This window comes from Cryptomeria japonica, chromosome 3, assembly GCF_030272615.1.
Source record: "Cryptomeria japonica chromosome 3, Sugi_1.0, whole genome shotgun sequence".
Classification (NCBI taxonomy): domain Eukaryota; kingdom Viridiplantae; phylum Streptophyta; class Pinopsida; order Cupressales; family Cupressaceae; genus Cryptomeria; species Cryptomeria japonica.
Window position 1 is genome coordinate 303,859,097 of NC_081407.1, and position 72,089 is coordinate 303,931,185.

Genomic DNA, 72,089 nt, shown 5'->3' on the forward strand with positions numbered 1-72,089 from the left:
CAGATAGTAAGTGTACATAAATAGGGTCTGCACATGTAGAAAGGCCAACATCCTAGAGCTCACTGCTCAATCACAAAAAGGGAGTCACACTGACTATAGTTGGATGGTTAAATCCAATAAGAATGTACTGCACAAGATAGCATCTTCATATGCTAGATTCAGTACCGGTGTAATGCTGATATGCTTTCACAAAAACCTAGCTTCACCTTCAAATGATATCTTCGTGTATAGCTCTGCTTAATCTCACATATACCTTCACACACTTCTTTTTCGCATTCCACATCCAATCTTACAAATAAGATCTTAAATTTATACCATAACCTAAGACCAATTTTAGTCGGTCGACTTTACAAGATATTACAATAAAAATATTTTACAAACAATATAATATCCAATGCAATAACCGATTAAACATGTCGGCTTAATGCATTTACAACAATAATTAATCATCTCCATAGCGTGCCATGCTAATCAAGAAAAGATAAACCTGCTGGTGTAACCCTAGGTAACCCTGGACCTATTTGCCGGAAAAAGAAAATATGCAAATATGAATATACCGATGAACATAACTCCAGGACAAGATGTCCAAACGATGTCTTCGACATCACCAAGTGTCTTCCACATAATTCCGAGTGTTGGTGGTCATTATATCCTGCCGGTGAACCATATACCAGTAACTGTGCAATAGTTACTTACTTGCCAGTGAATACTACTGGATCTCCAAAGTGCTAATGTTTTAGTAGGTGTTGACATCAAGGACAAAACCATACCAAAATACCAACATTATCCCCTTTCCCCTTTTGATTAAATTCACATTTAATTGAAAATCCCCTTTGCAAATAAATAAATCATTATTTATTTATGAATAATCGCCCACTTGCAAAAATTCAAAATTCACATTTAAATAAATCAATATTGTTTAAATCTTACAAATGCAAGTTGCATCCCCTTTTGGCTAAATTAAATCATTTTAATTTACCAAAATTACCTATTTTCCCTCACCCACTTGCACTTGCATCTCCCTAATCATTCTTCTAGAAGCCTTCTAATCCTATCCTAATCATGTCCTTTCCCTAAATTTGAGGAGGTCACTTCTCAAATTTGGAATAAAGTCTTCTAAATGCATTAAAGGCTTCATTTCTTCAACAAGTTAACTTGTTGAGTTCCCCAAATTTGGAAGGACTCTTAAAAATTTGTCCCCCAAAGTCCTATTAACCATTAATGGTTAATTCAACCTCCCCTCATGGTTAGAAACTTTCTCTCTAACTTAACCCTCATCTAACCCAAGGGTCTCATCAAGCATTCATGACTTTGACCCTAGTTATCCTATTAACCCTTGCACAAGATTTACCCCATGGATAAAGGCTTTATCCATTGGTTATTCACTAACCCAACCATAACCTTACTTCCTAAGGTAACCACCATGTCTCCTCAGGCATTTAATGCCTCTTACATCTCCTCTCAAGCCCTCTCAAGGTGACATTTGTCAACTTGAGATTGGATTGAATCTCTCCCATGTATTGATAACTTTCAATCCTAGCCCTTGTTGATATTACTCAATCTCAACCATCCATTTCTCTATTTTCCCTATAAATAGATCCCATTCCTTCTTCAAAAATCATCCAAGTCTTTCTTTGATAATAGAAATTAGATCATTTAGTAGCATCATAGCTTAGATTTATCATGTTTTGCATATCATATTAGTAATATCATGTTAGCTTCATTTCCATGCTAGCTTAATATCATCTTAATATCATTTTCATGTTAGTTTAGTTTCATATCAATATCTTGCACCATATCATTATCTAGTTTCATATCAAAATCATTCACTAGGATCTTAGTTGCATCCATTTTGATCCTAGAATCATACATTTAAATCTCGTTCTCTAGGTTGTCATCCAAGAGATCAAGTGCTCTTCCGAGTGAGGGCCACCTTGAATCTTGAGGATCTTTAGAGATACAAGAGCATGGAAGGATTTTAAAGAGTTTAGATTTACTAACTTGTTTTGTTGATTTCTAACCTCTAATGCTATGTTTCATGTGTGTGTTTGAGATGTTTTTCTTGTTGGTATTATGGATGTGTTGCATTAGTTTGGTCATTGATGTCAACACTTATCCCTCTGGAGATCTTTGGTTATGTTGAACCGGCACATTATGTTCACCGACAAGTTCAGTGACTTATGCACACTCACCGGTATACTGTTCACCGACAGGCTATGTTGTTCACCGGCACTAAGGATGACTTGTTATCATCTGGAGATCACTTAGCTATGTTGAAGACATGTTTTGGATACTTGGTTTTGGTATTTGGTCTAATCAGGTTGACATATTTATTGTTACAGATAAACTGGTCTAGGTTATGGACCGATATGCATTATCTATTCCAGATCAGCACGACACGTTATGGAGATGACTTATTGACTGGATATTGTTGTAAATGTATTGGGTCAACATGATGCATCACATCTTGACTTATTTGTAATTGATTTAATTATAATATTCTTAGTGAGCCGACCTACACATTTGGTCTTAAGTTTTGGTATATATGTAAGATCTCATTTGTAAAAAAAGGAAAGTAGAGACGGTATATGGTATATGGTATTGTATCATGGTATGTGCGAATATTGAAGATCATATGAGCAGACCATAGAGAAGGTTCAAGGAAGGTTTGAAGGTTATTATCAGAGCTTAATCGATACTGAATCTAGCATTGGAGATGCTACTTTCAATAGTACATTATCATTGGATTTAACCATCCAATTGTAGTTAGTGTGACTCCTATTTTGTGATTGAGCAGTGAGCTCTAGGCGGTTGGCCTTTCTGCATGTGTAGACCCCATTTGTATACACATACTATCTACAGTAGTATCATCTGATTGTGGGTAAGGTTTCCCACCATGGTTTTTCCCCTTACAGAGTTTCCACGTACAATTCTCTGTGTTATGTGTTGTGGATGTTGTTTCTCTTTCTGTTTTATAGATTGAGTTTCATTGGTATTAATATTAACTACTAATTTGTCACCAGCATTAAGTTTGGTTTACTGGTATTAAGTATCAAGTTTGATTAAATTATAATTGGGATGAAATTCATTGTCAACTGATTCACCCCCCCTCTCAATTGCCTCTGGGTCCTAACAATTGGTATTAGAGCACAAGTTCTCTTTTTGCAGAAGTCTAACAGCTTGAGGAGATTCTATGGCAACAAACTTTTTCAAGAAGGACAGTTTGAAACTTGATGGAACTAACTATGGTATATGGAAGATCAGAATGGAGACACATCTGAATTGTATTGGAAGAGACATATGGGAAGTTACAAATGTTGGTATTTTGGTATGGTTTTGTCATTGATGTCAACACCTACTAAAACACTAGCACTTTGGAGATCCAACAACATTCACCGACAAGCAAGTAACTATTGCACAGTTACTGGTATATGGTTCACCGGCAGGATATAATGATCACCAACACTTGAAATGATATGGAAGACACTTGGTAATGTCGAGGACATTGTGTGGACACTTTGTTTTGAAGAATTAATCATTGGTATATTCATATTTATATATTTGTTGTTACTGGCAAATAGGTCTAGGGTTATCTAGGGTTACACCGGTAGGTTTATCTTTTCCAGATCAGCATGGCACGCTATAGAGATGATTTATTATTGTTGTAAATGCATTAAGCAGACATGTTTAATCGGTTATTGCATCGGATATTATATTGTTTACAAATGATTTTATTGTAATATCTTGTAGAGCCGACCTACTAAAATTGGTCTTAGGTTATGGTATAAATATAAGATCTTATTTGTAAGATCGAATATGGAATGCGAAAAAGGATTGTGAGAAGGTATATGCGAGATTAAGCAGAGGTATACACGGAGACATCATTTGAAGGTGAAGCTAGGTTTTTGTAGAAGCATATCAGCATTACACCGGTACTGAATCCAGCATATGAAGATGCTATTTTGTGCAGTACATTCTTATTGGATTTAACCATCCAACTATAGTCAGTGTGACTCCCATTGTGTGATTGAGCAGTGAACTCTAGGCTGTTGGCCTTTCTGCATGTGCAGACCCCATTTATGTACACTTACTATCTGCAGTAGTATCATTTGATTGTGGGTAAGGTTTCCCATCGTGGTTTTTCCCCTTACATGGTTTCCACGTACAAATATTGGTGTTATGTGTTGTGGATGAATTTATGTTTGTGTTTCATGCATTAATCTTTACCGGTATAGCAATTTACTATTAACACTGTCTATCGACATACTTAACTGGTTTACCGGTATTAAGCATTAAGTTGGTTTAATGGTTTTTTATTTGAATTTATTAGACAACTGATTCACCCCCCCCCGTTGTCTTCGGGACCTAACAACAAAGAATGACTATGTTGGTCCTACACCGAATCAACCTAATCCACCAACATTGGGTAAGGATCAAGAGAATGATTGCAAAGCAAGAAAAGCTCTTTTGAGCGCATTGTCAGATCAACAAATCATGGGATTATTAGACTGATCTACTCCTAAAATTATTTGGGATAATTTGGAGACATTGAATGAAGGAGATACCAATGTGAAAATTGCAAAACTGGAATGCTTCTGGGTCAGGTATGAAAATCTAAAAATGGAAGAAGATGAAAGAATTTTTGCTTTTATGGAATGGGTTAATGAAATTATTTTGGGAATGCAATGTTATGGAGGATCCTTAAGTGAAGATGAAATTGTTTCTAAAGTTTTAAGAGCTTTTCCACTGGCATATAAAATGAAAGTAACTGCTATTAATGAGTTGAGAACAATGCCTAATACATTAGTATCTAGAGATACCTTGGTTGGAAAACTTTCAACATTTGAGCTTGAGGAATTTGGTCTTGTTGCTACAATTAAGACAAACTTAGCCTTCAAAGTATCATCATCATCATCTGAGAAATTTGATTGGAAGGCACTTTATGCAAAAGAACTTGAAGATATCAGAAGGGAAAATGAAGAACTGGAAGAATTTGAAGCACTATTTGCAAGGGAAATGCCTAAAGGTCCTATTGGAACTAAGTATGAAGGTAAAGCACCATTTAAATGTTTTAACTACAATAAAGTTGGTCATATGGCATCTAGATGTCCTGATAGAAATGCAAGATTGAGAGAAGAAGCTAATAGTGATGAATACTAAGAGGGAGGGTGAATTAGTATGCTCAAAAACTTAAACAAACTCTTAAGCAGTTTAACTGCAGACCGATGTAGAAAATTAAACAATAAACCGGTTAAAACATAAACAAGCCAAATAGCAAATAAAGCATTCACCCACAGAAGCACAATCACCATAACACAAGATGTTTTGACGTGGAAATCCAAATGGGAAAAACCACGGTGAGTAAAACTCACAAGTCAACTATCTGTAGAATAGTAACCAGATTGGTTAAGGTCAAACCGGTTAAGGCCTTACAACGTTCTTCACCATAATATATCCTGTTAAGAATCTAGATCTCTGTTAGGAGATAAGTCTTCTAAAGACTACCCTGTTAGAGGATTTCAGATCCACAACTGTGAACCACCTTGTTAGAGGATTTTCAATAGGCTTGGCTGGGCCTACCCGGTTAAGGGTTTCAGACTTGTCGAAGATATTAGTAATCAACAAGTGAATGATCTAGATAGTAGCACAAAATGCTTGATTAGATCCTTGGCATCTCCTTGTTAATGCATTCCAGCATTACTTCAGTCTTTTATATTTCACACTCTCTATCTCTATTGTGAGAGACCTTTTCTCGCACAGACCTTATCTTCGTTCACACACTACAACTATCTTAAAACCCTAGACATGATGTCCTCATATAGGAACCCGATTTCATGTCGGTCCAATAAGATTAGACTACAATTTCCTAGGTACAATGCATCTAGACACATTTGGTAACACGACACAGAAACACTGCCAAAGTGTCGGTGGATGATAACTGATCACACATTACAATTATACCGGTTAACAAAGTATACTGATTACCGGTTGACAAGTGAAGACTGGAAAACTGGAGCATAGTGTTCTGATTAAAAGACTAACTGTCACTCGAGGTCTTCATTCCGCTTTGAGATCTTCATACTGCTTGGGGTCTTCGATCATGCTTTGACCGGTAAGCATTTTATGCAAAACACTGATAGTCTTCAATAAATAAAGACTATACATATTAATGGCATACAATATCGGTTGGAACAACTACCGGTTGAGAATAACTCATACATTAAATAAGTGTATGTCCATCAATGACAATCACAACTAATTATCATCAAAATACCAAAAAAAAGAACATATAAGCCTAACCCTGAATATCAAAGATACATATTTAAGAAGAATACAGATAAATCATGTTACTATGCTGATGAAGGAGTTACTGATGATTCTGATGAGGAACCGACAGACAATGGATGGGATTTTGTTGCAATAAAACAAGATCAACTGACACCTACTGTTCCACCAGTAGAGCAAGCCCTGGAAGCTAAAATTGAAGAAAAATATGAATGGATTATAGATTTTGGATGTTCACATCATATGACTGGTGATAAAAGTAAATTCTTATCTTTTCAGGAATATAGTGGACGTCTAGTAAGATTTGGCGATGATAAAGCTTGTTTGATCAAAGGAAAGGGCACTATATCTTTTGATGGTAAGCACAATACTAACAACGTTTACTATGTTGAAGGTTTGAAGCATAATCTTTTGAGTATTGGTTAATTAATTGAAAAGGGATTTCAGTTACAATTCAAGAATGGTAAATACAAAATCATGAACAAAACTGGTTTGGAGATTGCAACCGGTAATTAGATTAGAGGTAATATCTTTCATTTGAATAACAATGAAAATACATGCTTGATTGCGCATATTGATGAAAGTTGCTTATGGCATAAGAGACTTTGTCATGTGAATTTTGATTGCATTGTAAAGATCAGCTCAACTAAGGCAGTAAGGGATTTACCTAAGATTGTAAAACCTCATAACTTGGTATGTAAGGAATGTCAAATGGGAAAGCAAGTTAGAACAACTTTTAAGAGTATTTCTGAGAAATCCAATAATGTTCTTGATTTAATTAATACTGACTTGTGTGGTCTTGCAAGAACAAGAAGTCTACAGGGAGATAGATACTTTATGCTAATTATTGATGATTATTCTAGAATGTGTTGGGTTACTTTTCTCAGGGAGAAATCAGAATCTTTTGGAAAATTCAAGTTATTTAAAGCAATGGTAGAGAATGAAACCAGTAAGAAAATCAAATGTTTAAGATCAGATCAAGGAGGAGAATTTACATCTAAGGAGTTTAATACATTATGTGAAGTTAATGGAATCAGAAGACAACTATCAGCACCTCGGACACCTCAACAGAATGGAATTGTGGAAAGGAAGAACATAACTATTTCGGATGCAGCTAGAAGCATGATATTAGAAGCAAATATACCTCATGTGTATTGGAGAGAAGTAGTGAATACATCAGTTTACACTTTCAATAGAGTTCACATCAAAGTTGAAACCGGTAAGACCCCTTATGAACTATGGTTTGGTAATACTCCTACTCTTAAATATTTCAGAATATTTGGAAGCAAATGTTATATTAGGAGAGATGAGTATATTGGTAAATTTGATCCTAGAAGTGATGAAGGAATATTTCTTGGATATTCATCTAAGAGAAGACATATAGATGTTTTAATAAAATATTACAGAAGATTATTGAGAGTACTAATGTGAAGATAGATGAACGATTTAGAGGAAATTCAAGGTCTATAGATTCTAAACCAGCAGTTGAGATGATCATAAATGAACCTATACAGAGTGCACCGGTACAGATTGTGAATCCAATCACACCAGCATCATTAGAGAATTCCACAGTGACTGAAGAACAACAACAAGTAAACAAACCCAGGTATGTAAGATTGAATCACTCTGAAAGTCAGATAATTGGGAATAAGTATCAAGGTGTAATGACAAGAGGAAGACTGGCAAATGAAGAAGTACCTTTAATTTCTCAAATTGAACCAACATCTGTTATTGAGGCATGTGAAGATAAATTTTGGATAAAAGCTATGGAAGATGAATTAGAACAAATTGAAAAGAACAATACATGGACATTAGTTCCCCAGCCTAAAGACAAAAATGTAATTGGAACTAAATGGGTATTTAGAAATAAACTTAATGAAGATGGTAATGTAATTAGAAACAAAGCAAGATTAGTGTGTAAAGGATATTCACAGAAAGAGGGAATTGATTACAATGAAACCTTTGCACCGATAGCTAGAATTTAGGCAGTCAGATTATTTCTTGCATTTGCAGCACATAAGAACTATAAAGTATATCAAATGGATGTAAAATGTGCATTTTTGAATGGTGATCTTGAAGAGGAAGTTTACATTGAACAACCTGATGGATTTTCATTAACAAATAATGAAGATATGGTTTGCAGATTAAGGAAAGCTTTGTATGGATTGAAGCAAGTTCCTAGAGCTTGGTATGCTAGATTGGACAAATATCTTTTGAAGCTTGGTTACACTAAAGGTAATGCTGACATCAACTTATATTTCAAAGTGACTAATGAAGACATCTTGGTTATTGAATTTTTTGTTGATGATATCATTTTTGGAGGAGAAGATGGATTGTGTAAAGACTTTGCTAATAAGATGCAGGAAGAATTTGAAATGTCTATGATTGGGGAGATAAAATCCTTTTTAGGATTGCAGATTTCACAGACTAATAAAGGTATATTCATATGTCAAACAAAATACTTGAAGGAACTATTGAAGAAATTTGGTATGGAAAACTCTAAACCGGTAAGTACTCCTATGATTACAACTGATAAAATGACATTGAAGGATGATTCAACTCATGTTAATCTGACAAGATACAAATCTATGATTGGAGGTTTACTATATTTGACACAAACAAGACCTGATATAATGAATGCAGTATGTATTGTTTCAAGATTTCAGAGTAATCCTAAAGAAAATCATGAATCAGCAGTGAAAAGGATTTTTTGTTATCTACAAGGCACAACAAATCTTGGTTTATGGTATCCTAAAGATGAAAATTTTGATTTATGTGCATATATCGATGCAAATTGGGCAAGAGATGTAGATGACAGAAAAAGAACCACTGGAGGAGCATTCTTTCTTGGCAGCAGATTGATTTCATGGTTGAGCAAGAAACAAAGTTGTACATCATTATCAATAGTAGAATCAGAATATGTTGCAACAACAACTAATTATACCCAAGTATTATGGATTAAGAAAATGTTGAAGGACATAAAGGTAAAATGAAAAGAACCTATAATCATTTATTGTGATAATTCAACAACAATTGATATATCAAAGAATTCAGTATTCCACTCTAAGACTAAACATGTTTCTATCAAATATAATTTTCTAAAAGAAAATGTTGAAGCAAAAGAAGTGAGATTGGTTTATGTGAATACTAAAGAGCAGATTGCAGATATCTTTACTAAGCCTTTGCCTAAGGAAAATTTTGAATATCTCAGAGAGCAGCTTGGGGTAATACCCTCATCAGTAGAGACTTAGATAGTTGGAGAATGGCATCAAACCGATAGAAATTAACAGAGAAACCTTTTTTTGGCTTTGATGGAGGAGAGCTACTTCTCAAGGGGAGTAGTTGGTTATAACAATTGGCTATTGTAATTGGTTATATGAGTTGGTTGTATGTTCTGGTAATTATATTGCTTTGACATTTGATGTCAAAGGGGGAGAGATATCTTTGGAAAAACTTTGTATTTAGGAAACATTGTCCTAAGGGGAAAGATTATTCATTGGGGGAGAGATATATACTCTCTGTATTGATCTATTCTAGAGATTGTTGGTTTTTGGTTTTTGGCATTCTATTTTTGGCACTTAGATGTTTTTCCATCTTGTGTTGTCATCAATGCCAAAGAGGGATATTGTTGGTATTATGGATGTGTTGCATATTAGTTTTGTCATTGATGTCAACACTTATCCCTCTGGAGATCTTTGGTTATGTTGAACCGGCACATTATGTTCACCGGCAAGTTCAGTGACTTATGCACAGTCACCAGTATACTGTTCACCGACAGGTTATATTGTTCACTGACACTAAGGATGACTTGTTATCATCTGGAGATCACTTGGATATGTCAAAGACATGTTTTGGATACTTGGTTTTGGTATTTGGTCTAATCGGGTTGACATATTTGTTGTTACCGACAAATTGGTCTAGGTTATGGACCGGTATGCATTATCTATTCCAGATCAGCACGACACGTTATGGAGATGACTTATTGATTGTATATTGTTGTAAATGTATTGGGCCGACATGATGCATCACATCTTGACTTATTTGTAATTGATTTAATTGTAATATTCTTAGTGAGCCGACCTACACATTTGGTCTTAGGTTTTGGTATATATATGTAAGATCTCATTTGTTAAAAAAAGGAAAGTAGAGAAGTAATGGTATATGGTATATGGTATTGTATCATGGTATGTGTGAATATTGAAGATCATATGAGCAGGCTATAGAGAAGGTTCAAGGAAAGTTTGAAGGTGATTATCAGAGCTTAACCAGTACTGAATCTAGCATTGGAGATGCTACTTTGAGCAGTACATTATCATTAGATTTAACCATCCAATTATAGTCAGTGTGACTCTTATTTTGTGATTAAGCAGTGAGCTCTAGGCGGTTGGCCTTTCTGCATGTGCAAACCCCATTTGTATAGACATACTATTTGCAGTAGTATCATTTGATTATGGGCAAGGTTTCCCACCGTGGTTTTTCCCCTTACAGGGTTTCCACTTACAATTCTCTGTGTTATGTGTTGTGGATGTTGTTTCTCTTTCTGTTTTATACATTGAGTTTCATCGGTATTAATATTAACTGCTAATTTGTCACCGACATTAAGTTTGGTTTACTGGTATTAAGTATAAAGTTTGATTAAATTATAATTGGGATGAAATTCAATGTCAACTGATTCACCCTCCCCTCTCAGTTGCCTCTGGGTCCTAACATTTCCCTCTTGCAGGTTGAAGACCACATTGCAATAACATATTATATTAAGTTAATCCTTTTCATATATTGCAATAACATGTTGTATTACAAAAACATTTTCACAACTTGCTAGTTCAAATTAAGTTGCATTTGTTCATATTCAACTTTTTCACATCTCAAAATCAATTTACTTACATTTTAGATAACTACTCCAAACATAGGAAATTTTCATTTCTTGCAATTCTTCTGCCCTCCAATATGTTACCCAAACTATATCTTACTATTGGTGTAACCATTACACCTCCTTTTGGTGCAAGTGCTAGTATGTCTTTTCTTCAAAGTTATTAAGTGATAAATTTATCTTCAATTGATTCAAATTGGAAAAATATGATTGCATTGCAAAACAACCAACACGATGGTCCAAAATGACTATGAAATTGAGATATTATTTTAGAAAACATCTAACTTCATATACAACCTTACATAAACTGTATATAGAGTTAAACTCACAACTGCATCGAGCCACGATTGACTTGACTAACTCCCATCATAAGGTATCTTGTATACAATTCATTTATAAACCATATTTCTAAATCTACAGAACTAGCGCAAGTGCACCAAATGGAGGTACAATGGTTATGCCAATAGTAATATATGCTAAAAAATTTGGAATTATAAATATGGTTGAGTCTAAATTTATATTTAGAAGTTCTATGAATAATAAATAATATTTTTACAATGTAAAATATGAATCACTATGTTCATAGAGTTGGGTACATTAAACATATTTATTATTGGATGCCAAAATCTCTTTTTTGGTCTCCATGTTGCCCCTTTAAAGATATCATTGCATGATATTTGTATTGCTCTCAAAATAGTTCAAATAAGGAGTTGACATCAATTAATGTTGGCCACTAATTTTCATGCCCTCATGGATGACTTTTTCCAACAAAATAAAAATATGCTTGGATAAGAAAAAATAAGTAGTTTAAGATATAATGGAGACTTGTAAAAATGAAATTTGTGTGATATGTAAAAATACAAAAGGTATGAAAGAGATTGGGATTGTAACTATGTACCTTATTGTTTAGAGAGACAATTGTGTAATTGAGCTTCTTCTTTTTTCCTTATAATTGTAGATGCATTGTTTTGCATTTTAGGGTACCTCTCAAAGGAGAATACTGGTTCAATGCGAAGGTCATCCAATGATTTGACTCTAGATATATCTATATAAATGTTATTAAACCTTGTCTTTCTATTTTCCCAATATCGATTGTTGCCTTTTGGAGTGTTAAACCCTAGGATTTGTGTATCATAATAGCCCATTGCATTGTGAGGGGTATTCTCCTATGATTATCTGGTGATATAGGTGTTATTGGTACACCTTTTGGATCATCTAGGTTCTATAGTGGGTTGAATTAGTTATCAATTCTCACTATAATATATGTTGGGATGTCTAGTGGTTTGGAGCCAAGTCTATACACGATATCAACAACTTCACCAAGAGTTCCACTTACATGTCTTTCTTATATCCATGTGTTGGTTGTTAGTATAATTTGTTGGCCCTTGCATAGTGAAAAAATAACAATTTAGCAAGTGCAATCCAAAATAGAATAGAAAATGGTTGGTAAGTTAAGGAAAAAAAATTCTAAAAAGCTCTTTTGAATAAATTAAATGATATTAAACTAAAAGAGGGGCAAAAATTTATTAAGACATAAAGGAGGTACAAAGAAAGAAAGGCCAAAAGTCCAGCAAGGACAGAGCATTACACAACTCTATCATTTTCCACTAAGCGGTCCAACATATGAGACAAATCCGGAGATAATTTCCCCTGTCCACAATATTCCAGCCTTATAGATGGTTAGATACCCATTTGACCAAACAATCTGCAACTCCATTCCATGATTTCTTGAATTTTTGTTTTCATTAATGCTTATGAATTCGTTTTACACCAAAAGGCACCCAAGTCTTAAATTGCCTAAATTAACATAAAATTGGAATTTCAAATCTTTTCCAACTAATCATGTTGTAGTAGAGTATATCAAAACCATAAATGCCTTACATGTTTGGTAGATTAAACTTTTTAAGATGTCAAGCGAATCTTTAGACCACTATAAAACCATCTCTCAAGCATTGCATCCTAGTACAATGTTTTCTCTTACCTTCAGTCGAGCTTGAGGATGTAAGATACAAGATACAAAATCTTATATACTTGTTAACTTGCAGGATGTTTCATTAATGGATTCCTTAATTTCCAGGGCCCATAGACGCATATCTTCCCTGATTTCTAATGCTATGGTTTCCTTCACTGTGTTTTCTACAATATCACTAGTGGGAATGACATCCCATCCCTCACAAATTTGCAGTCCAAAACCCAACTGCTCAATTACCAATTTGGAATTTATAAATTGGAATACTTCATAAATGATAAGACATTTAAACTTGAATTCTTAAGTTACAGTCACAACAGTAAATCCAAGAAATGTGATTTGATCTTAATCAATCATAAAGCTCAAAAGCATTTGAAGTATTATCTGGTATATTAGAGCATAAAGTAGTTGATGAATGCATGAATTTCTTACAACTATACAATTTAATATGAAAGGTTAAGCACAAATGATAATTAATTTTAAAGTTTTATATTGTGAATACAAACAAGGAACCCATTAATACAACCGTCCAAAAATTATTTACAAGGAATTGATAGTTTGCAGTTCTTATTTGAAGAAATTAAATAATATTCTTTGTAAAAAAATCATTATATTCTACTACAATGTATATAAAATTCACTTCAGACAAGCATAAAACATAGAAAAATAAGATAGATTTCTTATCAAAAGCAAGAAATTTAGTTTATTTAAAGCAACAGGTCTCAAGTATACTAATAAAATAAATATAATTATTATTTTTTAATCAGTAAAGGGCCAAGGTTGATAATATTTAATTTATATAAACTCAAAATACAAAATAAGTCTTAACTAGTCAGAAAGAGAATGCCTTAATCTATTTAAATATTAACAAAATTTACCTAAAATCTTGAAGGGCTAAAACCGGGTTTTCTCCAAAAAACTAGAGTTCTAAACTAGAACAAGTAACTAATACTCAAAACAACTATGACAAAAAAGGAAACATAGTATCCTAACCCAACCAAAAGAGAATTATGCCATGAAAAGTGATCACTCAGCTGGAGATGAAGGACCTGGGATAAGCATTGTATCCACCCATTTAACAATCACAGGAACCGCCTTCCCCAAACTCAATCCTCTAGTTTTGGAAAACACTCAATCACCTCCAATTTTCATCAGAGACCTTAGTCTACAAAAACAAAGCCCAAAGAAAGTTAGTGTTCTCCTTTATGATGAAACTTCTAGCTTTGAAGCCTTTGTCATTCTCAAAATATAGTATTGGAAACCTAGAAGGTGGCTTTTTGATGTAGGAGTGCCCTCAGTTCATAGCAATTTTGCATCAACCAATAAGATTTTCTTTTGGTTTTGCTTTCTATTTGCAGTTTCAACTTTTCTTTTTATGTGTCCCGATTTTGGCTCACCGGATCCTGTGGAGTTGGATTCTACTTGAAGACTTGATCATCTTTCTTATTTCCAGACCGTATCGCATTTGGATCATTTTTCGACATGATATCACTATCGATTTCCTTGACAATTTCCTGTTACCGGTTGATAGTTCTTGTTACCAGTTCCCTGGACCTATTTTGGTGATCTACCGAACCCCTTTCGAAGCTTGCAGAGCCTTGGGTGTTGATTTTGATGTTCCTTGGCGTGTGACCAACCTTTTCCCACGATCTACGTTTCATCCTTTGTATTTTTAGGAGGAATCTTTTGGCGGAGGCCGACCTTGTTTATTTTACACGTTAGGTCTTGTTCTTCAGGTTTTGATCCTTTTTGGGCCGACTAGATCCTTTGAATCAATATATGTAATTGTAATTGTGCATTAGAATGTAATCAGATTGAAGAATTAAGTAGCGAGACTGTGCATAGAAGATAGATCTTAAAATTCAAGGTCCCGGTTGTGACTTATTTTGTATGTTCTACTAGGCCCGTGAGCCGGTTACGTTGTAACCCGGTTGTTACCGGTTGGTTGTAATCAATTTTCATGAAATAAAACAATCTATTATGCATTGTGTGTGTTTCTGTTTTGTTACTCTTGTTGACTGGTCCCAATTGATCTCTTTGAGGTCCCTCCTCACCGATGATTGCTTCAAGTGGTATCAGAGTAAAGTTTTGTTCCGAAGGTTTGCGTATCCTGAAATTTTGTTATAGGGTAGCGTATTGCGGATCCGACTTGCAGTTGTAGAGGACCAATGTGACCGATGGCGCGAAGAGGATTTAGGAATGGTGCAGTGCGTGGGAATGCAAACCCTGTTGTGATGGAGATGTTGCGAGGTATAGCAGCCTGGTTGGAAGCTGTGGAGACAGCCCAGAGAAGAGGTCGACATATTGAAGATGTGAGTGAAGATGGGGGAGAAGAAGCCCTGACAGAACAAGCAAACCCACCGACAGTTGATCCGGATGAGGAAAGGGTTTTGAGGGTTTTGAGTAGGGCAAATACTAAACCTCATTTTACCCCACCTGAATATGATGGGAAGTTGGATTCAGATGAACTGATGGACTAGATCTCAGAGATGGAGAAGTATTTTGATTTTGAAAACACTGCAGAAGAGAGGAAGGTGAAATATGTCTGTACCCGGTTGAAAGGTCATGCATCTCTTTGGTGGGAGAATTTGCAAGTTGATAGACAAAGAAGAGGTAAAGAGAAGATTAATACATGGGATCAGATGATTGCTAAGTTGAAGTCAAAGTTTATGCCAGCTGATTATCAAGTGAATCTATTCCAGAAGTTGCAGAATTTGAGACAAAATGAATCTAGTGTGAAGGAGTACACCGAAGCATTTTACAAGTTGAACATCAGATCCGGACATGTTAATGATGAAGTTGAAAAAATTGCAAGATATTTGAGTGGATTGTGGATGTCTATACAAGATGAACTTAGTTTGATCAAATTGGAGAGTGTTGAAGAGGCTTACCAGTATGCCCTAAAGGTAGAAGAGAAACTAAACAAAAGCCACGAGCAAAGGCAGAGAGGCAAAGGTGGAAGGTTTACTGGAGGAATATTTCAAGGAGGAAGAGGATATACTGAGGTAGAGGAACCTGTATAGATTAGAACAAGGACAAGGAAGTGAACAAAGAAGGTAATTCATATCGAAGGAGAGAACCAAATGGCTACTGGAATGACAATTTTGGAAGAAAAGACAAGAGAATATTTAGAGGAACTTTCTATAAGTGTGGAGGAGAAGGACATCGTACATTCGAGTGTAAGAAGACAAAGAATACTAGAAGAGTAGCAGTGGTGGAAGAAAACCCAACAGGATCAGACAACAAACTGGAAGATGGAGAATTGTTGGTGATGAGGAGAGCTTTGTGTCATACCAGTGGAGATGAAGAGCCCTTGCAAAGGAAGAATTTGTTCAAGACCAGATGTAAGGTATCCGGTAAGTGTTGTAAAGTTGTTATTGATAGTGGTAGTTCAGATAATCTTGTTCCAGAGGAAATAGTGAATAAGTTGAATTTGGAGAGATTGCAACACTATAAACCTTATCAGATAGCATGGATTCAAGATGAACGTAAGTTGTTAGTAAGTGAGCAATGTTTGGTGAAATTAAAAATTGGGAATTATCATGATAAAGTCTTGTGTGATATTATGCCTATGGATATTTCTCATCTTTTGTTGGGTAGACCTTGGCAGCTTGATAGACAAGAAGTACATGATGGGATGAAGAATACATACACTATTGTGGCCAATGGGATGAAGAAAACCTTGTTACCTTTGGAGGAACCTTTGAAGAATGAAGTTTGTACGAATGCTAGAATCTGTTCGGTAGATGGAAGGAAATTCCTAGATGAATTGAGACATGAGAATGTGTGTTTTGCCTTAATTTCTAAGAAGACTAAGAAACCGGAACTGGAAGGAGAACAACCCGAAGAGATAAAATATTTTCTGACAGAATATGAAGACATCATTTCAGATAATGTACCTGATGGATTGCCACCTGTGAGAAGTATCAATCATTACATGGACTTGGTTCCTGGAGCTAGTTTGCTTAACAAAGCTGAATAGACAAGTGCAGGAGCTATTAAAGAAAGGTTTGATCAGGGAAAGTCTGAGGCCTTATGCAGTACAAGTAGTATTATCACCTAAGAAGAATGGAGAGTGGTGAATGTGTATAGATTCTGGACCAATAAACAAGATCATAGTGAAATACTGGTTTCCTTTGCCTAGGATGGATGACATAAAGGACTGTTTGAGTGGAGCAAAATACTTTACAAAGATAGATTTGAAGAGTAGATATCATCATATCAGGATCAGAGAAGGAGATGAGTGGAAGACAACATTTAAGACAAATGAAGGACTATATGAATGGTTGGTGATGCCTTTTGGGTTAACTAATGCAACGAGTAATTTCATGAGGCTGATGAATGAAGTATTGAATAAATTCCTGGGTAAGTTTTTTATTTTGTATTTGGATGAATTTTTTATTTTCAGTAAGACAAAAGAGGAACATTTGTTGCAGTTGAGACAAGTTTTGCAGAGATTGAGAGAAGAAAAGTTGCTGATAAATATCAAGAAGTGTACTTTCATGAAGGATGAGTTAGTCTATTTTGGATTTGTGATATATGAGGATGGTTTGAAGATGGACCCTGAGAAAGTGAACACAATTGTTGAGTATCCTACATCGGAAAGCATTGGAGAGGTGAGATCATTTCATGGATTGGCTAGTTTTTACCGGAAGTTTATCAGAAATTTCAGTTCAGTTTGTAACCCTATGACTGAGACCATGAGAGGAGATCAGAAGGAATTTAAGTGGATCGCCAGAGCAAACACAAGTTTTGAATTGTTGAAGTAGAAAGTTACTGAGCAACATGTGTTGTCTTTACCAGATTTCAGTAAATTAGTTCAAGTGGATTGTAATGCAAGTGGAACAACAATAGAAGTAGTCTTGAGTCGGGAAGGGAGAGCAGTAGCTTATTTTAGTGAGAAATTGAATGATGCCCAAAGGAGATATTCAGTGTATGATCAATATTTTAATGCCATAGTTCAAGCCTTGAAGAAGTAGAGACATGACTTGTTCCCTAAGGAGTTTGTGTTGTATACAGATCATCAAGATTTGTAGTATTTGAACAGTCAGAGTAAGTTGAATCAGAGACATATGAGATGGGTAGAGTTCTTGCAGAGTTACACCTTTGTGTTGAAGCATAGAAGTGGGAAATCTAACAAAGTTGCTGATGCATTGAGTAGAAGGAATTTTCTAACAGAGATGAGAGTGACAATATTATGATTTGAAGACCTTGTATGATGATGACCTAGATTTTGCAGAACCTTGGAAAGCATGTAGAGAACTGGTTATGGTAGATAGAAGAAAGTGATTGGATTACTTCATTTAGGATGGGATGTTATTTAGAGGAGTTTAGTTGTGCATACCTAAGAGTTCTATGAGGGAGAATCTGATAAAGGAGAAACACAGTGGAGGTTTGGCTGGACATTTTGGTATTGACAAAAGAGTTGCATTGTTGAGTGAGAAGTACTTTTGGCCCTAGATTCATAAGGATGTTAAGAGATATGTGCAAAGTTGTAGAGTTTGTCAAGTTGCAAAGGTTAGTAGTCAGAATGTGGGATTGTATAAACCTTTGACAGTACCGGTAAGACCTTGGGAGGATATAAGCATGGATTTTGTACTTGGATTACCTAAAACACCAAGAGGGGATGATTATATATTTGTGATAGTGGATAGATTCTCGAAGATGGCTCATTTCATACCTTGTAAGAAGACATCAGATGCATTGCATGTAGTAGACCTATTTTTCAAGGAAGTGGTGAGACTGCATGGATTACCTAAGAGCATAATTTCAGACAAAGACACTAAGTTTGTTGGTTATTTTTGGAGAACACTTTGGAAGAAGATGAAGACAGATTTGAAGTTCGGTTCTACTTTTCATCCACAGATTGATGGACAAACAGAAGTACTTAACCAGAGTTTGGGAAATTTGTTGAAATGTTTAGTGGGAGATAAAACTGGAAGCTGGGATTTGATCTTTGCACAAGAAAAGTTTGCCTACAATAATTCAGTGAATAGGAGTAATATAAGAATGCCTTTTGAGATTGTTACCAGAGTGCATCCTAGAGGTATATCAGAATTGAGAGACATCAGCAGTGAAGACCAGAGAAATTCAGAAGCAAAAGACTTTGTAGATCACATGGCAGCCTTGCATATTCAAGTTAAGTAGCATTTGGAAGACATGAACATCAAGTATAAGGAGAAGGAAGATAAGAAGAGGAGACATAAGGAATTTGAAGTTGGCGATGAAGTGATGGTATATATAAGAAAATAGAGATTCTTGGTTGGAACTTATAACAAATTGCAGATGAAGAATTTTGGACCTTGCAGGATTTTGGGGAAGTTCAATTCTGAAAATGCATATGAAGTGGAGTAACCAGATAGACTGAGTATTTCACTTGTGTTTAGCATTGCAGATCTTCATGAGTATCATGAACCAGAATTCAATGAGGACAGTATTGCAAACTTGGAGAAACAATTGCCCCAGAAGGAACCAGATCAGATTGAAGAAATTTTGGACAGTAGGATTGGGCGTAGTACCCGGAGCAGTCAGTATAAGGAGTATCTTGTGAAGTGGAAGGATAGACCAGTTGAAGATTCATCTTGGATTTCTCAGGAAGAGGTAGATCGCCTTGGTTTTCCTCTGACCCCAGCAAAGTGAGAGGTTAACTTTTTCAATAACCTCGGATATCTGATGCAGGAGCATCCCCGATTCATAACAATCTTGCATCAACCAAAAATATTTTCTTTCTGTTTTTCTTTCTGTTTGCAGTTTCATCTTTTCTTTTTATGTGTCCCCATTTTGGCTCAACGGATCCTGTGGAGTTGGATTCTACTTGAAGACATGATCATCTTTCTTATTTCCAAACCGCATCACATTTGGATCATTTTCTAGCATGATATCGCTATCGGTTTCCTTGACAGTTCCCTGTTATCGGTTGCTTGGACCTATTTAAGTGATCTGTCGGAACCCCTTTTGAAGCTTACAGAGCCTTGGGAATTGATTTTGATATTCCTTGGCATGTGGCTAACCTTTTCCCACGATCTACGTTCCATCCTTTGGATTTTTCAGATGAATCTCTTGGCGGAGGATGACCTTGTTTATTTTACATGGTAGGTCTTGTTCTTCCGGTTTTGATCCCTTTTGGGCCGACTAGATCCTTTGGATTGATATATATAATTGTAATTGCGCATTAGAATGTAATCAAATCGAAGAGTCAAGTAGTGAGACTATGCATAGAAGATAGATGTTAAGATTCAAGGTCCCAGTTGTGACCTATTTTGTATGTTCTACTAGGCTTGTGAGCCGGTTACATTGTAACCCGATTGTTACCGTTTGGTTATAATCAATTTTCATGAAATAAAACAATTTGTTCTACATTGCCTCCATCATATCTTTGTGTTTTCGTTGTGTTACTCTTTTTGACCAGTCTAGATTGATCTCTTTGAGGTCCCTCCTCACTGGTGATTGCTTCACTTTACATTTCTAATCTTCACATTAAAGTCTATGGGTAGAGGAATAGTTAGATTCTCATCTATATTGTTGAGGAAATTATACAAATCACCAAGCAAGTCTGCCTTAAAATTTTTTTTGCATAAAATCTTCATTTTATCTTTTAGCAGACCATAATGAATTTAGATGGCAAGAAAAACTGGTGGAATCTCCATATTAACCCTATACTTGTGGTCAATTCTTAGTAATTTATCACCCAAAATATTCTTAACTGCCCTAGAGATAACAAAATGATACTCTTTAAGCACCTCTTGCATTCTTTTCTCCTTAATGTTGCTGATAAAGGTCGTTTGCCTTCTTGTCGAAAGGAGTCGAATTGGGGAATCCATTTCCACAACTTATAAACCTACACCTGCAACCACATAAAAACTAGGTGGGAGAAGGAGAAAGGAAGGCCTCAAGAGCATAAGCTTAAATTGGAAAAGGAAGGATGATGAGAGAGAATAAAATATGTGAAAGCTTGTAGAAAATGCAAGAGGTTCCTCAAACAAAGTGATAGCCAGAGAAATGATGAGCACCCTGTCCTTTCAAATAAATGCTCTAGAAGGTGTGAATTAAAAGCTCAAGAGGAAGTCGCCAACTAAATAGGCTAAACCTCCACCTTCTTCGAATATAAGAAAAAAATAGAAGTCTTAGAAGAAGAAGAATTCAAGACCAAATCTTCCCCACCAAAAAGAAGAAAATTAATAATTAAAGACAAATACTGACAAAATAAATAATAGCTTAATGACATGACTGCGGCTATCAAACTTAGAGCGCAATTCACCAAGGAGTTAATTCTTTCTTCAACTTAGTCAGAGATGTAGATAAATTGGCTAGCTAAAGCCATATCAAAACCTTACTTGCTCCTACCAAAAAAGGCGGGAGATGAATTTAAAAAGTGTCCTTCAATATGCCAACCATATAGAACTTCCTTGAGTTAATGCTCAACAACAACTATGTCCTTTTAAAGAGTCTTCTCAAATGAACCGTTGATATCTGAATTCAACACTTCTTTGATTTTGAACTTCAATTTGAAATTCCTACCTTCGAATTCAACTGTTAGAATCAAGAAAGCAAAAAATAACAAAATTTAATGTTGATTCTGCCCATTAGAACAAAATTCAAGTATTGGAGAAGAGAGAGAATATCACTCTCTTGAAGGACCACTATTCTCTTGAGGGTTTAATACTCTAATAAATCTCATTAAAACCATATGCTCCCCTATTAACTAGGAGATCTATCATTCCATTTTCTTCTTTGAAGATATGATTGATTGTGAAAGCTTCAAAACCTTTTAATGAATTAGATGCTCTACTTAGAAATGAGTTAGTTCTCCAATTTGGTGTATTGTCGGAACTCATAGTATTAATAATAATTGTTGAATCTCCTTTTATTTCTATATTTTTAAGACCAAGTTCCTTGCAAATTGAAAGGCCTTCTATAGCAGCTTGAATTTATGCCACATTATTTGTATCCATAGCTACAGTTTTAGTTAGCTTAGCTTGAATCTCTTCATTTGACAAATGAATGATACAACCTTCTCCTGATACCCCTGGGTTACCTCAAAAGGTCCCAACAAAATTTAGTTTATACCAACCTACCTTAGGTGGGAGCCATTCTACCTTTTTCTTTTTCTTAACTGTCTCCTCCCCCCCTTTCGCAACAAACGAAGGAATTTTTAATCCAAACCAATTTGCTCTCATGTTGTTGTCCCAACAAGAAAATTGAGTTCTTTTGATGATTGAGATGAAGATCCACTATTTACTACTTCCACAATAGCCGCTTCCAATTTATTTATTACACTGTCCCAGGACAATTTTTCCCCTCTAAAGATTCAAGATTTTGTTTCTTTCCTTCTAGATTTCCCAAATTATAATTGAAGGAGAGGATATCCATAATGAATAGAATAGACTTGAGGAATATAGATTAGACCAGATTTTAAAAAGACTCAAAATATCATTAGGCAGAGCTGAGAACCAACCTAGTTTGGCACAAAGCCATTTCCAACATTTAGAAGCAAAGGGGCAAGTCAAAATGATATGGTTGATAGATTCCTCTTCTTGCTCACATAAAACACACATTGAAGGCCCTAAGAATCCAATCTTCCTAAACCATTTTGATGTAAGAATTCTTCCCTTCAATGTTGCTCATGCAAAGTACCTAGCTTTAGGAAGGTAACTTTTATCCCAACATAAAGAAATAGGTATTTATGATCTCTCAAAGTTTTGTTTTTGGACTATTGTCTTATAACCATCCTTTGAATTGTAGTTCCCTAAATTTTCCCCTAACCAAATGATTGAATCAAATCCATCTTTTATAATCAAATATCTCTTCTTCAGAATTTCTATTAAAGATTTAATTTCTTCCTTATCTGCTAGTAATTCTTCAAAACAAATTCATTTCCAGCCTAATAAAAGGTTCTCCTCAACCTTTTCAATATAATCTTTAACAAAGATACCCCACCTATTTTCTGCAATAACCTTGAGATGATTATGAACCAACTGTGTATCTAAAGATGAGTAGCCACCCCATGAATCTGACCAAAAGAGGGCTTTGCCTCCATCTTTCACATTCCAAGAAATCTTATCTAAAATTAGGTTTCTACAACTCTGAATCAAATTCCAAACCCTAGAACCTTTTGGAGGATTATGGACTCTAAAAATTCCATCTTAGCTCATATCATCCAGGTATTTCCCTTTAAGAATTCTTATCCATTTCCAATTAGGATCACTATAAATTTTCCAAATTAGTTTCGCTCCTAAAGCTTTATTTTTTCATAATTGATTCCTCAATCTGATCCCCCCAAAGGATTTAGGTTTACAAATCTTATCCCAAGCTATCAAGGCCATTTTTCTTTTTTAGTCATTCCTTGCCAAAAGAAGGGTCTCATTTTCTTTACTAAATTTGAATCAGCTCCTTTTGAGAGGGATAAACACGACATAAGGTATATAGCGATAGCTGAGAGAATTGTCTTCAACATAATGATTATGCCTACCCAAGATAGCCATTTAGATTTCCAAGACTCCATTTTTTTATCCATCCTTTCACCCATTGGATCCCAAACTTCGGTGGATCTTATACCCTTATCAAAGGGTGGGCCTAGATAAAGACAAGTTAGTTTACCTTCCTTGAAATTTAGAAGAGCTAGAATCTGAATCTCTATTCTCTTTTTTACATTGAAAAAGAAGATCTTTGATTTCTCTTTATTAACCAATCAACTTGACGCTAAAGCATATATCCTTAGGATTTTATTGAATTTCATTTCTTCTCTTCTATCAACTAGGCCAAATAATATAGTATCATCTGCAAATTGTTGACGGGTAACTACCTCAATTGCATTAGTGATCCTAATACCTTTTATCATGCCATCTTGTTGATACTTGTAAAAAGTTCTACTCAGAGATTCAGCTAAGATAATGAAAAGAGAGGGTGAAATTGGGTTTCCCTACCAAAGGCCTCTAGAATATTCAAAGAAACCTTGAAGAGATCCATTTATTAAAATTGAACAACGTGGAGTTGAGATATAATAAAAAATTAAGTTGATCCACATTTTCAAAAATCCAAAAGCCTCTATACATTTGCATAAGAACCTCAAATCTACTTTATCATATGCCTTGCCAATATCTAGTTTGATCAACATACTTGGATTCTTATTGATTTGTAAAGAATGTATTGCTTCTTGGGTGATGTTCACTCCATCTAGAATGGATCTCCTCGGGACAAATCCAGTTTGTTCTTTTGAAATTATTAGGGGCAAAACTTGCTTCAATCTATTTGCTACGACTTTTGAAAAGATCTTGTAAATGGTATTGCAGAGAGAAATGGGTCTAAAGTCCCCAAATTTCTTGTTGCCTCTAAGGCTTCAGTTAGCTCGTTGCTTAAAATGGACCAGTATTTATGGAGAAAAAAAAAGCTAGAAATCCATCTAGACTAGGAGATTTGTCTGGATGGAGTTGTTTGAGAGGTTTTTCTACTTCTTGATTGGAGATTTTTATTGAGCTTTGAATTATCTTTTGTTGTTAGGATTTTTGGGATATTTCTCAGAAGCTCATTTTGAGAACCCATATCAGACCCATCTCAATTGTTTAGGGTATCTACAAAGAAGGTCACAAATTTATTAGAGATGGCCTCTACGTCCTCTACCATATTGTCTTGCTCATCTTTAATTCTCATTTTTTTTTATTAATTTCTCTGTGTTGTTATGAAAGAATTTGGAGTTTCTGTCACCCTCTAAAAGCCAAACATCTCTTGATTTTTGCCTCCAAAATATTTCCTCTTTTGCTAAGATTTCTTCATGAAGCTAAAGCAACTCCTCTTTCATAAACCTATTTTGATCCATTCCAAAATCTAAAACCTCTATTTTTAATTGTTCTGATTCCTTTTCCACTCTTAGCTTCTCTTGGAAAATATTTAAGAATTTTTCCCTTGTAAAGCGGAAAATCGCGATCGAACCCTAGTTGCTCTCCCCTCTTCCAACTCCAAGGAGAGAGAAGGGAGATTCACTAGGGTTGATGGTTTTCACTTAGGGGAGAGACTTTACATTCAAAAGAGGGGTTGAAACCCACAAGATCCAATCCCACACAATGCAAGATTGGATGCTAAATGTGTTTCAAGGGTTAAGAAAGCAAGGCTACCCTCTTTTGTAAAGAATGTTGATAGAAGAATTAAGCTAGGAATGCATAGAAAGTGACAAAGATTCGCTTATAAACTGAGATAGGGATATAGGATGAAGCTGCGGACCTGGAATTAGCAGTAAAATGTCGATATGGCGCTGTCCTGCAAATTTGAGCAAAAGTTGTCGGGACGATGGCACCCGAGCGCCACGGTCCTCCGAAAAATCCGCGAAACGAAGGGGGATCTGTTCGTCTCTGCACAAGGATTCCAGATCTTCAATTTCAGCCGCGTACCTGCAACCTACACACAGAAAAGTGAAGACGATTGGGGGGTTAGGGATTAGGGGTTTGCCTTTAGGTCAAACCCCGGTTTTGGAATTAACCAAGAAATGAGCAATGCTGTAAATGTAAATGTCTGTAATGTAAAACAAGTACTAATACCTTGTTGTAAGGATGTTTGTATCCTTATGTGCGAAGGTATAGATGTTGTATGTTGTATGTTGTAGTAGTATGTAGTAAGTGATCTCCTCTTCAATGGTTGAATCCTTGTCTTGAATGCAACACTTAGCCTTGAATGGAGACTTGAAATGATCAATTGCTTGAAGGAATGCTTGAATGCTTGAGTATAATTTCCACGCTTTTTCCATCATGTCGAATGAAAGAGGAAAATGTAGTTTATATACTTGTCAATTAGGGCTGATAGACTGATTTTCCCGACCTTAGGCCGACCAGGAAAGACAATTTTCCAATTTGCAAACATAAAGACCCGAAGTCCAAAAGAGACCGAGCCCAAAATAGGACCCAGGGACTAGGGCGCTGGGTGCCATGGTCCTGGGGGACCAGGGCGCTGGGCGCCCTGGTCCTGAAGGACCAGGGCGCTGGGCGCTCTGGTCCCACCTCCCGGGACAGCAGGGTGCAAGAAAATGCAGTTTTTGGTGTCATGAGCAAGTTTCGGGGTCTCCATTCAGGTTCCGTGTTGCATCGCCATCGTGAAGACCGAAATGCAGTCAAAATTGCAAGTGTCACAATTTTAGGACGCTACATTTAGCCCCCACTTTAGCGGGAGTATGTATGCTCATACTTCTGGTAAAGTACAAGGAAACAATATTGAAAGACTTTCACCACGTCAAGGAGGCAAGACACACCAAGCCCCCAGTGGACTAAGGATCTTACGACTTCGATTGACAAAGTAAAAGGGAAGATCACGAGGGAGAACCATGACTGTCAGCAGTAAGGTTCCCTCACTATGAGTCATGCAAGAGAAATACCGAAAATTTTCAAGGCAAAGCTGAGTTCTCCAAGAAATTTTCATGTATCCTGAAGGGATAGACAGGGTGTATGCCCCCCTACGTTAAAGCGATCGCACACGCCTCAACGGGGGTGATTGTTTTAACGTAGTGATACACATAAGAAATGAGAAAGGAAAGGAGCACGTTATCGCAAGGATTTAGCCCCCAAGTGTGAGATAAACCCAAGGATAATAGACACAAAACACAAAGCACAAGGTAACTTCGCTTTCCTCGGGGTCAGTATGCTGTATGATAATTCATGTATATCATATGTATGTATGCATAATTGTTCTTCATTCCCCAATCAAGGAAGGTCACCTAGAAGAAGGGAACACATGTTTCTTTTGAGTCAACATGAGAGAGACCAAAAGAGATCTCAATGCTTTGCATCGTCCTCAAGTAGACAACACTAAGGACAACAAATAGAAGAATGAGAATAACATATAGAAGAAGTAACACAAGAGAGGAGGAGAGAATCTGCTATGCTAATGTAACTAGTCTAGCACGTCATCTACCCCCCGATCTTGCTGATCAATGTTTCGGGAAGGCAGGGAACACGCTAGAGGAGGAACATCCAACACAGCAGATGGAGCTATCACAAGATCCAAACAAGGGCTATGTTCATGTTCCGAGCCACATTGTTCTTGTCTAGGAGCTAGGATAAGTGCTTTAGAAAATTCATTAGATAAATGGTTATCAATATCAACAAGTTCATATTCATTATCAGAATGAACAGGAGTAACATTTGCATCATGAATAACATTTTCATCCATATCATCATCAAGATTTATAAAAATAGGGTCTTTAACTCGCACAGGATCAAGACCATCATGCATCTTATGTTTAGGAGATTTTGGCTCAATCGTCGGCTGAGGAGAAAATGGAATAATGCTTGTTGAAGGTGTTTTTGGGGATTGCAAAGTTTGAGCTCTAAGACGATGCTTTCGCCGGCGTTCACGTGCAGAACGATTTCGTCTAGTCTTAGTAGGAAGATTAGGAGATTGAGGAGGAGGAATGTTCTCATCCTTAGCACTTGGGTGTTTAGGTTGTGGTCTCTTAGGCTGGATAATAGGAGAAGAAGAAGGTCTCTTCTCTCTATAGAAGAAAGGAGGAGGAACTGCTCCATATAAAGGAGGAACTTTTGGTTTAGGAAGGAGACCAAGTCCATCATGACGAGGAGGTATAGGTCTACTCTTAGAAGGTTTATTAGGCATAGACATAGTCACATCCATAAGGATGGGTTGGGAATCTTCTTGAGGAAAGACATTAGTTTTATCTTTCAAAGGAAGAACTTCCTTCTCAAGAATGATAGGAATATCAAGTTTGGGTGTTCTAGGTTCACTTAAAGATAGGATCATATCTGTTTTCCACTTTTGATAAGATTTGAAAAGATGATCACTTCGCGGAGGAAGAGATTGGAATTGTTTAGGCCAAAAATAATCAATAGGAACACTAGAGGTTCTTTCAGCTGGTTTAAAGAGACTATGATTGACAGTAACAACTTCACCATTATGGGGAAATTTCAAACACTTGTGAATAGGAGAAGCAATAGCTTTCATGGAAGATAGCCAAGGATAGCCAAGCTTCACACGAAATTGTTCGGAAGATGGAATAATAGCAAAGTCCACCTCAAGGGATTTGTTATGGACCTCAATAGGCAATGTAATAGAACCAATTGCAGGAGAAGAAAATGCATCAAATAGTTTCACAATCACATCTGTTTTGTCATATATCACTTGATTCAATTGCAAAGTAAAAAGAAATTCTTCAGTAATAACATTAATCATGCACGAAGGATCAATAAGCACTCCACGGCAAGGTGTATTCTTGACTTTTGCAACTATGTATAAAGGACCATCAGTTGCCCTAATGGTTTCACTGGAATCAAATGTGATGGAAGGTTCTTTAGGGTTTTCTTGCTGCTCTACAAAGTTAATCACATTCGGAGTCATAGACACAAGACCATCAGATGAGAGAGAGGAATCATTAGCCTCAATTGCATTAGAGGTATGAGAAGGTAATGGATCAGTGAAAATCTAAAGATTTTGATTAGGAGGAGCTACAGATGTATTGCCTTTATCATTCACACCAGAAATAGAGATAGTATTATTATCAATCAAATCTTGAATTTTCCCCTTTAAAGCAAAACATTTTTCAGTATCATGCCCAGGTTGACGATGAAATTGACAAAAAGATTTGTTATCAAAATAAGGTGAATTAATCTTTGCAGGATCAATTTGCCTTATAGGAGGAAGAGTAAGCACATTTTGTTCCAATAACTTATTCATAATACTATGCAATGATTCATTCAAAGGAGTAAACTTTCTTTCTCTCTTGAAAAACTTAGAAATAGGAGACACACCTGATGCTGCATTCACATTGTTGTTGATGATATTTTCATTGAATTTAATGGACTCTCTGTTCGGTTTAAACTTCCCAAATGGTTGTTGACTACTATCACCCTTATCACTCGGAGCCATAGGATGTGATTGTTCCATTTGACTCACAGTCAGTTGATAATTGTGAAGAGTTGCGCACAACTGTTGGAAAGAAGTAAACTCAGAAAACAAGAGTTTGTCTCGAATATCTTTTTGTAAATTAGAAATAAAGATTCTTTGAATATCATTGTCAGGCACTGGAAAAGAAATTTGAGCATACAAATGCTTATATCTACCAATGAAATCAGTCACTTTTTCTTTAACACCTTGTTTACAATGCATTAAATCAATCAAAGTAACTTTAGGACTTATATTGTTTTGAAATTGTTGAATGAAAGCATTTGCAAGTTGTTCGAAAGAAGTAATAGAATAGGAAGGCAACGAGCAATACCATTGTAGGGCTTTGTCTCTTAATGTTCTAGTAAACAGTTTTGCAAGCAACCTTTGGTCATAAGCAAAATCGGTACATATTGTTTGAAAGGTCTTAACATGTGTTAGAGGATCACCTTTACCATTATAAAGCTCCAAATGCGGAATTTCAACATGTTTAGGGGGAATAGCTCGAACAATATCAAGAGAAAGTGGGCTCGCAACATCAAATGTGGGCACATTAAACTTAGATTGATTCATAGAGGCAATTTGTTGCTGTAAAGAAGAGACAGTTTGTGCAAGATTGTTAATGGTCGCTTCAGTCGAAGAGTTCATATTAGACGTGTTAGATTGTGATGGAGGTGTTATGTTATTGAAAGAAGGTAAAGAGTAAGGTGGTGGGACACTATGATAGTTAGTCATAGGAGATGATTGGACAGGAGGAACACTACAAGGAGAAATGGACTGGTTAAATGAATTGCCCCCTTGCGTCATGTTCATCTGTGGTGATATAATAGGGACACTCATTGAAGGAATGAATGAAGAAGTCGGATTGAATGAAGGAAGAGGGTTGATTGAAGAAGAGGGATTGCCCCCATGACTAGTGATCATAGGAGGAATGTCTTGTATTGAAGTAGTCATTATGTTTGATGTAAAAGTAGGTATACTAGCAATAGGAGTCGTCAAAGGAATAGAATGATTGTCTTGAGTAGGAGGTTGTGTATAACCTAAGGTTTCAGCACAACTTTTCATAGGCATCACATTTGAATCCACAATGTGTGCAATACCACGCAAAATATCAATTCCATTCTTATCACTTTGAAGCATACGTTTTAGACCCTCAATTAAAGGAAGAGCTTGACTATCAGGGTATTCTTGAGACATCCATTGTCGAAAATCGTCAAATTGGTTATCCAATTTCGAAAGTTGTTCTTCAGAAACCTCATGGAGAGCTTCTTCATCATTAGGAGGATTAGAGGAATTACCCATGTCCTCGTTAAAAAGGCTATTCAAATTAGGTTCCATCTCCTCAGTAGTTAAACCTCGGAAAGACTTAATTCTACGGCTTCGTCTAACGGGAATAGTGTAAGTAGGGCTTATTGTTGTAAAACTCATGCACTAGAGAGAGAGAGAAAGTTTTGAATTTAGAGGTAGCAATTTTCAGTAAAATCAGCCAATCTTCTGGATTTAAGCTGTTAAATACAATCAGGACAATCTCCCGAAATTTCAGAAAAAATGTCAGGGACCGTGGCGCTTCGAAGTGCACACGGTCCCAGCAACTTTTTTCGAAATTCGCAGGGATGAAAGTTATGATGATTTTAGAGCTAATCTGAAAAAATTGAGTGATTTTACGATCTGTAGATAGGCCAAATTAAAGTTGCAATCTCGAAATTGAACCCTACCAAGATTGTCGAAAAATGCAAAAATTTGAATTTTGAAAAAGAAAGGGAAACTGAAATTTTGAATTTTATGATTTTAGAGGGAATACCAAAAGCAATGCAAGTTTTGAAATTTAAAAGTTGACTCAATTTCACACAAAATTCAATTTTGAAAGCGGAAATTAAAATTGTTGTAATTAAGCACTTAATTTCAAAAGTCACAAATTGTAAGAATTTGAATGAAGCACTGAAATTTCGAATGAATTGAAACACACTTTTCAGATTTAGGACAGTAAGAACACAATTTTGACACAAAATTTCAATTTCAACAATTTTTGAATGTTTAGAAGCCTTAATCCAAGCAATCACAAGACCAACTTTGACTGTAATTTTGAAAGTGTTAGATTTGATAAAATCAGCCAAAATTCTGGATTTTAGCAGGAAAATACAGTGAGATCTAGCTCCCGAAATTTCGAAAAAAATGTCGGGGACAATGGCGCTCGGAGTGCACACGGTCCTCGCAACTTTTTTCCAAATTTTCAGGGATGAAAGATATTGTGATTTTATTGCGGAATCCAAAGTTACAGCTGATTTGGAGATGTTTTGATCAGTGAAATTGTCGGACAAAGGTTGATTCAAGAGGGTTTTAAAAATTAGGGTTTTAACACTTAACCACTTAATTTTCAAAATTAAAGCACAAATATGAATTGATAATTTGTAATAGAAGGGTAGATCTGAAACAAGCATTAACATTTAGACATTTCACAAAAAAAGAAAATTTAGGGTTTTTATGCAATTAACCTCTAAAATTTTGCAAAAGATCAACATGGAAATGTAATCAAGGAATCCAATTTTCAGATCTAACTATGAATAATCAGAAAGGATGTTCATGTCGGGTTCACCAAAATGTAAAGCGGAAAATCGCGATCAAACCCTAGTTGCTCTCCCCTCTTCCAACTCCAAGGAGAGAGAAGGGAGATTCACTAGGGTTGATGGTTTTCACTTAGGGGAGAGACTTTACATTCAAAAGAGGGGTTGAAACCCACAAGATCCAATCCCACACAATGCAAGATTGGATGCTAAATGTGTTTCAAGGGTTAAGAAAGCAAGGCTACCCTCTTTTGTAAAGAATGTTGATAGAAGAATTAAGCTAGGAATGCATAGAAAGTGACAAAGATTCGCTTATAAACTGAGATAGGGATATAGGATGAAGCTGTGGACCTGGAATTAGCAGTAAAATGTCGATACGGCGCTGTCCTGCAAATTTGAGCAAAAGTTGTTGGGACGATGGCGCCCGAGCGCCACGGTCCTCCGAAAAATCCGCGAAACGAAGGGGGATCTGTTCGTCTCTGCACAAGGATTCCAGATCTTCAATTTCAGCCGCGTACCTGCAACCTACACACAGAAAAGCGAAGACGATTGGGGGGTTAGGGATTAGGGGTTTGCCTTTAGGTCAAACCCCGGTTTTGGAATTAACCAAGAAATGAGCAATGCTGTAAATGTAAATGTCTGTAATGTAAAACAAGTACTAATACCTTGTTGTAAGGATGTTTGTATCCTTATGTGCGAAGGTATAGATGTTGTATGTTGTATGTTGTAGTAGTATGTAGTAAGTGATCTCCTCTTCAATGGTTGAATCCTTGTCTTGAATGCAACACTTAGCCTTGAATGGAGACTTGAAATGATCAATTGCTTGAAGGAATGCTTGAATGCTTGAGTATAATTTCCACGCTTTTTCCATCATGTCGAATGAAAGAGGAAAATGTAGTTTATATACTTGTCAATTAGGGCTGATAGACTGATTTTCCCGACCTTACGCCGACCAGGAAAGACAATTTTCCGATTTGCAAACATAAAGACCCGAAGTCCAAAAGAGATCGGGCCCAAAATAGGACCCAGGGACTAGGGCGCTGGGCGCCATGGTCCTGGGGGACCAGGGCGCTGGGCGCTCTGGTCCCACCTCCCGAGACAGCAGGGTGCAAAGGAGGTTCAGGCCAGGGTGCAAGAAAATGCAGTTTTTGGTGTCATGAGCAAGTTTCGGGGTCTCCATTCAGGTTCCGTGTTGCGTCGCCATCGTGAAGACCGAAATGCAGTCGAAATTGCAAGTGTCGCAATTTTAGGACGCTACATCCCTGTTCCAGGTTAAGGAGATTTTGTTTAATCTTCTTCATTTTGATACAAAACAAAAAAGTTTAGAACCTTCAAATCTTGCATCATTCCACCATTTATCAATAGGAATAACAAAGTCCTAATCTCTCATCCATAGTTTTTCAAATTTAAATGGTCAATTAATATGTTTCTTATCTTCAAAAAGTACTAACTGAATCAGATAGTGATCTGATCCAGAGATTGGCATTATTGATGATTTTAATGTAAAAGATGCTAAGGAAAGTGTTGGCAATTTGGAGGAATTGATTATGTGTTGCATTGACATTTTGTCATTGATGGCAACACCGACACTTTTGGCTATTTACCGATTTCCGATTGGTTCCGGTAGAGTGGTTGGATTATGTTATTGATCCGGTATGCTCTGGTATGCTTTGGTTTGTGGAATTGGTTTGGATCTGTCATTCATGTTATTCAGATGTGTATGTGTATCACGATCAGTTGGTTCAAGATTTGATAACTCAGATGCTGTCATTTGTTCTAGTAAGCCTTTTGGTCATTGGTAAGGGTTTTACCGACAGAGCTTTGTTGAAGATCTTTTGATGCACATGATAAGTGGTGTTGGTGTGGCTTCTAGATGGCTTTCAGGATTCTGTTGGTTATCTTGATCGTGTTCCCATTAATTGGTGGTGTTGGATTTGGTTTATGGTGACCTATTTTGGGTTTGGTGTTATCTAGGTTATGGACCGATTTATGTAACGTGTTGGTGGATGATCCCGATGCATTGCCAGTGGGATTTAATGATTGATTTACATTGTTTTCGGCCTAATCCGACTTGGTTGATCATTGGATTGTGGGTTTATGTTATGAATTTATTGTATTATATTTTAGGTGGCCAACATAATTGTTTAGGTCTCGAGTTGGTATAAATATGATGTAAGATCTCTTTGTAGATCATAGGCTATAGGATTATGGGATATAAGATTATCTGTGTGCGAATAATGTTGTAATCATATGCAGAGGTTTTAGTTGATCATAGGTGATCGAATTGGGTTTGTAAGAGAGGTTTAAGGCCTCTGGTATTGAGCTTAACCAGAACTGTACTCAGGCATAGGAGATGTTATACTTGCAATTCAATCTTCATTCTGGATTGTAGTCCAATGTTTTTTGTAGTCAATGAGGCTCCTTTTGTGATAAGCAGTGCACTCTAGGCTATTGGCCTTCCTGCATGTGCAGGCCCCTTTATTTTGTAATCACATACTTAGTGCAGAAGTATTATCTGACTGTGGGTAGGCTTCCCACCATGGTTTTTCCCTTTACCGGGTTTTCCACATACAAATCTTGGTGTCATGTGTTGTGGATGGATGGTAACTATTATGTGATTTATGTTTATATTTAATTGATATATCTTCTATTCCGGTATTTGGTTTATGCATTCTGGTATTGAGTTTATATGTTCCGATAATAAGGTTTTGAGTGCTTAAAGTTCTATAATCCGGTGACAATTGATTCAGCCCCCCCTCTCTTAGTTGTCCTTTGGTTATCTGAGCTGTCTAATAGAAAGATCTCCTTTGAAGAAGAATCTATCCAATTTCTCCACTATGTAACTAAAACCCAACCTTCTATTGTTCCAAGTATATACCCCATTTTCAGAGGCTATATCCAATAAATATTTTGACAGCCCCATTCTCTAAAGTCTATTTGAGACCGAGACTCCTTCTGAATGCCTCCATATTTCTCAAAGAGATGAAGAACCGCATTAAAGTCCCCTCCTAACACCCCATTATCTTGGGAAATATTTTACAGAGTTCTTTCTAGATTTTTCCATAAGGCCAGTTTCATATTATTTTGAACTCGTCCATAAACATTAAAGATATCAATCTTTATATCTTCCTAGAAGTTTAAAAGTGTTCCTGTTATCCAATGTTTATTTGATGATAGATGTGAGTATGATATTTTCATTGGGTTCCACAACAAGGCCAACCATCCAATTGATCCCACTACATCAATCGATTCAACTTCCCAATATCCTAGTTTTTTTGTAAAAGTTGAAATATGTTCCTTATTCAGGTTTTTTCCTAAAGCAACACCACCTCTAGCTTTGAGACTTTTATGTAGCACCTAACCAAGCATTGCTTTGTAGGCGAATTCATACCCCTTACATTTCATGATATAATTTTCATAAATACAAAGTAAGGGGATTCCCCTTTCCTTTGCTCCAAAGCTCTATAATTTTTAGCTGATTCCTATCTTCTCCATCCAAAGACCTTAATACCACATAAGAATCTCTACCTCTTCTACCCGCTAACGATTGTCCACAATCTAGTTTTTGTTTGCTAGATTGTCTCTCTAATATACCAAATGATTCCTTATCTTTATGATATGTATATGTTTCCAAAACTTTAAAATTTAATCCTATTGAGCCATTATCTTCCTCTATCGAATCATCCAGATTTAATATTTTCTATATTAATTCTTGTTTGTCTATCCATGAGTCCTCTGATTCCCCACTCTGAGGCTTTGAAATACCTAATAATTCACAAACTATTGCTAATTCTCTAGTTAGGATAGAAGGAGAAATTGAGTCCTCAGCATCAGCATTTGGAACTGAAGGGAGGCTCTCCTGGGGGGTGATTTACTTGATTTTCTGAGAGATCTAAAAAAGATAGAGGCAAATATTTAATACCTTGAAAGGAGTTAGAGGAATTGTTGATTTCTTTGTTGGCATAGATTGGGAGCCTTTCAAATTATGTTTCCCCATAAGTCTCACAAATCTTCTTTTTGTCATTTTTAAACTTCAAACCTTTGAATTTAATATTTTATGTTCCCCTTTAGTCTATTCTCTTGAATATTTGGATCTGCCCAAAGGTCTACCTCTTTTCAATTTGATAAGAGTGGTAAATTTTGTGTCCCCCGATTGAAAGATTACCTCTAATTCTTGAGAGATAGAATGAGAGATATCTAAATCCTTAGGATTAGCTATCTCCATTTCTATCCTTAACATAGGGGCATTCTCTTTCAGTTTGAAGAAGTGCTAGAAATAATAAAATATTAACCTTCCGATCTCTTTCTTGCTTAGCTTATATGAGGATTTACTTCCTCTCTTAAACCAATTTAGTCATGTATTTAGAGGAGTCTCTTGCAAAACTGAGGCATAACTATCCTCAATCTTATTAGGAAGCTGAGTATCTAAGGTGTTCATCAATCTAGGCCTGTATTGAAAATATTTAAGAATGGTATCCATGATCTGATCAAGTCTTGACTCCTTATAGAGAACTACCAACATCTTAACAACTTTACCCCACCAATCTCCCAAAGTTGATAATGAGAAGGGGATTGAAGATTCAAATTGACAAAGCTTAATAGTTATAAATGAAAAATCAAATATCTTGCTCCTCCTTTTCTTTTGAAACATTTTTACCCACGGGGACATTGATGAATAATGATGAACAACAAATACCCTAATCGGTACTGAGAGGGGGGGGGGTGAATGAGTACATACAAAAACTTCTCAACAACTTATCAAGTTAAAACAATGCTAACCGGTTGTCTTCATCACTGAACTTAACCATGGCAATACCAGTTAAACACAGTAAGACTTCAGACAGCTAAACCAGTAAAACTGAATAAATAACATTCAACACTTGATAACTACTTCACCAATATACTCATGCATGTGTTTTATCAGTAATATCATAACCATTAGCTTTGCATGCATATTCACCTAAATAAAGACTACTCAATCATCACATGAAAACTGCACAACTCATGACACAGATTTTTCACGTGGAAACCAAAATGGAAAAAACCACGGTGGGGACGAATACCCACAAGCTTGTTTTTGAACTCTTTTGAATCTTGCTTTGTTAGGAGCCTACTCCAGTTAAAGACTTTACAATAAGGTTATGTAAGGAACCGATCCTATTAAAGATCACCCGGTTAAGGGATGACTATATACCCTATTAAATGTTGAAACCCTGTTAAAGGTTGCCTCACTAAAGGATTTGAAGAACTCAATGATCTTGAGTCACCTGGTTAGAGGATTTGCAATAAGCCTGTTAAAGCTACCCAGTAAAGGGATTTTCCTACTGTTGAAATGGTTAGAAGACAACAAGTAAAGGTCTGATCTGATAACAACACTACATGCTAAGGCAGATCCTTTTCAGCTCCTCTACTCTGCAGTTTTCCACTCACTGGTCTGGCAAGCATCTCATCTCTCGGATACAAAAACAACATTTGCCAACACAAACAATAACATACATGATAGACCTTATAGACAATAATTAGGTCGGTAGCATAAACCCTAAACCCTAAACATTTTAGGTTTACGTTTACAAGCGGTCCAATCCTGACCGTTCAAACACTTTGCATAGAATAAAACAATCTCAAACATATCACAAGCCATTCTGCATCGTCCATTCTTCACCGCATATAGAAATCAGTAACCCATCACGCTCTCTTCACATACTACTAAGAAGAATGTTCATTCCTGAGGTAGACATTTAATGCAATCGATCTTCACATGCAAGATCCTCAAGGAAATCCTTCACGTGCACAAAACTGATGTGGCATCTCGATCTCATCCTTATCTCTTAGCTAACTCATCACAAAATGTCACCGGTTGCATCACACAAGCTAGATTGCCAAACCGAAAACCCTAGAGCTGAGACTACCAACCGGTAGTCACACTTAGTGAAACCCTAACACCAGTCCACTTCATCCCTTCATACCGGTTCTCCTACTTGAACATCAATAACAACTTCTTCCAATCTTCATACCGGTTCACTTGCACTTATTGACATCAGTGACAACATACATTATCATCATATCGGTTCATCATATGCCAATAGTCTCCCCCTTTGGCATTGATGGCAATACTCAGTGTATCATTGTTCAGTATCTGTACCATGCTTAATAACATATACCGGTTGACATATACCGGTTCAAAGATCACAACCACCACCATCTAGACTGGTCAGTGTGCATTCTTCCATATATCTTCATCATCAGATATCTTCTCCCCCATACATCATCAGATAGCTTCTCCCCTGTTGACAACAATGCCAAAGTGGAGGCACAAGCTTCCAAGCTCCACTATGTTGCTCCCCCCATGGAGTAGCATCCTTCAACACATCAACCTTGTAAGATTTGTCACTGTAGTACCTGACCGATGTGGAGCACACATTTTTAATTCACTTCATGAAGGGGCAAAACCCCTAATTCACCTCTCAAATAGGTAAATGTAGTCTTCGGTAAGGGCTTAGTGAATATGTTTGCTAGTTGCTCCTTACTGGAAACATGTTCTAATACAACCTCTTTATTCTAAACCTTTTCTCTCAAGAAATGATACTTGAGTTCAATGTGCTTTGTCCTAGCATGCAATACCTGATTTTTGGAAATATTGATTGCACTTGTGTTGTCACAAAATATACTCACTAGTTCAGATATAGGTACTTTGAAACCATCCACTACATGTTTCATCCAAATTGCTTGAGTGTAGTTCATAAATGCTACCACATACTCTGCTCTAGCTATAGACTGGGAAATACAACTCTTCTTCTTACTCATCCATGAGACTAGTCTTTCACCAAGAAAGAACGCTCCACCAGTTGTGCTCTTCCGGTTGTCCACATTACCTGCCAAATCTGCATCAATAAATACTCTGGGATTAAAATCACCATTGTATGGATACCATAATCCATAATCAACTATCCCTTTCAGGTATCTAAGAATCCTCTTCACTGCTACCAAGTGGGATTCTCTTAGACTTTTCTGAAAACAGGCCACAATGCCCACTGCATGAGCAATATCTGGTCTGCTGTGTACCACATAGTGCAGCTTACCAATCATTGACCGGTACTCCTTCTCATTCACCAACGTTGAATCATCTTCCTTAGTCAATTTGCAGTCGGTCACTATTGGTGTACCAACTGGTTTGCTCTCCTTCATGCCAAAGGTCTTCAATACCTCTTTGATATATTTGGACTGGGTAGTAAAGATACCCTCTTTCATCTGCTGAATCTGTAGACCAATGAAGAACTTTATCTCTCCAATCAGAGAGATCTCAAACTCTTTCTTCATTTCATCTACAAATGTGTGGCTCATTTCATCATCTCCTCCAAAGATTATGTCATCTACAAACACTTCACAGATCAAAATCTGATCACCTTCAGATTTCAGGTAGATGTTGTTGTTCTCACTTGTTCTCTAAAATCCTATCTTCACAAGATGAGAGTGTAATTGTTCATACCATTCCTTTGGTGCTTGTTTCAATCCATACAGGGCCTTGTGTAATCTACACACCATGTTACTATCTTCTGATAAGGCAAACCCATCCGGTTTCTCAATATACACTTCCTCTTCTAGGATTCCATTCAAGAATGCAGACTTCAAATCCATCTGGTATACCTTGAATCCCTTAAATGCAGAAAATGCAAGTAGAATTCAAACACCTTCCAGTCTAGCGACTGGGGCAAAGGTTTCTCCATAGTCTTCTCCCTCTTCCTGAGCATATCCCTCGCATACAAGTCTTACCTTGTTCCTTACAACTATGCCTTCTTCATTCAGCTTATTCCTGAAGACCCATTTGGTACCTATGACATTCTTGTGTTCCGGTCTTGGTACCAAAGACCATGTTGCATTCTTTTCTATCTAGTCCAACTCCTCTTCCATTTCCTTAATCCAGTCTTCATCTGTAAGTGCCTCTCTAGTGGTCTTAGGCTCAAATTCAGAAATCATGCAAGAGTTTTCTTTCACCTTTCTTCATGTGAGTATCCCTGGATCTTTATCTCCTATGATCTGCTTCAGATCATGATGTAGTTTCACATATCTAGGAATGACTCTAGCTGGTTCTGCTTGCTTTCCTCTTCTTCTTCTTCTTCTCCATCTTCTTCTTCACCTACTGCAGCTTCTACCAGTATAGGAACACTGAGGTCTTTTCTTGTTTCTTTCTTAACCGATTCCCAGAAGGCTACACCCAGTTCATCTTCCACTTGCTTGCTACAGGTTTCCTCAGGCTCCTCAGGGGATTCATCAACCCTGACATTGATGCTCTCAACAATTTTATGAGTCCTATTTTTGTAGCACTTGAGAGATTCTCTTGTGGAATATCCCAGAAATATTCCTTCATCACATTTAGCATAAAACTTTCTCAGATGCTCACCTCTATTGATATAACACTTACTGCCAAATACTTTAAAATAACTCACAATGGGAGTCTTCCCGGTCCCGTACTCATAAGGGGTTTTATCTTTACCTTTCTTGATGAGTACTCGATTCATAGTATAGATTGTAGTGCTCACCACTTCTCTCCAAAAAGTGTGAGCAACCTTTCCTTGGATCAACATTGTTCTGGCCGCTTCAACTACAATCTTGTTATTCCTTTCTGCTATGCCATTTTGTTGTGGTGTCTTTGGGGTAGACAACTGCCTCTTTATACTGTTCTCTTCATAGTACTTGTTGAATTCATCAGAAGTGAATTCACGTCCTTGATCAGTTCTTAGGCATTTTATCCTTTGACCACTTTCCTTCTCTACCAATGCTCTAAAGGCTTTGAACTTTCCAAATGCCTCAGACTTGTCTTTCAAGAATGTGACCCACATCATTCTTGAGCAGTCATCAGTAAGAATCATGAAATACCTATCTCCCTGAATACTTCTAGTTTTCATTGGACCACACAGATCGGTGTGCACAAGATCAAGTAAGTTCTCTACTGAAAAAGACTTACCTTTGAAATTTGAGGAAGACATCTTCCCAAGTTGGCATTCTCTACACAAATAATTTTTCGGTTTGTTCAGCAAAGGAAATCCTCTTACTGCCTTGATCTTACTAGCTTTTACAATATTGTCAAAGTTTATATGACAGTCTCCTATGCCATATATAACTGTCACCAAAATTCGTCATCAGAAACTGACTAATCTTGGCATTCAACTGAAACAAGTTACCTCTAGTTTGCTTACTGGTGGCAATAAGTTCACCACTCTTTCCAATTATACTGCAAACTCCACCTTTGAATTCTAGAATGAGTCCTTTTTCATTTAGTTGAGCAACACTCAAAAGGTTATTCTTAAGACCTTCTACCTAGTAGACATCATCCGCACTTCTCTTTCCATTCAGTGAGATGGATCCTTTACCTTTCACCAAGCATGGTGCATCGTTGCCAAACCGAACAACACCTCCATCATATTCTTCCAGAGACAGAAACTTTCTCCAGTCACCAGTCATGTGGTGAGAACACCCACTATCAATAATCCACTCATTAGCATTGTCAATGCGAGAGACAAGGGCTTTCTTGTCAGACACTTCTTCCTTTATAGCTACAAACACTATGTCCTCATTCTCTTCATCCTCAGATTCTTCATTAGTAACACCTTCATCCACTACAACAAGACAATTTCTCCTACCTCCTCCTTTATACTTTCTAAACCTCTCCAGTTTATCCTTATTGTCATTGTTAGGATAGTTAACAGTTAGACGTCCTATCTTATTGCAGGAAAAAGATTTTAAAGGAAGCTTACCTCTGTATTTTACGGTGCCTTTTGGAAGTCTCTTGGAAAGAAGAGCTTCAAACTCCATCAAAATCTCTTCATCATCCATATCTCTGCATTGTCTGGATTCATATCGGGTGCTTACTTCTTTTCCTTTTCTGGTTGGTGCAACAAATGCTCTAAAGGCTAACTCAATCTTTTGAACACTACCATCATAGCTATTCAACTCATATGCAGTCAACTTTGTAATGATAGAGTCTAAGGATACCTTGGTTTTGTTGATAGAACTTAGCTCCTGAATAGAAGCAACTCTGATTGCATAGACCAATAACAATGATCTCAAAACTTTACTGACAACGGTGGCATCATCAATTGTTCCACTAGTTCTCTTGATATCTCCAACCATAGTCTTGATCCTTATGCCATATTGTTGAATGGTCTCTCCTTCAACCATCCTCATGTCTTCAAATTTTCCTCTAAGGCTCTCTTCCTTATCTTGCTTGACATGCTCATCACCACCATAAATGGTTTCCAGAGTGTCCCATACATCCTTAGGATTGTCCTTATCTTGTACATCAATGAACTCAATATCGGACAGGCTGCTAATAAGGGCTTCCACGACTTACCCATTTTCTTGAATCTCTCTTTTCTGATCATCAATTAGAGTGCCAGTGGGGATAACATAGACATTCTCAACATAGCTCCAGTGTTGGGCACCCAAACTCTTGATATAAATCTTCATTTTGTCCTTCCATATTTTGAAGTTATCTCTATTGAACTTAGGACCTTCCCTCTTCATCATTAAAGCAGGATCTTTTGTCTCAAGCGGTTAGGCTTATATCACCGAGGACCTAGAGTTGCTCTGATACCAATTAATGAATAATGATGAAAAACAAATACCCTAATTGGTACTGAGAGGGGAGGGGGGGGTGAATCGGTGCATACAAAAACTTCTCAACAACTTATCAAGTTAAAGCAATGCTAACCGGTTGTCTTCATCATTGAACTTAACCATGGTAACACCGGTTAAACACAGTAAGACTTCAGACAACTAAACCAGTAAAACTGAATACTTCAAATAACATTCAACACTTGATAACTACTTCACCAATATACTCATGCATGTGTTGTATCAGTAATACCATAACCATTATCTTTGCATGCATATTCACCTAAACAAAGACTGCTCAATCATCACATGAAAAATGCACAACTCATGACACACATATTTTTCACGTGGAAACCCAAATGGGAAAAACCATGGTGGGGATGAATACCCACAAGCTTGTTTTTGAACTCTTTTGAAGCTCACTCTGTTAGGAGCCTAATCCGGTTAAAGACTTTACAATAAGATTTTGTTAGGAACTGATCCTGTTAAAGATCAGCCGGTTAAGGGATGGCTATATACCCTGTTAAAGGTTGAAACCCTGTTAAAGGTTACCTCGCTAGAGGATTTGAAGAACTCAATGATCTTGAGTCACCTAGTTAGAGGATTTGCAATAAGCCTGTTAAAGCTACCTGATAAAGGGATTTTCCTACTGTTGAAATGGTTAGAAGACAACAGGTAAAGCTCTAATCTGATAACAACACTACATGCTAAGGCAAATCCTTTTTAGCTCCTCTACTCTGCAATCACACTCTGCAGTTTTCCACTCACTAGTTTGGCAAGTACCTCATCACTTGGATACAAACACAACATTTGCCAACACAAACAATAACAAATATCATTGATCTTATAGACAACAATTAGGTCGGTAGCATAAACCCTAAACCCTAAACATTTTAGGTTTACAAATACAAGCGGTCCAATCCTGACTGTTCAAACACTTTGCATAGAATAAAACAATCTCAAACAGATCACAAGTCATTCTGCATCGTCCATTCTTCACCACATATGGAAATCAGTAACCCATCATGCTCTCTTCACATACCGCTGAGAAGAATGTTCATTCCCGAGGTAGACATTTAATGCAATCGATCTTCACATGTAATATCCTCAAGAAAATCCTTCACATGCACAAAACTGATGTGGCATCTCAATCTCATCCTTATCTCTTAGATAACTCATCACAAAATGTCACCGGTTGCATCGCACAAGCTAGATTTCCAAACCGAAAACCCTAGAGCTGAGACTACCAACCAATAGTCACACTTAGTGAAACACTGACACCGATCCACTTCATCCCTTCATATCGGTTCTCCTACTTGAACATCAATAAAAACTTCTTCCAATCTTCATACTGGTTCACCTGCACTTATTGACATCAATGACAACATACATTATCATCATACCGGTTCATCATATGCCAATTGACTCAATGAAAAATTAGTGATCTCAAGTTGAGATAGTATCCTCTAACCCTCCCTACTACTAACCTTACTAAGCTCATGATCTTCATTTAAAACTTGATCAGCTATCTGCTCTATGATCCTGTCTTGAAGATCCTCAATCTAGCCCTGAAGAAAACCATCCATCTCCTATAGAGAACCCTTACACCCAGATAAAACTAAGCTTCCCTCATTTGGAATTTTACTCGATTGTTGCAATCCATAACAAGGGACCTCCGAAAAAAGGTCTGAGAACAAAATCCTATCTTCAGAAGAGGAGCAAGAGGAGGAGAGGCAGTCTTCTTCAAAGCTTGAAAAGGAGGAATCTAAGTTAACTAGAAACCCAGAGTTAGGGCAAGAGGATGAAGGATGGTCTGATAGATGACAATTCTCATAAATCTATGTAGGTTATTCATAAAAACACCTTTTGAGATCAACTTCCAAATTTTGAGGTGATATTTAAAAAGGAAGGGCAATTCTTTGTTGTGTCCATGAGAAGACACATCCTAACTGGGAGTTTAGGGTTTAAAAAAAAAAATGAATCTATCTTTAGAAAGATACCCATAGTGCTACCCAATACCTCTAAGATCCCCAATTCTCTATATTAGAGAGGAAGACATTGAAGATGAATCCAGAAAGGAACAAACTTAATAAGAATAGAATTGGGATTAAAATTTGGTTGCCACATTTGCATATCTAAACCATAAGATTTGTAGAACGAAAATTTAATCTTAAACACTTTATCTCTATGTTCCTTTGATTCAAACAAAGAAATAAAAAAACCATTTTCATTACCTATCAAAAAAAACCTCATTTACACCCTCCCAATTTTTTGAGACCCATTGAAATAAATGTTTTTTCTCTATGGATTGTTGCCAGAACTTACATATTATAGCCTTTTGATAGAAGTCTTCTATCTGGGGAGAAATAGTGTTCTTAGAGAAGGTGACATTCACCCCAAGTTCTCTTCCTCTAGTATGCTTCCTTGATTCCTTTTCTTTGTCCCTGTCCTCTCTTTCTGATTGAGCTTCTGAAGTAGGACACTCTCACTTTATCCTCCATTATTAATCAGTTTTCCACATTTCTTTCCTCTCCTTCTTGGATGGCTGGAAAAAGCTTCTTTCCTCTTCTGCATATGAACTTGACTATTCTCCAATATGATTCACTTTAGTTTTCCTTTTTTCTAGCGGAGGAAAGAATTTATTTTTTTCGAATGTTTGTTTTCTTAGGTTCTGATGATTTTTTATAATTTGTCCATCTCTGATTTCTACCATTGATCTTGACATTATTTCCTTCCCAAAATATTTTTCGAGACTGGTTACTCTCCCCTATTCTTCTTTTCCCAATGTAGAATGGGTCACCTGATATTCGTTGTTGGGTCAAGGAGATATTATTTGGAAAATTTGGGAAAAGGGAAGATGATTGAAAGTTCCATTTCACTGAACCCTGAGGAGTATGAGAACAAGACTTTTCAAAATTGTTACTAGGCTTCTTACGGACGAAACCTTGGTGTTTCTAGGATCTTGTTTCTAGAGATCATTATCCTCCAATGCTCAGGAGTCCAGGCCTTCTTTGGCGGAGGAGGATCAATCAACTTCCTAGAATACCCTAAGGGAAAATCGGGATATTGTTCGGATATGAGCAAAAACATTTTCTTGTTGAAGATTTATGAGAATTTTTCCTTTCAAATTCCAATGAACGGTTTTTAGGGCCCCAAGACCCTTTGTTGTTTCATTGCTACTGATGATGAGAAATTGACTCCTGTGGGCGATGCTTGAATCCCTGTCTTCCCACAATTCTCCAACCATCTTCATTCTGCTTTGGGAGTCGATATTGCCCGTGAGCCATTTAAAAAAAAAAGAAATATAATTATTATTTTCAACAATTCAAATAATTTTTAAGTTTATAAATAATCAAGAAATTTAGATTGCAAAGACAACAATTAAGATTACGTGAATATGAAATAGAAACTTGTGATGAAATTAGACTTCATATTTGTAATCAACTTGTACACAGAAATAAGTAGAAGTAATTCTAACACTTCACATAATTCTTCTTCCTATATTTTTTATCTTCGATTCCTCTCCCCTATTTATAATTGAGAAGAAATTATACTTTGGACTACTTTACCCTCCTACTTCAATTTTCTTTAAAATTATATAATTATTTCTTTTCGTTGTTTTCAAAACAAACACGTAGTTTAAATATTTTTTCAAAATTTGATAAAGAAATTGTTATTTCATCTTTTTATATTATTCACTATACATAATTAAAAATAATTCAATTATTAAAAAATAAAATAATTTTATTTATTTAAATTAATCTACTATTTAATTATTCTATGTTCAAAATTTACTTATTTTATTTTATTTTATCTTTGTTTGAAATGACTAGAGTAGATTTAAACATTGTTATTATCATTATTATCATTTTACCATTCTTATAAATGAATAAATATATAAATACATTTTTCACAATTATCATTTAATATTGAAATTATAAAGTTCTTGTTTTCAAAAATCAAGTTTGTCACATATTTTCATAATAGTTGAAACATGACCCTTTTAGATCTTTTTTTCTTTAATCTGTTGAGGTGTCAATGTCAAGGGTTTAATAGACGATGATGCATAGGTCCTCCAATATCCCTTGCTAGAGAATTTCTCATTTCTATTAGTAAAAAAATTCATCTACTTATTTTTCTATAATCTACGTGGAACATGTATTCCTAATATTTGATTTGATCCTTGAAACCATAGACATAATTCTTTCATTTTTTGCCTTGCAACATCCTACACACTTAGTGACAAGGTTGAGAATTGATGATTATAGTCCTTGACCATACTTTAATTTTTTTAGTTTGGTAAGTTGGCTAAAGTAGCCACACATAAGATTATCTTTTTTTTGGTCAGTAATAATATTTTTTATTAAATTTGTATAGAAAATATATTTACATTGATTACATCTATAAACCAAAAGGGACTGGTACTGCATAAAAAAAATAGTACCAATGTCCTATCAATCGGAACTCCAATTTGCCACATTACCCTGTTGGCATTTTGAGTTTATTGGCATTTTGCATAGAGATTGCATTAATGATATGTTGTCATTGATGTCAATTGAATCAGTAAATGGTATTCATGTTATTGTCGATATTGTTTTTTTTTTTATATTGGCTAGTAACTGGTAAGAAGAGAGTTGTAGAAGATGTTGTAACAGGTATGTAAAGTTTGTGAGTTGAACTGGTGAACCAGTGTAAAGGGTCAAACCTTTCTATGTAATGTAACCGGTAAACCCTATCAGCTGTTAAACCCTAACCGATCAAGTTTGTTGGTTTATTATTTGATGAGCGGTAATGATGGAGACATGTGTGATCATTGTATGAGGATAAATTCAAATTGGTTTGGCACGTTTGCTTATTGTCTAGGGAAGCAGCAAAGTGGATTGCATTTAATGCACAACGTGTGATGAGTTACAAAGTCCAATGGAGCGGTTGGAATTGCTTTGAAGAATGTGAAGAGATTGTCACGATTTCTAATGGTCAAGATTGAACCAACTTGTTTGTAATCTCAATGATGAGAATTAGGTTTTTGTTGTGTTACTAACCTAATTGATTTGTATTTACGATCGATGAAGTTGTTTGTAAAGGTTGTTGGCAAGATTGGTAGAAAACCCGTTGAGTGTGTGGTTGCCCAACCAGTGAATGGATGTGCACTTTGAGTGAAGGCAGATTGAAGCTTAGAAGGATTTGATCAAACAAATGTAGTGCTACTCAAACAAATCAAGAAAACCTTTTGTTTTCTAACAATTACAGCAGAAGTAAAATCCCTTAACCGGGTAAGCTCTAACAAGCCTGGTTACTCATTAAATCCTCTAACAAGGTGGTCCATTAGCTTGGATTATTAAATCCTCCAGTGAGGTTACTCCTAATAGGGTATTGTGCTTCTAACAAGGCATATTTGCAAATCCCTTAATCGGGTGATTCCTAACTGGAATTAGTTCTTAACAAGAGTTATTGTAGTTCTCTAACAGGCTTTGGCTCCTAACAGGGCGAACTTTGAAAGAGTTCAGATAGCTATCCTTGTGAGTCCCATCTCATCGTGGTTTTTACCTATTTGGGTTTTCCACGTATAAACATTTGTGTCAAGTGGTGAATGCTTTTGTGGCTGTGATCTTATTTGTTGATTTGGTTAACTTCCAATTAGGCATGTTAAGTAGAAGCATTGAGGGATGAATATGTTGAGTTAAGATTAAGCATTGTTGATGTTTACAAGATTGAAGGTGTTTATTGTTAAAAGTTGTCATAACAGTTAAACCGGTTAATGTCAAGTATTCCTAAGAATATTGATCTTGACTGAGATATGTTTACTTTGTTTGACTGAGTTTGAGCTTGGGAACTTTGTATTAGTTTTTCAATATACTGATTCACCCCCCCCCCCCCCCTCTTAGTATTCTACCGGATACTTATTCTTTCATCATACCATCATGCCCCCTATTGCCACATGCAGAATATGTATACTTGAATAAAGAGAGAAAATCCCTAACACCCATATAATCCCTACCTATAGCCTTGTAAACCCATTACATACAAGTCATCCATAAAATTATCATCATAATGTGTATTGAGTTCTTTGAATACCAATAGTGTGACAACATATCCCTTCTTTATTTTCTTTACATAGAAAATGATACCAAATTAATTGGCCTAGTTCAACATATAAGAATGCAATTGCAACCTTCCATTGGCATGGTACATGATGAACATTGAAGAACTATTTCATCGGTAGATCCATTTTAGGTGTCAAATTCCTTGCCATAGAATTCTTTGGGTGACGATAAATATTTTGATCTAATTAAAACTATAAGTATCATATCCTTGGGATAATAATATTCTTCTAAAGTCTTATTGTGTGGCTCTATGTGTTAGGAATCTCCAAAACCTAGAATGTAAATTATTTGTTCAACGATTACCACAAGATCTCCTATCTCAACTTTCATCTTTGACAAAATTTCTTCACTCATGCTATTGGCTCATCCCCTAATTTCCTCTTTCATATTGCTCATGACTTTATTGGTTGTGTTGTCTGTCTCCTCAACTACTAGATCGTCTTTGTTAAGAGTATGTAGAATTCATAATGAATGTATTATTTTTGCCTCTTGTTGAAGCCCTTGACATGATGTTACCAAAAGAGATTTTATAAAATATACTAAAATATATACTATGAATTACTAAGGCCTAGATCTATCTTATTGGAAAAATTTCCAAGAAATTTATTGATTTGGAGCTTTAAAAGCGGATTTGGTGGAAACCCTTGTTTTGTAATAATTTTCTCAAAAAAAATTCCAAGTGACCTCAAATATAGATAGTAGTAGTCTCACTATGCTCTTGATCAATTCTTTAGAGATCATAATTTAATTGCTAATTTGTAATCTTTAAAGAAAATTTGGTGGAAATAGTATTGTCACAATACATGTTTCAAATTTCGTCCAAACGACTATGCACAAAAAGAATTATTGGTCATGTGGGAGTGAGGAGAAGGGTTATACTCAAGCTCTATCTATATATTTTTATATAGACAAATTTCTTAGTATTTAATAATAGAATGATGATTTATGAGATTTTTATACCCATAGTGAATTTTTCCACGTGTATATTTTCTAATGAGTTGAATGTGTACTTGTATTTCTCATATTTTAAAATTTTATAATTACTTGTGATGATGAATAATCTATGATCCTACTTTCTAACATGGTATCAATACTTCAAAATATTGAAACCAAAATAGATAGAAACCTAAGTTACCTAGGGGAATAGCACCAGTAGCTAACTTCACGCACCCATAGATCCTACGTATGCGACTTAATTGCTAGTAGCTATTGATCTGGCGTCTGGGTAGTAACGATGCACGTTGTGGAATCAGTTATGCACACAAAGTTCAAAAAATACACATTTCAAAGTGTCGCCTGATACCTAACTAAAGATGTTCCAATAACCGTCAACTCAAAATTGCTAGTACTTGTTGACAAATGTCCCAATAGTGGTGCACAAATGTTCCAATCGTGGTGTACAAATGGACCAATTATGAACAAAAAATTACAAAAAATGATAGGCTATTGGTACAAAACAAATTTATTAATGGTGTTTACACTATGACGGCTATTAGGGGGTCAACATGACAATAAAATGACGGTTATTAGAACTATGTTATCTTTTGGTGCTCTTCCCCTACACCATTTACAATTTCTTTATAATTTTTTATAATTAAAATTTTTATTATATTTAATAAATTTTAAAATTACAGAACCATAACTAATTGAAAAGTATTCTGTAATAACTAAATCATAATAATATTTTTATAAGAAAATCACAAATTCTTTGAATATGCCTATTATATAGCAAATAAGACATAGGTTGTGACATTTGTGACCCATCACATGTAGTTCAACTTCTACTTCTGTCAGACGTCCCATTCGACTATGAGCCAACAGAGGTAGAGGATAATTTTGCAGAAGAAGAGGCGATTTAACTCCATTTTCCAATGCTTCCAACACTTGTTTCATCCTCAGTCTGGCATTCAAACCAGGATGACAATATGACAATCCCACTAACATCCTCTACTTCATTTGCTTGATATTTAAACCTCAACCAAGTTTTTCTATCTTCCAAATCTGCTATTCTACTCTTTCCATATAAGTCCCAAACTTATTCTACTTCTCTGTAACTATTTTGAGACAAGCTTAAGTTGACCAACCACCTTCCATAGGCAGTTTCAATAGCTAAGTACTCCAATGCTGAACACATCTGAACCAAGAAATCTGATTTGATCTTTAACCAATCATAAAGCTCAAAATAGCTGAATTAATATCTGGTATATTAGAGCAGAGAGTTGTTGATATAGATCATACACTGGTTATGATCCTCTACAACTTTGTTCTAGATTATAATAGAGAGAGATAGAGATTAAAACTTGATTTAGGTTATTTATGAATTAACAGAGTGACAGCATCTATTGGGGACATCAGGCACGCTGTAGTATTGGAAATGCTCTAAAATGTAGTCGCATAATTTATGCTGCAATGGGATTGGCAAAGCTTATGTGGATTCAAAACAACAGATTTGAGTTGTGAATGGACAGTAATGACAATCACAAGGGTGTTCAAGAAATTAAAATGACAGGGGGATGATCAAAATTCAAGATTTAAACAAAGCCTAAGCCAATGTTGTATATTTAACCTCAATCGAGATTGGTCCCACATAAACATTTTGATTAAGAGGAAAAAGTGCTTAGTGGGAGAGATTATGTTTTTCAACATGAAAAGCCTTTCAGTCATTTTGATGGCACCATCCCAAATTCATGAGAAGATTCGAGAGAAATCCCTTTTAGAGCCGCAACTTTATACATGCTCTTGAAGACATCCATCCAGTCTTCTTATATATTGGAAAGTTATTAGTAGTGGCGTAGGGCTTAGCATATGAAAACTAGTGCACAGAGTTGCCACGTTGATCAGAAGTTGTAATCTCATGATTGAATGGCCCTCATCGCCCTCTTTTCCTTCACCATTGTGCTCATGGCCCTACTCACACTTCTCTTCCTCTTCATCATGCTCGCCTTTTTCTTGTGCTGCTATACCACCTTCTTACAAGACAAATAATAATGCATGGGGCTAGGACAAATGTTCCAAAATTAGAAACATCAACCATACCCCTATACCCTACTAGATGGGTATACAAACAATCTCATTTATGTTTTGGGTTGAATGCATCAATACTTTGCATAACATCTTATACTTCAGATTTCAGTACAATATTTGGACTTAAAAGAAGACTTCAAGTTTGGATTATAGATTATAGTTGATTAGCAAACATAAAATCATAGATGTATTTGAATTTTATATCCCTTTCAAGCATGGTACATAGATATATAGAGGCATCTCAAATCAAGAGCTGTCAAATGTTCAAATGTTGTTTCGCTTGGTTATTTTAATTGTATAGGGACATTAGAGTCTACAATTTAGTTCAGAATAAGTATTAACTCTCACCTTTGAAGACGTGTCAACTCAAGTTTAAATTTAAGAAATTAATGGATAACAATTATCTTAAGGAATCAAGGATCATGCATTTTCCCAATGTTCAACAATTATAAATTAAGCTCCATTGTAGATTTCTTTCAATACAAGTGTCCTTTTTGTATTTAGATTAACTCAACTTTAACTCTAAAATTTAAGTTTATCTTACAAATATACCCTTTCAACTATGGAAAAGTGTTAGATTGAAGTGAATCTTAAGCTTATCAAAGAATACAAAAACTCCTCTCTAATAAATGGTCAAGAGCTTGTCTTGGGTTAAATGATTAAATTTTGTAATAAATTAAATTAAGACTTCATATAATGACCAAAGATCTAGTTTTGAACATGTTTAAAAGAGTTGTTCTGGCAAGAAAAGTTTGATATGTTTATTAAGCTTTTAATCAAATATCCACTTATGTTTGAATTACTCATAGACATTTGTCGATGCATGTTTTATTCCCTCCTACTCACAATGAGTAATTAGCATGAACGATTCTAGAAACAAACCTCTAAAAAATAGTTCATCTACCATTTTTTAGACAAAAAATGATAGAACCTGTATAACTATATTAATATGAAAAGAAGATTCTGATGAGAAGAAGATGCAATTAGGAAATCCAAACTAGAGATAAAAAGTATCTAAAAACATCTAAACATACCCAATGAAATGCAAAAAATCAAACTTCAAACCACCAAAACAAAATAGGAACCAAAAAACAACATTGCCTGATTATTTACGACTGCGTCTATTTTGGCTCCAAAACAGACCTTTCGTACAATGTGTTATCGACAGGTTAGTCAATCACAACCGTTAATTGCAAAATCGACGGTGTAAAACGTACGACTAACACGCGTGTTAGTCAATCTGTACTGTCGTTTTGGAGCCAGAATAGACACGTCCATTATTTACTATTGTGGTTTCTACTGAATGATTCTTTATCCGCTTGTGGTTCATGAGTCATGATGTTGTGAGCAACTTGAATAAAGAGAAAACCCAAAGCATTAATAGTGTTCAAAATTTTGATAGGAACCAAGGAGCAATAATTTAACAACAAACTACCCTTTTTATAAAATCTTGTTCAAATTGATGACCATGGGAATCAATTGCACACTTGAGAGAAAGGTTGCAATCCTTTTTGAGAGTTCATTGAAGACACACTTGTATTCTCTAGATAGTAGCAAAGTGTGAGAGAAAACAAATCCAATAGGATATATATTTTATGTGATCTATCATAGTGCTCAAGAGTCTTTGAGAGCATAGAATTAATAAATACAATATTTCATATATACTTTGACATAAAATTCAATATATCCTTTTCAAGGTGTCTAATTTCCACAAATAATAATACATATGTTGAGATATATCCTTCTTGAAGCACCTATTTTCTACATGAAATTACTCTGCAAGCTAATAAAATGATTGCACCCACATGCAAATGTGATGAGTACACCACTTTGAAGAGTCACGACTCAAATGAGATATTATTGACAACAGAATTATATAACCTTTTAAACATATAAAAAAATTCCACCAAGATCCCAACATTTTCTAGTCAAATTTATAAACATTTGATTTTAAAAGATATTTAGCTATTTTGAATAATTTCTTGTAGATTATCTTAAGTCCATTTTCATATAATGAGTATGAAAATTAATTGCAAGATTAGCCAACTTGTCCACCAAAACATTTTATTCTTTGTAGTAGTGTTTGATTTTAAAAGCACTAAAAGTCAACATGGCCATTGAAAATATAGGCTAATTATATATATATATAATTAAATTATATTATTTTGACTGCCAGTTTCAAATCTAGGAGGAGATCATTCACTTTAGCAACATTATTTGTATCATCTAGATTTTTTTTTAATGGTAGCAATAATGATTCAGCCATTAGGTTGTATTATTTTTTATTACCAGTTCCAAATCTAGGAGGAAACCATGAACAATTTAGCAATATTATTTGTATTTGAAGTTTTTTTATGGTAGCAATAATGACCCTACTATTGTGATATTTGACAACTGCACTAGCTCTCGATTTCTCTAGATTCCCCTTGAAAGCACCTTCAAAGTTAAGTTGTTTATCCTTGAAGTGGGAGAGGGGAGGAGGTCGGGGAATCTAATTGATGAACCTTCTATTCATTTTGGAGGTCTATTTATATGCACCATTTTAAGGCAAAAGTTTCAAATATTTCCAATTCTTTAGAACTCCCATATCCCAAGAGAATAAAATTTGTTTAAAGGAAGCGATTGTTGGACATTGCTGCTGCTACGATATGTTGTTGTCATTGATGTCAACATATTCTTGTGATTTAATGCTCTGGCGCTTGTAGATTGGTTTATTGGGATTTTGGTTTGGTGTATGGAGTATTTCTAGTATCATTATATTCTTTTGTATTGGTTTTGGTGATCTGAGAAGCTTAATTGATCATAGCATATGATTCGGTTTGCAGTTTTTTTTTTTATCAATGCTTTATAGAGTTCAATATTTCCTCCGGTGTGATCCGATCTTGAGGTGAGATTTTGGGAGATTGTTTGGGATGGTCTTGTGTATCTTCATTTCAGATGGTTCTTGATTTGGTGCTCCGCAATTTATCTTTTCATTGTGACAGGTGCTATTGTTTGAATGCTCTTGAGTTTCAAATGTTGACTGATGAAGATTTGATGTGGTGTTGGTACATTTGTTCCCAATGATTCTAATGTGCCTGGTGGTGTTTCCTAGTCGTGTCCTATTTGTTTTGATGATACGTATTTAGCATTGTGCACAATATTGGTGATTTTGTTGAACCGGTGATGTTATTCGTGCTATCCAGTTTTCTTGGTGGTGTAGTGTGTTGTCGTTGATATTGGCGTGATTTCTGGCGGTGTTGCACGTTTGGGGATTTGAATTAGGTCTATGTTATGTCATGTATATCATTATATTGGTCCGGTGGTCGATCTTTGTATCGTGTGATGTAATTTTGTAATTGTGAGTTGAGGGTTTAGCCAACCTTGTTGTCAAGGTTGATGATTTGTATAAATAGGTGATATAGTTATATATATTTGGTGTCAAGGTTGTGTCTAAATTATCAAAGAGTGGTGTATGTACAAACAAATGATTCATCCTTCAACATTGTGATTGAGCAGTGATTGGTGTTGCAGGGCAGACAATGTGCTTAACTGGAACTGTCATCAAGCATTTGGAGATGCTATTCTTTCAGTTCATTTCTTTTGGATTGTAGTCCAATCATTTTGTAAGTCAGTGAGACTTCCTTGTAAGGTAGTGAACCTTCCATGAGGGTTGTAGCCTTCCAGGTTATTATATCTTGAGTTGTAAGCTCTAGGCAGTGTGCCTGAATGTTGGTGCATTCCCCATTGTAATATTTTCGCATACTATTGCAGAGTATCATCTTATTATGGGTAGGTTCCCACCATCATTTTCCCCTTAACCAGGTTTTCCAGGTCAAAATCTTGGTGTTGTGTGTTGTGATATTTATTTGCTTATCTTTGTTGTTGTTGTAGTTTATTAGATTTGTATTCATGGTTGAGTTTGTAGATCCGGTAGAAAACTAATTCACCCCTCCCCCACTCTCAATTTTCTCTTATTGTTATTGCTAATAATTGGTATCAGAGCTAGATCCTCCAGAAGAATCTTAACCACTTGAGGAGATCCGGGATGGCAACTAGAAGTGGAAGTGTTATCTTTAAGAAGGAGAGTCCAAGATTTGATGGAAGTAAGTATGCGATATGGAAGAACCAGATGGAGGTGCACTTGAGATGGCTTGGAGAAGATTACTGGAAGATTACAAAGAATGCCTATTCTATTCATTAAAATGGACCAGTTACCCCTGATGAGATCAAGGAAGCTAAAAAATAACATTAGAGTGAAGGAAGCATTGTTGAGTGCCCTGACTGATTTAGAGATGACAAATGTAATGGGACTTCAGACCGTACATGAGATCTGGGAGAAACTTGAAACTCTATATGAAGGAGATGAGCAAGTGAAAGTTGCTAAGTTACAGAGTTTGAAAGGGAAATATGAGATACTAAAGATGGGAGAAGATGAGAACATAAATACCTTTATGGCTAAGGTGCGTGACCTTATCCTAGGTATGAGGTGTGCCAGTGGAACCCTCAAAGAAGAAGAAATTGTTGCTAAGGTGCTGAGATCTTTGCCTCCTGCTTATAAACACAAGGTAGATTCTATTGTTGAGATCTGAAGTGTGACTACAGTAACAAGAGATATACTAGTTGGAAAGATTTCTGCATTTGAGCTGGGTGAATTTGGTGAATCACATGGAAAGTCTGAGACAACATTTAGAGCATTTGTATCCGGAAAAGAGAAGTATTCTCTTGAAGAATGCATAATATCCAGATATGAAAGAGAGAGAAGAGAAATGGAAGAGCAAGAAAGAGAATTGGATGAGCTTGAAGCATTGATTGCCCAGAGATTTCCTAAGGGAGCTAGTAAGTGTGATGGAAAATTGCCCTTAAAATATTTCTCTTGTAATAAAATAGGATATTTTGCTTCTAGATGCCCAGAGAGAATGACTAAATATGATAGACAAGACAAATTTGATAAGCATGATAGATATGAGAAGCATGAGAAGTATGACAAGCCTTACAAGTCTAACCGGAAGTATAAGCATCCAAAGAACTATTATTATGTTGCTAATGAAGGTGTTACAAATGAATAATCATAAGGAGATGAAGTTGTGGTTATTTCTATCAAAGAAGATATACCAATACCTATTGATTCCACAAACTGCATTGTTGAGAAGAAAACTTTATTTGCTAAAGTTGAAAAAAAAAGATGAATGGGTGATTGACAGTGGTTGTTCACATCATGTATGACTAGTGATAAAAAATAATTGTGAGTATGGAAAGGTATAACGGGGGATAGTAAGATTTGGAGATGACAAAGCCTGTGTGATCCATGGTAGAGGTTCTGTTTCCTTTGATGGTAAACATAACACTGATGATGTCTTGTATGTTGAAGGTTTGAAGCATAATCTTTTGATTGTTGGACAGATGGTTGATAAAGGTTATGATTTATAATTCAAGAATGGTAAATACAAGATCGTAAATGCCTCTAGTATAGAGATTGCATTTGGAACTAAGACTAAAGATAATATCTTTCATTTGAATGTTGTTGAGAAAACTTGTTTGATTTCTCAGATTGATGAAAGTTGGTTGCAGTATAGGGGAATGTGTCATGTTAACTTTTATTCAATGATTAAGATCAGTTCTACACAAGCTGTTAAAGATCTGCCTAAGATTGTTAAGCCTGCTAATCCGGTATGTAAGAGATGTCAAGGTAACCAAACAAGAATTTATTTCAAGAGCAAGCAGTATGTATACATCTAATGGATTGCTAGATCTTGTGCATACTGACCTATGTGGACCTTAAAATGTTAGAAGTGTGCAGGGAGACAAATATTTTATGTTTCTAATTGATGATTATTCCAGGATGTTGTGGTTTGTCTTTTTGAAGGAGAAATCTAAAGCATTAGACAAGTTTAAGATATTCAAAGCAAAGGTTGAGACTAAGTCAAGATTGAAGGTGAAATGTCTGAGATCTGACAAAGGAGGAGAATTTTGTTCTGGTGAGTTTGATTCATTATGTGAGAAGCATGAGATTATAAGACAATTATCTGCTCCAGAACCCCTCAACAGAATGGAGTTATTGAAAGGAAGAATAGGACTGTCTTGGATGCTGCAAGAACTATGTTGATTGAAGGGAATGTTCCAAAGATCTATTGGAGAGAAGTCGTTAGCATAGTTGTTTACGCATTCAACCGAGTTCATATAAAAGGTGATACCAATAAGACTCCTTATGAGCTATGGTTTGGTCATGTTCCTACAGTGAGATATTTCAGAATATTTGGTAGCAAATGTTATATCAAGAGAGATGATGACATAGGAAAGTTTGATGAAAGAAGTGATGAAGGAATTTTCTTGAGACATTCAACCAAGATAAAAGCCTACAGGTGATATGATAAGAGACTGAGAAAAATAGTGGAAAGTGTAAATGTGAAGGTGGATGAAAACCTTGGAAAATAAATCAAAGCTTGTGGATATGATGACGATCATCATATTGTTCTAAATCTTATTCAGATTGAAGAATTAAAGTAGAATGCTCTAGTAGAGATTGTTAATCTAGATGTTGTTGCTGTCAATGGAGAGGTGCAGGAACCTGAAAATTAGAACAATCATAAGACTCCAAGGTATGTAAGATTGAAATATTTAGAAAATTAGATTATTGGAGATAAAAATAAAGGTGTGATGACTAGAGCAAGGCTAGTTGTTGAAGAGGTATGTTTGATTTCTAAAATTGAACCTAAAGATGTTGTTGAGGCTTGCAAAGATGGAAACTGGATAAGGGCTATATTGGAAGAAGAATTAGATCAGATTAAAAAAAATAAAACATGGGAGCTTGTATCTAGACTTAAAGACAAAAATGTGATTGGTACTAAATGGGTATTCAAGAACAAATTGAATGAAGCTGCTGAAGTTGTCAGAAATAAAGCAAGACTGGTATGCAAAGGATATTCACAAAGAGAAGGAATTGATTATGAGGAGACTTTTTCTTCGGTAGCTAGACTTGACATTGTTAAACTGTTGATTGCATATGTTTCTTATAAAGATTTCAAAGTTTATTAGATGGATGTCAAGTCAGCATTTTTGAATGACGATCTTGAGGAAGAAGTTTACATTGAGCAACCTAAAGGATTTTTATTATCCGATGATGGAGACATGGTATGCAAAATGAAGAAAGCTCATTATGGATTGAAACAAGCCCCTAGAGCCTGGTATGCTAGATTGGATAAATATTTGTTGAATTGGATAAATATCTCAAACTAAGTATGTGAAGGAATTGTTGAAGAAATTTGGATTAGATGACTCCAAACCGGTTGGAACTCCTATGGTGACTGGCTGCAAATTGTCTAAGAATGATGAATATTTGAAAGCTAATCCAAGTTTGTACAGATATATGGTTGGTGGACTCCTACATCTTACTCAGACTAGGATGGACATCATGCATGTTGTGTGCATGGTTGCTAGATATCAAGCTGATCTGAAAGAGAGTCATGTCACTAATGTAAAAAGAATATTCAGATACTTGAAGGGGACTGTGGATTATGGTTTGTGGTATTCGAGGAATGATGATTTCATGTTATGTGCTTACATTGATGTTCATTAGGCTGGTGATGTTGATGACTGGAAGAGTACCTCCAGTGGTGCATTCTTTTTGGGGAAGAAATTGGTTTCTTGGGCTAGTAAGAAATAGGATTCAGTGTCGTTATCTACTGTTGAAGCTGAGTACATTGTTGCTGCTAGTAACCTCACTCAGGTGGTTCAGATGAAGCAAATGTTGAAGGATATCAGAGTTGTCTATGATGAGCCTACTGCCATATATTGTGATAATTCAAGTGCTATCAATATGTCAAAGAATCAGGTGCAACATTCAAAAACTAAATATGTGTCAATTAAATATCATTACTTGAGAGAAAAAGTGAGTGAAGAGGAAGTGAACCTAGAATATGTATCTACAAAGGAACATAATCCTGATATTCTCACTAAGTCTTTTCCTATAGATACATTTGTCTATTTGAGAGACAAGCTTGGGGTATCCACCCCTCCTGTTGAGAACTAGATGCATTGAGATGCATCAATCCGGTGGACTTCATTGTCTTATTTCTTTTTTATCCAAATTGATGAGTTGGTGTTGCTCCTTTGGCGGAGTAGTCTGTTGGATTGTTTATCTGTTTATGGGTGAGAGAATCATGATCTATTTATTTAAAGGGGGAGGGTAAGTTTGGTTTTCTATGTTTATCTATTTTCAGATCTTTGACATTGTTGTCAAAGGGGGAGAGAAGCATGTGAAATACTGTCTTATCTGTTTGATCTTAGGGGGATTCTACTAGAGATGTTTTTCTTTCTTTGCATTGATTGTTTTTCACTTTCATATGTTGCCATCAATGCCAAAGGGGGAGAATGTTGGACATTGCTGCTACTAGGATATGTTGTTGTCATTGATGTCAATATATTCATGTGATTTATTGCTCTGATGCTTGCAAGAATGATTTATTGGGATTTTGGTTTGGTGTATGGAGTATTTATAGTATCATTATATTCTTTTGTATTGGTTTTGGTGATCCAAGAAGCTTAATTTATCATCGCATATGATTTGGTTTGCAGTTTGTTTTTCTAATAAGTGCTTTGTAGAATTTAGTATTTCCTATGGTAAATTCTGGTGTGATCAGATCTTGAGTTGAAATTTTGGGAGATTGTTTAGGATGGTCTTGTGTATCTTCATTTCATATGGTTCATGATTTGGTGCTCTGCAAGTTATCTTTTTGTCGTGACAGTTGTTGTTGTTTGAGTGTTCTTGAGTTTTAGATGTTGATTGATGAAGATTTGATAATTGGTGTTGGTACAACTATTCCTGATGATTCTAATGTGCTTGTTGGTGTTTCCTAATCATGCCCTATTTATTTTTATGATCTGAATTGATCGTTGTGTGTGGTATTGGTGGTTTTGCTAAACCGGTGATGTTCTTGGTGTTATGTGGTTTTCCTGGTGGTGTAGCCACACACACACACAGATGTGTGTGTGTGTGTGTGTGTGTGTGTGTGTGTGTGTGTGTGTACATGTACATGTACATATGTACATGCACATATGTATACATATGTACATGCACATATATATATATGTGTGTGTGTGTGTGTGTGTACATATGTATACATATGTACGTGTGTGTGTGTGTGTGTGTGTGTGTACATATAAAAATATATATTACACACACACACACACACATATATACAAAATGTGTATATATATTTATACATACATACATACATATAACTATTGTTCAAACATAAATCTAATGTTTAGTTGTGTATTTTATCTGATGATCAAATTAGTCATTTATAAATTGTCAAGCTCACTTTTATTTATTAAAAAAACATTCATGCAAATTCCGATGAACTTTCATCGAAATTCCGATGAAATTTTTGTTGGAAATGTTCGTCGGAAACTTTAGTCGAAATTTTGACGAATGCCAGGCATAAATTTTAATTATCCGACGAAACATCTAATTATGAATATTTCGTCAGAAATTTTCGTCAAATTTTGCAGTCAAATGAGTTAGTGTTTGAACCCTTAGGAGGACTAGCTATTATATAAATCCACTCAAGTTCATTTGAATCCAAGTAGTTAGATCTTATCAATCTACACCATTTTGAGGACGGGTTTTAATGGATTGTCCAAACTAGTTTTTCTCCAAGAGCAATAATTTTCACTTCAAGGTTTTGAATACTTGGTCATCTACATGACTTAGATCTATAGAATTTGTCCCATGCAATTAGAGGTCTTTTCTTTTTGCTATGGATTTTGTAAGCCCATAGTAAACATCTAAGTTTTTTTTATCAATTTTATCTATAGCACATTTAAGAATCTTTAAAACCATCATCGTATATATGGGGATAGCATTGAAGGTTGTTTTTTGTACAGATGATTTTACCAACCATTATAAGCCACTTTCCTTTCCACAAGTTGACTTCTTAAACTATAGTATTTTCTATAATTCACCCCAAAAAAGTTCTTTTCTCAAGAATAAGGGAATTTTATGATATTTACAAGGAAAATTGTCTTACAACTAACCCAAATAAGTACTTAGATACTTTATTCTTGACCCCGAGAGGGACATTTTGAAAGAATGTTTTTTATTTGATTGCATTCACTACATGAATAGATTTTTAACAATATGTGGAAATCACCCTTTAGATTACTTGAGCTCCATCAACAACAAAATCCAAGTTATAGAATATGGGACATTTTTAATTTCTATACCTTCCACCTATTCTTCTCACATTTTGCAATGACTAACCTATTGAAAGTTTTAGCCATGATAATTAAAAAAAAAAGAGTAGATCACATTGGCAAATAGCTTGGGAAGAATAAAGAAAACCACAAGAATACTCATTTATCAACATTAAAAAAATTCTCTAAAATACATAAGAAAATCCATTTGTACTATTTGTGGTTGAAGCCAAATTTCACAATTACTTTTTTAATAATCTCCAATTAACTTTATCATAGGCCTTCACATCAATAGAAACCTAAACATGCACCATTTACAATCTCTTTATAATTTTTAATAATAAATTGTTTTATTATATTTAATAAATTTTAAAACTGCATAAGCATGTAATTAATTGAAACCTATTCCATAATCATAATATATTTATAATACAATCACAAATCTTTGAATATGCCTACTATATAGCAAACAAGACATAAGTTGTGACATTTGTCACCCATCACATATGGTGCAACTTCTACTTCTGGAAGAGGATAATTTTGCAGAATAGGAGGCAATTCCACTCCATTTTCCAATGCTTCCAACACTTGCTTCATCCTCAGTCTGGTATTCAAACCAGGATGAGAATATGACAATCCCATTCTTAACACCCTCTACTTCATTTGCTGGATATTTAAATTTCAACCAAGTTTTTTTTAATCTTCTGAATCTGTTATTCTTTGCTTTCCATATAAGTCTCAAACCTATTCTACTTCTCTGCAACTGTCTTGAGATAAGCTTAAATTGACCAACTACCTTCCATGGGCAATTTCAAGAGCAAGTGCTCCAAAGCTGAGCACATCTGATTCTCGAGTGGCTTTTATCATTCTAAAGCACTCTACTGGTATATTTCCAATTATAGTGATTGAAACATTGGTATGGATTTCGTTTTCAGGTTTCAAGTTCTTACTAGATCAAAATCCCCCATCTTCGCTCTAAAGTTTGAATCTAGACATTCAAAGAACACTTTTGAAAAGAGTTTCTTAACATAAACAATCTAATCTCCAATAGAGTCTACTATAAATCTTTGGTTGTTGTTTGGTTGATTCACATGAATGGAGTTGGTAGAGACAATGTAAAACTAACCACTATCTAAAATAACATGGATTATCAAGATTTATACATGCTCTTGAAGACATCCATCCGATCTTTTTATATATAGTAAAGTTATTAGCAGAGGCGTAGGGCTTAGCATATGAAAAAAACTAGTGCACAGAGTTGCCACGTTGACCAGAATTTGTAATCTCTTTAAGCTCTCATGATTGAATGGCCCTCATCGCCCTCTTTTTCTTCACCATTGTGCTCATGGCCCTACTCACACTTCTCTCCCTCTTCATCATGCTCTCCTTTTTCTAGTGCTGCTATACCACCTTCTTACAAGGCAAATAATAATGCATGGGGCTTGAACGAATGTTACAGTAACTTCACAAGAAACATTCACCATACCCCTATACCCTACTAGATGGGTATAGAAACAGTCTAATATATCTTTTGGGTCGAATGAGAAGGAGATGCATCAATACTTTACATGACATCGTAGACTTCATTCATATATAGTGTTCATTTCCTTACTGAGCTAGAAACTACAAAATTTAAAGGTATATTACACATTTGGGAATGCACTCTTAGACATGAGTTCTTAAGTATATTTGGACTTAAAAGAAGACTTCAAGTTTGGATTAGAGTTGACTATCAGTAATTGAATTTTACATCCCTTCCAAGCATGATACACAGATATATACAGACATCTCAAATCAAGAGTTGTAAAAATGTTCGAATGTTGTGTCACTTGGTTATTTAATCGGATAAGGACACTAGAGTCCACACTTTAGTTTAGAATAAATATTAACTCTTACTTTTTAAGAGATATATTTCAACGTAAGACTAGCTTCACCTTTTAAGAAACGTGTCAATTCAAGATTAAATTTAAAGAATTAATGGATAATAATTATCTTTAAGAATTAAGGATCATGTATTTTTTCAATATTCAACAATTATAAATTAAGTTGTTGTAAATTTATACAAGTATCTTTATAGTATTTAGAATAACTAAACTTTAACTGTAAAATTATAAGTTTATTTTACAAATATCTACACCCTTACATCCTTTCTACTATGAAGTCAAAGTCAAAGAATACAAACAGACATCTGTAATAAATAGTAAAGAGCTTGTCTTGTAACTATATTGCAAGGTACACAAGTCTAAGGGTGCGATGTTTTTTCTTTTGATAAAAAACCATGTATTTGTCAAAATGTGTCAGTCTACTATGGGCAATGTATTTTCATCCACGTGAGCTTTTCCATGTACTACGTTAAGGACGTGCGATTTGCTTTAGAAGTTAGAAAAACATGGATCATTGGAAAAATTCTATGGAGAATCCAAAACAGTAAGATAGGTGTAAATGAGTTAAAGATATAAAAATCTGTCGTTATGAAGAGCCTATAATCTGTCAACAAAAGTTGACTATCTAACAGTTTGAATACTCCATAAATGATAAGACATTTAAACTTGAATTCTAAAGTTACACTTATTGTCAATATTGTTACAGTCATAACCGTATATTCAAGAAATCTGATTTGATCTTAACCAACCATAAAGCTCAAAAACACCTGAAGTATTATCTGGTATATTAGAGTAGAGAGTTATTGATATAGGTCATATACTAGTTATAACCCTCTGCAAATTTGTTCTAGATGGATGATATGAAAGTTGAATATGAAGACTTGAAGCTAAAATCAAGAATGATACTGATTGTTTTTAATTAGTAAAGCAGCCTTAACTAGGGTGCTGACCCTTAACATAGTAAAAACTTATCAACAAAAAATAAGCAACATCAAGAAAAATGATGTTGGCAACAAAAACAACAACCCAAAGACAGTTAGAAACAAACACAGTCAGACAGGTAAGGAATTTTGTCCGACCAGAAAACAAAGAAGACCCCAATCAAGCGGAGGGAGAGACATCCAAACCCCAATGAGGGGGGCTTTGGGGCAGGGGAGAAGACTTCCCCTTCTGCCTGTGAGCAAAAACAAAAAATGACTTGTTTCTTCCAAATCGAAAAATAGCTTTTATTTGAGAATGAAGAGACAAAAGAAAAAGAAGTGCCTATCACATTAAGTCATGCTTTAAAAGATACAAGAAAAGTGTAATAGTTATTTGGGCTCTATATTCTATAAAACAAAAAGAGACTAAAACTAGATTTAGTTTATTTATGAATTATTTGGGACAGCAAGTACACTGTAGTATTGGAAAAGCTTTAACAATGAAGCTTCATAACTTTCTATTTTATTATATTATACAAATTAACATCATATTTTTCCAATGTTTTATATACCACACTATCATTGTTGCCAAGGACTTGCAAATGATTAACTAATTTCAAAGTTTTATATTGTGAATACAAACAAGAAACCCATTAATACAACCACTTTATCATGCTTGTCTTTTCTAGTGTTGCTATAGATCTTCTACAAGACAGGTAATAATACATGGGCTTGAGTGAATATTACAATAACTTCATCAGAGACATTGACCATACCCCTATACCCTACTATAATCTATTAGATGAGTATAGTGCAATAGTCTTCTATATGATATTACTATCAGGATTCAATTGTGGAGGGTATCATAATTTAATTTTCTATGGAAAATATCTCTTATTTATCAGTCTCATATATGTTTTGGATTGAATAAAAATATGTTTTAATATTTTGAATGGCATTTAAACTTCATATTTATATCTTATATGTGAATTCCATAATCTATAAAAACCTAAAGATCTATTACGAACTTAGGGATGAATTGTTAACAAACAAGATATATAAATTTGGACTTAAGAGGACTCCAAATTTGGACTATAGATGTACAGTTGACTACCAAACACAAAACCGTGACATAATTAAATTTTGTACTCCTTCCAAACATGATACATAGACGTAGAGGTATCTCAAATCAAGATTCATAAAATATTCATATGTGAAATCACACGATTATTTTAATTGGATAAGGACAGTAGAGTCCACACTTAGAAGAATAAATACTAACTCTATCAATTCAAGATTCGTATCAATTCAAGATTAATTTTAAGAGAATAATGGATAGCAAATAACTGAACTAATGGATAGCAATTATGTTAAGGAATCAATAAGCTATTGTAGATTTCTTTCAATGCAGGCATCCTTAAATATTTAATTTAACTCAACTTTAACTCTTTCTACTATGAATAAGTGTTGGATTGAAATTAACCTTAATCTTATCAAAAAAATAAAAACATTCATCTCTAACTAATAAATGGTCAAAGAGCATGTCTTGGGCCAAATGATTGATTTTTGTAATTAACTAAATAAGATTTAATGGAACGAAGGATTTATTTTTAAATTTGTTTAAAAGGGTTGTTCTTGCAAATGAAATCCATTATGTTTCTCACGATTTTAATCAAATATCCACTTAGGTTTGAATTACTCATAGACATCTGTTGGTGCATGTTTTTTCTCCTACTTATAATGACATTATCATTAAACAAACCTAAAAAGAATTACTCATCTATTTGTATTTTTGGAAAAGTTGACAGAACGCCTATGATTATATTAATATAAAAAAAAAAATTATAGAAAAGAGGTCTGATGAGAAGAAGATGCACTTAAGAAATCCTTACCAAAAATAAAAAGTATCTGAAAACAACCAAACATGAAAACAAAAAAAAACAAAACTTTGAAATACAATAAATAAAGCGTCAAAATCTGAGACCAAAAAACATGATTGCATGATTAATTACTGTCATGGTTGCTGCTGAATGATTCTTTTATCTTCTCATGGTTCATGAGTCATGGTGTAGTGAAACGCTTTTATTAAGGAGCAAACCCAAAGCCCTAATAGTGTTCAAACTTTTTCTAGATAATTTGTTCTAGATTTTCTTGCTCCATTTCCATTTAAGGAGTCTGAAAATGAATTGCAATATTAACCAACTTGTCCACCAAAACTTGTGCTTCTCTGTAACAGTGTTTGATTTCAAAAGCATTAAGATTGACCTCGGTATTATTAATCTGATTGACCATGGTATTATCAATCTGATTGAAAATATAGGCTAATTTCCAATTTGCTGAATTTTTCTATGTTTATAATGACCATTGAATCACTCTATATATGCAATTAAGTTATATTATTTTTTACTGCTAGTTTCAAATCTAGGAGGAGACCAATCATTTTAGCAACATTTTCTAACTAAAATAGGTATAAAAATTTATTAGAACAAAGAAAGAGATACAAAGCAAAAAGGGCCACAAGTCCAACACAGAAAGAATTACACAACTCTCTCAGTATCCACTAAGTGGTCCAACAATTGAGACATATCTACCATTGTGATATTTGATAAAGTTGCACTAAGTTGTTTATTTTTTACTGTTAGTTCTATATCTAGGAGGAGACCATTCACTTTAGTAACATTATTTGTATTGGAAGTTTTTTTATGGTAATAATAAAGACCCTACCATTGTGATATTTGATAACTACACTAGTTCCCAACTTCTCTAAATTCCCCTTGGAAGCACCTTCAAAGTTAAATTTTTAAAACCCTTCTTGAGATGGTGTGAGGGGAGAAGGTCTAGGGGATTCCAATTGATGATCCTTCTATTTATTTTGGAGGTCTATCCGTATACACCATTTTAAGGCAAAGGTTTCAAAGGTTTCCAATTCTTTAGAACCCCCATATCCTAAGAGGAGAATTTGTTTTTTAAAGGAAGGGATTTGAGGAGATATGTGTTGCAAGGTGTGTGCCCTTGGTCTCCTTATGCAACTAAAAGAGGGATAAAAATATATTCAAACACAAAAAGGAATACAAAGCAATAAGGACCAAACACCCAACAGAGAAAAAGCATTATACAACACTGTCAATTTCCACTAGGTGGTCCAACAAATGAGACAATTCCAGTGGTAATTGTCCCATGTCTACAATATTCGAACCCTACTATAATCAAAAGCCAATTTGGCCAAACAATCTGCTACTATGTTCCACTCCCTAGGGATGTGCCCAAAAGAAACAGACTCCAAGGAGTCACACAACCAATGAATCTGTTTAATAACCAAAGCTAAGTACCAACTATTATCATCCAATCGCTACCCATTCAACAAAGTCACTAGCACCTGAGAATCAGAGTCACAAATAATCATTTTCCAACCAAGAACACAACTATGCTCCAAAACATACAAAATGACAAGAGCCTCTATGAAATTATTTGAGTGAAGACCCTTATAAAGAGAAAAAATAAACTGAACATCACCAAATCTTTCCTGCTCAACTCCACTAATACCAACATGACCAAGAGTCCTCTATGATGAACCATCAAGGTTAATTTTCAAAACTTCCTGAGGAGGGGTCCAATGACATTCCTGATTTGTCTTTTGCAAAGGATGTTTGCATCTATTTCTCATGACTTATCCAACACCCATCGGAACACCTCCTTGAAGAGGAAAATTGAGACAATTGCAAATATCAACATCTCCAAGATCCATGCCTCCAGTCAAGTCACACTTTGTTGAGACAGTCTCTTGAATATTATGAGTATTTTTCCACCACAAGTGTTGAACAACCAATCTGAGCATCATGAAAAATCCTATGATTCCACTCCAACCAAATATTCTAGATGATAAAAGTGGGTCCAAGAGCCGAGGCAACTTGAAGAAAAGAAGTCTTAACAGGGGCCTTACTACACTGAGCCCAAAACTCGGCCAAAGAGGAGACATGCTAACAGGCCTGATTCTAAACACTCCACTAGAAGTGTCAGATCTCCTAGAGAAGGAGCACTAAAAGAAAAGATGAGAAACACTCTCCTCAATATTACGACACAAAGCACCATGCTCCGGTTTGCAACATGGCTTAACTGCCTCTTGTGGATTCATGAAATCGTGCAGTTGTATCGGGCATTAAAATGTCGATCTTCTAGTGCAATGACTTGATCGTGTTTCTAACAATATGATGTTGTATTTTCAAAAATTGACATTTTATTTTTCCTTATTAAAAGGCCCAAGCAATTTCCAACACTACTGAGTAAAGAGAATTCAAGAGAAGGTGATTAGTATCTTCATATAGGGATCCACATGGAACACAAGGAAATAGATTGGTTATTCTTAGCACGTCAAGTCTCTTGCCAGTAATCATTTTATTATTTAAGAATAGTCAGGAGATTGCCTCAATTTTGGGGAGATAAATTGGACCCCAACAAAGTTTTGTTGGTTTCTTCCTTTGATTAGTATGTTTAATAAAAACTATGTACCCCACTTTGACTAAATATTGACCCTTTTTGGATCCTATCCACAATATTTCATCATCATTATTAAGAAATGTATTTCTCTTTCTTAATTCTGCTAAATAATGTTATTTTTCTCCTGAGGAAAAGAGATGGATGTGATGGACTTCCATCTAGTTTTTGGAGGAGTAGAGGACAAATCGGTCGTAAAGTAATAATGAACGTATCTATCCCAATGTTGTGTGAGGGTTTGTTCAACATCTAGAAGAAGTTATATTTTAGTGAGGGGTTTATTACCATTCCAAGAATTTTAGCAAAATAAAAAAATTTCTCCATTATGAATCACCCAAAAAGTTGAGGAAGGAGTAGATCTTGACAATAAATTAAAAAAATTCTCATCTTTGAACCCTTAAGAGGACTAGCTATTATAAAGATCTGCTCAAATTTATTTGAATCCAAGTAGTTAGATCCTATCAATCTACACCATTCTGAGAATGGGTTTGGATCGATTCTCCAAACTATTTTTTCTCCAAGAGCAATATTTTTTTATACAAGGTTTCGAATACTTTCTCATCTAAATGACTTAGATCTATAGAGTTTATAGAGTTTGTACCATGCCATTAAAGGTATTTTCTTTTTTCTATGGAGGTTGTAAATCTATAATAAAGTTCTAAGTTGTTTATGAATTTCATCTATTGCACATTGAGCTCCTTAATCTTTAAAAGAATCACCATATACATGAAAATAGAATTGCGGACTGTTTTCATAAGGGTGATTTTATCAACCATTATAAGCCACATTCCTTTCCACAAGTTAATTTCCTCAACTATGGTATTTTCCACAATTCACTATTTTTTTTTCTTTTCTCAAGAATAAGGGAATTCCACAATATTTACAAGGAAAATTATCTCACAAGTAACCCAAATGATTAGAGACTCTATTGTTGACCTTGGGAGGGACATTTTGAAAGAATATTTTTTAATTGTTTGCATTCACTACCTAATTATATTTCGAACAATGTGTGGAGATCGCCCTTTTGATTGCTTGGGTTTCATCCATTAAATATTGACAAAATAGCAAAGTGGATCATATTGGACATTTTTAATTTCTATAGCTTTCACCTATTCTTCTCACATTTTGCAATGATTAACCTATTCAAATTTTTAGCCATGATAATACAAAGAAAGGGAGAGAGGGGATCACCTTGGGAAATACCTTGGCAAGATTGAAGAAAACCACCAAGATAATCATTTATCAATATTGAAAAGGATGCTCTTGAAATACATGAGAGAATCCATTCACACCATGGTTGAAGTGGAAATTCAACATTACTTGTTTCAAGAAGCCCCAAATTATTATAGGCCTTCACAATGCCAATTTTGAGTACCATAGATGAAAGTTTCACTTGGATTGAATGCTAGACTTCATGTCCAACTATGGCTCCATCATGATTCTATCTACTTGGAACAAAAGCCCCTTGTTCTACTGAAATGATATGTGGGGTGTTTGTAGCTGTTAGAATATTTAATCTTTACTTGGCTTAGGTTTATTTGTATATAGTTTAGGATATTCCTTTGGAAATCCTACATGTAATTTGTCCTCTAGTATATGTGTGAGGACAAGTCATTTCTTTTATTTTTAAGGAATATTAGATTTCCTCCATAAGAGGATGCGGACACATGGCACACTCATTTTATGAATGGTGACATTCATAGATTTGGGAGTTACTTTGTAACTCCTCTCCTCATCTCTATTTAAGAGATGTTTCCTCTCTCATTTCTTCTTAATGACATTATTGTAAAGAGATTCTTGCTCTCTCTCTCACACACACACATTTTAGGCATTGCCTCATTCATAATATCTTAAGGGGTTTTTCTTTGTTTTTCCCCTTTCAAAAGTTCTTGTGCCTCCTTCTTCACATTTGGGTGATTGTTCCAAAGTTTCTGCATTTCTCTTGGTAACATTTACTTCATCAATAAACTTATGTGGACTTTGTTTTTCTTTCCTTGCTCTTGTATTTCCTTTCATGGTATCAGAGCAGGTTCTAATCCTTGTTTCAAGTTGAGATTGATGAAGGTTACCATTCTGTGGAGTTCACCTTCTTGGAGGCATTCTTGAGAGAAGAAGAAGTTATTTCTCTTATATTTTCTACTGTGCAGGTTTTTTATTTCAGATTTTAATTATTTTTTTTTTTCAAACTTGTTAACAAGTTTGCATGCAGGATTAATCTTCTTAGATTCTAGTTTTTTTTAATTAAAAAAACTTTGGAAGGCTCGCCGCCAAAGTTTTTTCTTTAGATGGTTTAAAGTTGTGGCTTTGGAAGGCTTGCCGCTAAAGTCTTCTTTCTGGTTTGAGTTTTAGTTTTGGAAGGCTTGCCACCAAAACTTTGTTTCTAACCTCTTTTCCCACATTTTATAATTTATATTTATCAGTTTTGTAAGGCTTGCTGCCATAACATTTTGCATTATTAAATTGCATCTCTAATTTGCTTGCATTTTCTATCTGCTTTAATCTACAGTGTTCTAACATTTCTCTGCAAGCTTTCCAAATACGATTCATCAATATCATACTTTTGCACTTTATCATTCATATTATTTGTTTCTTTAATATTGTTTTTCGCAGTTAAAATTTTTTATCACTTTTGCTTATTTCTTCTCCCTGGATTCATCTCTGCAAAAGTCTCATCCTTTGTTCCCTACCTGCATCGATTGGTGTGTTTGCAACGTTTTTTTTTCAAACCTGCTAACCTTTTCTCTTGTAACGGTTTCAATAGTAGATGCTAAAGGAGGTCTTATTCCTTCTGTCAATCTTTGTTTTATATCATCTCTGTCAAGTTTATTCTATGTTTTCTGCCTCTCACGTCTCTGTGGATTCTCTGCCTTAAAACATGGTCTCATGTTTTCCTGTCCCTCCTTTGTAACGTTTTCAAAATAACAGCTCTTCTCGTTTTCAAATAAATAACATCTCTATATTCTTTCTGCATCGTAATATTATCATTTCATATTACTTCAGCTTGGTCTCATTTCATTTCATCTCTTACTCCATACGTTTCACTTTTAATTCATTTGATATCTTAATCTTTTTCATACGTAAGCTTTACTTTTTAGCTTATTTTAAATATAGTTTACTTTTTAGTTTATTTGAAATATAGTTTGGTTTCATATTAGCTTTTTAATTTAAAATAAAGTTAATCAAGTTTTTTTTAGTTTAAAAAGTTTAGAAGTTTAAAAGGTTTATGGATTTTTTTAAATAACTTTTTTAATATATAAAGTGTTTTAATAAAAAAATTTAATATATTTATTTTAATTTTATCCTTATTAAATATTTCAAGTTTTTT